At 39.2% G+C, this 72,089-nt stretch overlaps 1 long non-coding RNA gene and 1 pseudogene across 2 annotated transcripts; one reads left to right on the top strand and one right to left on the bottom strand.

Annotated features, from left to right (window-relative positions):
• Positions 1–12,640: 12,640 nt before the first annotated feature.
• LOC138174296 (uncharacterized) lies at positions 12,641–53,609 on the top strand. 2 transcript variants are annotated; one of them, XR_011171669.1, is made up of 5 exons: positions 12,641–12,781; positions 12,876–12,987; positions 16,602–16,671; positions 17,153–17,228; positions 51,883–53,609. It is a non-coding gene; the product is annotated as an uncharacterized lncRNA (long non-coding RNA). The 2 variants fall into 2 exon arrangements; XR_011171668.1 differs by lacking the exon at positions 12,641–12,781 and having other exon boundaries at positions 12,862–12,987.
• LOC138174295 (programmed cell death protein 5 pseudogene) lies at positions 47,672–48,040 on the bottom strand (annotated as a pseudogene).
• Positions 53,610–72,089: the final 18,480 nt, after the last annotated feature.

Here is a 72,089-nt window from a genome sequence, read left to right as displayed (position 1 = left end):
TATTTATTTTAAAACAATTTTCCAAGACTGGAATGAGAGATAAATAGAAGGCACAACATTTTTGCTGTTTTTTTGTTTTGTTTTGTTTTACAAATACAAACTAAAACATGAAAAAAAAACCTCCCTACTTCAATAAATTTTTTTCCACAAATTTAGGAAAAGTGTTTAAAAGAGTTGAATTCTACACATTTAAAACCTATCCCACAATCCAAAATTCCAAGTAGTAAAAACAATAGTTTAGAATTCATTTTTATGTGATCATGTATCAAAAGCAAAATAAGTTCTATGAATACCCTTTATTCCATTTTTTAACCATGCCACAGAGAGTGTGACTGTCAATTTTTCCAGTGGCAACAACTCCAAACCAGAGAGTAGTCAAGGCCCTCAGTGAACAACTGGGGATTTTCCTGCCCTCAAAATGTTTGCCAAATCCTGGGTTTCTGACCGATTCTTGGAACACATGGAAAAGGAAAAAGAAAATTATTTTCTCAGTCAGGCTGTTGACTCTCATTTTGTAATTTCCTTGCTTCGTTCTCATTTCTCTTCCCAATTTTTCCTCCTCTTCTCTTATCTGCTTCTTAAGGTCCTCTATGGCCTGTAACCAGCTTGTATTTTCCTTTGAAGATTTTAGTGCAGGCCTTCTGACTTCACTGTCTTCCTCTTCTTCCATGCTTTACTCCTTTTTGTCCCCAAAATAGGAGTCTAATGCTGGAATCTTCTGTCTGCTTTTTTTCCTTTGCCTGGTCATATTGCCCCTCAGTCACTTGACCCCTGGGCTTTTTGCCACAGTAGGACTCTGCCACCAGACAGGGGAGATTTCGTCCCAAACGCTGGGGTTTTCTCAGCTGCCGGAGGTATTAGATGGGTGCCCTCTCTGAGGCCTCCACATGCTCTGGCAAGCTGGTCATATACCCCAGAACTTCCACCCTAGACCACAATCCAGATCTAAGCAGGTTAAAGCAAGAGCGATTACCCCTCAGACTGGTCACTTGGTCCCCCTACACTCTGCAAGCCAGGAGCTGAAGCTGCCACATGGTGCTGGCTGGCTGTGCCAGTGTCTCAGTGGCTTTTTGCCCCAGGGGCAAAAGCCATGCACTCCCACTTACTGGGTCCCAAAGTCCAGACTGCACTGACCTCTAACTTTGTCCTTCGCATCTACATGTTGATAAATGTGGAAATGGCCACAGCTGCTGCTGATCTGGAGTCCCTCCTGCCAGCAGCTGGTCAGGCCCTCCCTGGGGCTAATGCCTTGGCATGGCGCTGGGCTCAGCTCCCAGAGCGCTGCACTGGCCGATTCCTGCAGGCCTGCCGGGCTGTCCTCAGTGGAAGGTTAGCTTCTCTGTGTCATTTTGTGGGTTCTGCAGCTCCAAAGTTTGTTTAGAGTCCCCTTTTAACATGGATTGGGGAAGGTGGAATCCAGAGCAGCGGGGAGGTCCTGCTTCTACTCCGCCATCTTGACTCTGCCCCTGGTATTGTCTCATTCTTGTATTTCTACCCCAAGCACTGAGCCTACTGTGTGGTTCTTTGCATAAATATTTGCTGAATGAATGAGTTCTCAGAAAAAGCTCAATTTCCTCCTATCAGGATGTAAGCTACTTTAGAGTAGAGTTGCTTTGTTCATTATTGTATACCCATCACCTAGCTCAGCCACATAGTAGGCACTTAATAAATGCCTGTTGATTGACAATCATTCAGTTGAGAGACCTAGTGAATCTGTGCATATGCAGTGGCAGTAGCCGTGGTATTTTTTCCTGATCTCCTTCTGTTGTATGGTCATTATGGTACATAAAGGTTCCTATGTCAGTCTGGTCTCAAGGTTAATCTATTCCAGAGCTCACATAAAATGTTGATCAGAATTGGGGGAGCAAAGAAATGATCAGATCTAGGGAGTAAAGAGAGATGGCTTTCATTTGGAGAGAGGAGAGCTATCAGGGATGCCATTGTGGGAGAAGGAGGTACCTGAAGATCAGAGGATTGAAAGCTAGAAGGGACCTGGCCAACCATCTGCCCCAAACCCCTCACATCACAAATGAGAATATGGGGTCCTAGAGAAGTGAAGCAATGTGTCTGGGGTCATCCAGAGAGTCAGGGATGCAGCCCAGGATGAAACTCAGGGGGTGGGGAAGAAGATAGGAGGTCTTTCCCTTACAGCACAATGCCAGTGTTATAAAGTGCCCTAAGCATGAGGACAAATGAACACAAATAGCAATGTTCTGGGAAGCTCCAGTGGGGAGGGAAGCCGACTGTGGTTATGCAAGCTGATACAAATGCCTTCTTAATTAGAAAATCAATCACCCTGTCGTCCTGATTGATTGCGATTCTGCTAGAGGAGGGAAAGAGAGGAGAGTCATGGCAAGATCATTTTTTCCTATTACTAAGAGAGGGACTAATGTACCTTTCTGAGCAATTCCCTGAGAACAACTTGTTAAAAATCTGCCACCTTTTTCCTCTTGTTAATTGAGACTTTGGGGGTGGGGGAGTGGAGTGGAGGGCTGGAGAGGGGGTGGGATGGTCTGCATGAGTAACTTTTAATTTCTCCTTAAGGATTCGTGTAAGTCCTTAGGAGGGAGTTGGGTGGGTACGGGCGGGACAAATCTTTAGGAAACCGAAAGGATGGTCTGACTCTAGGGCACCTTCCCAGAGTAGGGATCTAGCTGAGGAAGGGTAGAGGGGGTGTTCAGCAGGACTAGCACCTCTGGTGTGCAGGCTTACTGAGTTCTTTTCAGGGCTGTTCATGTACCTTCTGGTGTCCACCTGTCACTCAACCCTCACTTGTGGCTCCTAGGAGTGGGAGTGTGAGCAGTGGCCACACTCAAGTCAACTGTCTCAGCAGACATGCTAAATCAGGCTGAGGCTAACCGACAGGTCTCAAAACCATTGGTGAGTTGGGGGGGGGCGGTTCCTACCCCAAGCATGTGAAGACTTCCCCCAGTGGAATGGGCAGATGAAAACAATTCATTCCAGTGTTCATGAAGCTGGATGAAGCAGGCACCGTGGATCTTAGAGCTTAGTCATACACAGAAGATGCCAAGGTCATCCACTGCATCTCAGGCATCCTGACTTTTGGTTTGCCCTGGGACCCTGATGACCCTGGGAAGAGAAAGTGAGTCTGACATCCTTGTGCAACTCTGTCTCACTTAAATACAATTCCCACTCAAGTAGCCCCACCCTATCTCCTCATATTTTTCTTCTCCAAATGGTAAACATCTCCATTTAATTGTCTCCAGGTGAAAAGGACAGTGAGTCACATCTAAACGCACTTATGTGGATAGAATATGCTGTTGGCCAGAGTTACAAAGCCAAGGAAATAGTGGAAGGAATATAATATACAAGAAACAGTACATTTGCCAGTTTGGACTGAACATAAATTGGATGATAGTAACAGTTGATTAAAAGCATGTAATAACAGTTTGGAAGATAGTGCTGAGCAGGATTTCGAAGGACTTTAAATGGCAAACAGTTTACATTTTATAGTCGAGGCAATCGGGAGCTATTGTAGCTATCAGAGCAGGGGAGTAAGGTGGTTAGACTTATATTTTCCAATTGTGAGGATGACAGATTGGCAAGGAGAGATACATGAATTAGGCAAACTAGCTAGAGAGCCATTGCAATAGTCTAGGTGACTGGTGAGAAGGGTTGATGGATTGTGGAAGTGGAATCTTTAAGATGTGGATATGGGAGGAGTGGGGGTTGATGGAGAATGGAGAATTGAGGATGACCGCTAGGTTGTGAACCCAGGCAACTGGAAGTCTTCTGGTCAATTAATCAACAAATATTTATGAGATTCTAGCATTTGCCAGTTTTTTTGAATACAAATATAGTGAATTAAATAATCCCTCCTTGCAGAAATGTTATATCCTTGTGCTATCCCTTTGTTTTACACATAAAGGAACTAAGATTAGGTGAAGTAAATGACTAACCCAAGATCACACAGGTAGTAAAGTGTGAAAGGCAGGACTTAACCATAGATTCTCCAACTTCAGACTTGGCGTTATTTCCACAGTACTGTGCTGTTTCTTACTCTCTTCAAATAGTCTACCTCTAGCTTTTTGACCCTAGAATCAAGCTACCAAGTTCAATGAACAAAACTTCAGGCATTTTAGCTGTCATAGCATGCTCTTTCCCACTCTTTAGCTCTGGTCCTGACTTCTAGACCTGTTGCCAGGTTTCTATCAACCTCCTTCAGATCTTCTTCTCCAAGTTGGCAGTGCCTATCCCAACCAGTACTCTTTGGGGAAGGACCTGGAGAAAAAATATCCTTGCCCTCTGACTCCCTGAAAGCCATTCCCTAATAGAATGCAATCACCTTGAGGGCAGGGACTCTTTTTTTGTTCCTGCAGTGCCTTGCATGCTATCTGACATATAGTAGGTGTCTAATAAATATTTATTAAATGAATAAATGCACATTTTGAGAATTTTCACCTTGAAGTGAGAGCGCTCCAGATTCTCTAACTGCATCTCATTCAAGCCCATTCTCTCAGTTCCAGTTTATGTGGAATGTTTATTATCTTAAAAAAACAACAACCATAAATTCTTATCCACAGTTCCTGCTTGTCACTTGTTCATTCAAAAACCATTTATTAAGTCCTGATGATAGGTCCAAAGTGTTGGATGTTGGGGACAATACATTCTTGTCATGGCACCTCTGCAGTGTCAGAAGACTATTATTCACACCTGTTGAAAATCTCCTGCAATTAGAGTTCCTCCCACCAAGTTTACCCTACCTTTCCCAGACATCTTCCTTATTTCTCAGATCATTGATAGTCACATGCATTCTTTACCCAGTCAACAATGGACAGCTCCTCTGGGCTCTTCCAACCTGAACTCCACTCAAGTCTCTGAAGCTTGAGTCATTGTTTCAAACAATTGGTCTATAGTTCAGTGCCCTACCCCAAGAGGGACTGTTTTAGAGTCCCAGGTTTTACAAGAATTCCAAAAAACAAAAAGACATTTTGAGCACACCCACCCTGGATCCCATGAAAAATGGTCTCTTATACTCTCCAGTCACTAGGGCAGGGTTATAGGATCATAGGTTGCTGGATTTTTATTTTCCCTGGGGCCAGAATTAGGTTATTCATCTAGCATTCTGCCTGTAACAGAATGATCTCTTTAGAAAGAGCTCCAATCAAGACCAAACTTAGCAATCTGTCTCTTGGGAAGAAGTCATGTTAACTCTTTTTTTTTAAAATGGGATGTAGAGTGAGGGTCTGTTTATTGTTCTTCACCCCCCCCCCCCAACTTTTTTTCTTTTTTAAAGGCAGCCAATTTCCAATTGTTTGGCAAATTGACAAGACAGTTTGGAGAATTAGAAGCCACAGCTGGCCTGCAGATCCCTTTTTAGCCATTGATTTCAGCCTCAGTGATTCTCACTTTTAAAAACCAGAGCTACAAGTTGGAAAATCGACTGATTTGAATTTCTCTCTTTTTTTTTTTTTGAGGCCAATACCCTATGGGCAAGAAGCCAAAAGCCAGGTAATAGCTACAATTTAGTAAATAGGAGAAGGACTGATCAATCCCTAAATAATTAATTTGTAGCCTTAGAATGGTAGCTGAAGAGTCCTTAGGCTTCATCCAGTCCAGATAGGTGATTCAATGGATAGAAAGTGGGACCTAAAGTCAGGGCATTTATTAGTTGTGACCCTGGGAAAGTAATTTCATCTTTCTCTGACTGAATTTTTTTCTTTTTTTTAAGCAATTGGGGTTAAGTAACTTGCTCAAGGTTACATGGCCAGGTGTTTCTGGGTGGGTGCTAAGTGTCTGAGTCCAGATTCGATCTCAGGTCATCCCGACTCTGGGGCCAGTGTTCTTACTCACTGTGCTACCTGGCCGCCCCTAACTGAATTTCCTCATTTGTAAATTGAGGATAATCATAGTATTTACTTTCTAGGGGGTGCTGTAAGGATCAAATGAAATAATATCGGTAAAGTGTTTAGCAAATCTTAAAGTGAAATTATGAATATTAACTATAATGATGATGATATGTATATGTGTTTGATGGACTCATTAGTTTGGCAAAACCTATGGACCTTTTCTCAGAATAATGTGTTACATCAAATAAAATGCCTAGGATTACAAAGAAAACTAATGACATTGAGCTAAAGTTATCAAAATACTGGGTGTCCCCAATAAGTCTTTTTTTTTTTTTTGGAGGGGAGAAGGCAAGGCAATTGGGGTTAAGTGACCTGCCTAAGGTCACACAGCTAGTAAGTACCAATAGTCTTAAGGAAGCTATAAGCTATTAAGTCTTTTAAAAAATCTGTATTGAGAAAAAATATGCTCATGGATGCCATATTAATAACCCCTGACCTAGTCCAGCCCCCACAATTTACACATAAGGAAATATTGAAATGCTCAATTCTATCAACAGAGTCAAATATCAGTTTTGGGTGTGTGACCCCCATTCATAAACAGAAAGTTGTCCCCTTAAATCCAGTCTACAAAACTAATTAGATACCACAGTTTTTAATCAACTGGCACGTACACAATTTCTAGTGGAAAATCACTCTCTCCATCTTGTGACTTGTTTAGGGACCATTCCTGTTCTGTCTGATGCTAGGTAGGAGAGGGGTCAGCTTATTTTCCCTACCCCCATCCCCATTTACATTGTTGTGCCTATCATTTTTCTGGTTTTGCTTGCTTCATTTGGCATCAGTACATATATGCTTCCCATTATTCTCTGAATCTTCAATTTCTTCATTACATCATTGTACAAGAAATTGTTAGCCATTCCCAAATTGATGGGCACATATTTTACTCTTCTTCCTCCTTCTCTTCCTCTTCTTTTTCCTCTTCCTCCTCCTCTTCTTCCTCTTCCTCTTTATCATCCTCTTCCTCTTTAAAAAGTACTATGATGAATATTTTGGTATATATTGGAACTGTTTTAATGTCTTGATTTATGTTAGCCTAGCAATGGTATTTCTGGGTAAAAGCCTATAAATATGTGATCCCTTTTTAAGTTTAATCCCAAATTGCTTTCCAGAATGGGTGGACCACTTAATGACTATACCGACGATGTATTCATCATTTCTCCACAACCTTCTAATATTAACTACTCCCATATTTTTTGAATGTAAGGTAAAAATTCAAAGTCCTTTTGATTTTTGTTTCTCTTATTAATGATTTAGAACAATCTTTCAGATGGTTATGAATATTTTGCAATTATATTTTTTAGGATTTCTGGTTGATATTCTTTTACTATTTATTAATCAGTTTTTGAATTATATAGAAGTGGAAAGGAACTTAGAGGTTATTGATCCTAATGCCCTCACTTTACAGTGGAGGAAACTGAGGTTCAGGCAAAGTTATGTGATTCACTAAGGGATACATAGTTAATAAATGCCTAAGGTTGGATTCAAACCAAGGACTTCATGAGGCAATGTTAGGGCTTTATTCACTATACGACATTGCCTGGTATTATATATTTCTGTTTGTCCTTGATATATGAGAAGCAGCATGATATGGCAGAGAGAGAGTTGGCTTGGAAGCAGGAAGAGTTCAGATCCTCTCTTTGACATCTTGGCTGTCTGACCTAGGCAGGTAGTAAAGCTCTGTGTTCTAAGCAACTCTCTGAGATTATCATTTACAGGGAAGGGATTGGTCTGCATTTGTAGAGTGTATTTCCTCACCCTGGAGTTTTCTGTACTAATGCAATGTTAATGGGGTATAAGATCTTCTCTGCCCACTAATAGTCCTCACATGGAGACCATTAAGAGAAGCTTGCTTAGGGGAGGCTTGCTTGTAGGAAGGCGTTCCCAGAAACCTTTAGCTAATTTCTAATTAGTCAGGAGGGTTGTGATGCCTTCTGGCCCCGAGAAGTGTATATATAGTCTGAGTTACTTTGGGGCCTCACTTATGAGAAGGAACTTGTGATAACCTGGTAGAGATTCTGAGTGTCTGTATGTTCAGAGCTCCTCAACTGCTCAGATGTAAAGGCCCTCTAGATCCAGGGGTGTTGATTCAGGCAGTCAGAGCCCCGACTGTTGGTCTTTATTTCTCTGTTTTTTTTTTCTCTGAAGTTCAGGGTGCTGACTTTTCCCCTGAACTAATTAATGTAATTAAAAAAAGATTGTTGACCCCTTAAACAGTTATCTTTCCTAGTAAAGCAGTTCTAAGAACCTGTGCTAGCAACATCCTGGGTATGCCAGTGTGGTTGCTGCTACGACTAATGAAATCAGAGGTCCATTCCTTGTGCCTATATATTGATCTATCTATTTATCATTCAGACATTTATATGGGATACTGCCACTTTTTCTTCTAAGATGACCACAAAATTTGTGGATTTCTTGGATAAGATAGTGAAATCAATGACTTTGGTTGAAACAAACAAAGCCTGATTGAGCCATTCAATCTCAGCTTGAGATTTCCTAAACAGATACCAATGAATGAACACATTTCCTGTTGACAGATGGCTGCTTTGGCTGGCCTTGCTCTGTTCCTCGAAGGTAGGAGAGTTCTTCTTTTTGTACCTCCTTTGGGCCTGCTCATCTTACAAAAGGGATGGGTTCATCTATATCAATGTGGCTATTACTATTTCAGATGGGCAAGATTGAAATGAAAGAAAAAAAATACCTTATAATTTGCATCTCTGTCTCTATTTTCCCTTCTCCCCACTCCCATTTTTCTCCCTCCACTAATGCTTTTTTAAAAGCCCTCAGCCTGTTCTCAGCAATAGCAGTGAACAAAGGACTAACATTTTGATCAGATGTTCAGTCTGAGGATTTTACATTGAGTGATCACCAACTTCTTATTTATTCTCCAAATATTTTGATGTGAAAGACTCTCTAAGCCTGGCCAAGCACTTTCTCACTTAATTCTATTTATTTAAGGCAAATATATTCCATGTTTCTTAAACAATTTTACCTAACTCAGGAAACATTATTTCTTAATTAGCTCACTATCCCAAGAAGCCACTTCAAAGAAATTTGAAAAGACATGGCTCTTACAACCAGAAAATCATTTTTTTTTGTCCCGAGAAAGATTCAAGTCTTAAAGAATAGAGTAGATTCAAGTCAAAAATCCTCTTCCTAAATGATTTTATGTAATATCAATAATAAATGTAGCATTTTAGGATTGGCAGATTGCTTTGCATATGTAACCTTATTCCATTTGTACAAGAATCGTTTGAGGTTACTCACTGTTTTATTCCTTACTATTTGTTTGTTACTATTGTTACTCATGTTTTAAGGATGGGGAAACTTGAAGAGACTTACCAAGAGTCAATTACACAGCCAGTAAGGATTCATTAAGCACCTACTGTGTGCCTAACATGGTGCTGGGTGTTGGGAATCAAATCTCAAAGTGAGACTAGAGGGAATACATATAGAAGAGTGGGGGCCAAGGAGGGAAGTTTTGGTCTAAGCAATCACATGACTCATGAATTGAGCCTTAGGGCAGAAGATTGCCATACCTTTCAAATTGCATTGATAATATTGATTTTGGTTACTATTCACAGCATAACTAAGAAATGGAACCAGTTGACTCCAGGGGATAGAGTGAGGCCAGTGACTTTGCATAGCCCTACCTCACTTAAATACAATTCACTTGAAAGTCAAAACATCACCTTCCTCCTTGTCATTGGTGCTCTTTGAGAATGAATGACAAACACCAAGAAGTCTATAAGAGAATCACAGGGTCATAGATTTTAGAGCTGGATCATACCATAGCAGATATCAAGGCCAACTCCCTCATCCCTCCTTTAGTCTGACAGATGAGGAAACTGAGTCATAGAGAAGTTATGTGATTTGATCAGGGTTACAAAACTGCTAAGTATTGGAGGTAAAATTTGAGCCCAGGTCTTCCTGACTCCAATTCAGGGCCCTCTTTACTGTATGGCAGTGTTGAATGATCTGTAAAGCCTGGACCAGGACTGGATGGTTAGATGTAAAAGATTTAGAAGTTTTTGCTTGCTCTTCCAGCAATAAGAGGAGCTTAGCCTTGAGACAGAGTCCCAAAGGTACATGGATTTGATGCAACTCATAAATGTCTAAGGTGGGAATCCAACACACATCTTCATGAGTAAGTTCAATATCTCATAGATAACCACCTAAATTTTGGGAAAAAATCATTTTTGCTATCTCTTCTCTAATACCTTGTACAAAAGTATGCACCCAGTAACATTTAACATGTTTCAATTATTAAAAAATGACGCACCTACTAAGTACAAGGCCTAGTGCTAGGTGCTGGGAACACAAGTGATAGACATAGCCAGTGATTTCATTGATCTAGGGAACCCAGGCAAGGAAGTGCCCTCTAATAATGCAGGTTTGCACCTTCTTGAAAATTTGTAGTCTTAAAGATTTGTCTAGAATAGGGTTATCAAGCATATGTGGTCTGTAGGGAGCATGCAGCCCACAGTACTCACAAGCAGGGCCCAAACCAGATTAAAACGTAGTTCCTCTCTGATTTTAATATTCATAAAAATTAAATCTAGAAATATCAACGTTTTCATAGTTAATATGTGGCCTGCAAGTATCTTTATGTACATTTTGGACCCCATTTCTATTTGGATTCGGCCCCACTTGGCTAGAGATTGAGAAGTCTTGCCTAGGTTACATGGCCATTATATGTCAGGGGTGATGATACAAAAAGATCCTTGTCTTCAAACTGCTTGCTGTCTTCTAAAAGAGAATAAATTTTGGTAAGTAAGCACCAGGTAATTTGAGGAGATAGGTAACAACAGTAGTTAGAGGACCATTAAAAAATAAATAACAACAACCTTCATACAGGACATAACCCTGCATAAATGCTTATGTATAAAATTTTCTATGTACATGTTACCATAAACAGCACTGTGTATAGTGTTTAGCACATGGTATACATATAAAATATTATAAAAGCATTATTATTAAAGTAGGGATCTATATTCAGATGGGAAAACTGAGGCTGAGAGAGGTCAAGTCACTTGACCAGGATCACATAGTTAGTGAGTGTACTAGAAGGGCTCTCGGGGTCCTTACTAGCTCTAATCAACATCTGCCCCTAAGATTCTTGTGCTGGAAGTGAAGAATTTGTAAGAAAGAGAACCCATTGGGTTGTTGCATGTCTTACATTTTAGAAGGGAAATTTAGGGACACACACAAGACTGAATTTTTATGATTTTGAAGTTTCCTACACAGATTATAGGCAGGGCAATATGGAGGTGTTAAGGAGGTAATTAACACCTTTACTACTCTAATAGGTTGGGAGAGCTGCAGAGCCAGGAGATGTGAAAAGGTCCTGGGGTAGCCCTAGAAGTTGGAGAAAGGTGATAATGGCTTGTCTACCTGTAAGAAACCTCAAAAAAGTAGAGCTGATAACAGTTAAGCAGCAAATAGGTATTTTATTAGCATTTACGATTTGTATTTATTTTATTTTTAAAAACTTTTTATTGGTATCTTTTGTTTTTGAATCATCTACAATTCTCATTATATTTCTCTTCCTTTCTTCCTCCAACTCTCTCCTTCAGAGGTATCCCTTATAATAAAGAATAAAAAAAGGAAAAAAATGATTTGACAGAATTAACCAGCATATCAAAATATCTGACATTATATGCAACTTTCCATATCCATAGTCCTCAATCTCTGAAAAGAAGCAGGAAGAGGTGCCTTTTATCTCTCTTCTTTGGGACCAAAATTGCTAATCATAATTTTTCAGGATTTAATTTTATTTTTTAGTGATTTTTTGGCTGCTTTGGCCTATCCCAAGTATAGGGGCTCCTCAGAGGCCCAATATCCCTGTAATGATAAGCATGGAGACTTAGAACTTCTTTGTTTCCAAACTAGTCTTTTAGCATCCTGGTACCTCCCATTGCCTCCTGAAATCTTACTATATTAATGCTGAACTTAGCTCAGACACCTAATCAGTCCATTGTGGCTCAGAATTCCCAAACTCAAAAGATCTTCAGTCTCCTTGATAGTGGGATTATAGGCATGCACCACCACATTTGGCTCAATTTCATTGTATTGTTTTTCTTTCCATTTTTTTTCATTGTCATAGTCATTGTATATGTTTTCTTTTCTCTTCTGGATCTAATTATTTCATTTTATATAATTTTTTAAATATAAATTCTGGTATGTCTTTCTGTACTTCTCTATCTTCATTGTTTCTTATAGCACAAGAGTATTCTGTTTTGTTCTTGTGCCATAATTAGCACTTCCTCATTTGTTGGGCATCCAATTTGTTTACAGATCTCTGCTGCTACAAAAAAGTCCTGCTATATGTATTTTTGGTGCATTTGAGCCTTTTTGTCATCACTGAGTTTTCCTTTGTCTTCCATTAGATTTATCATTGTTCAGGCTATTTTTCCAACTGATCACAACACTGTGCACTCATGAATCCACATCCAGAGAGAATCCCATTTCATTGGCTAAATTGCTTGTATTTTTTATTATTATTATTTTAGTATTATTAAAATCTTTATAGTGATTGAATGAGATCTTGACCCTGCCCCCCCAAGCTTTTTTGTAAGTACTCAGGAGGTTGCAAAGCAAGATAGACAGAAATGGTGTTGAGAAATTCATTAAAATAGGTTACACGTTCCAACTGCTAGGTAAAAGATTTTCTCATGAGAGGTAGTCTCTTAGTTGCAGAAAATGTGCTGACCTATATCAGTAAAAGAATTTTTTTTTTCATCTGGGAGTTTTGTATACAAATGAAACCATAGGTCTGGTCCTTATTCCTATCTCTATTCTAATATATTTCAGGTATTATGCAAGGAATACAAAGATTAAAAAAATAGTCTACATGCAACTCTGAGGGGAGACAACATATATGCATAAAAAACACACACACAAAATAAATGCAGGTAATTTGTTAGTGAAGGACCTATCTTCTGGGGGTGGGGCAGGAAAGGCTTCCTTTAGGAGTGATATTTGAGCTGAGTTCCATGTTCCCCACAGTGCCTTCTGGATCTAGATCTGTGATTCAACCATCTCAATGTGGCAGGAGCAGAATGGTAAAGTAGATAGAGTCCTGCATTTGGCATCAGGAAAACCTGAGATCAAGTCCCAGGTAAGCCATTTATAATCTGGGTGACCTTAAACAAATTACTTCATCCTTCTGGATTTCAGATTCCTCATTTGTCCCATGTTGAGACTGCTCTGAGAGTTCCAACTCTTAAATCTGTGATTTCTGGGTCTTACTGTGAGAAAAGGGACAGCACAACATAGTAGACAGAATGCTGTACAGGAAGTCTTGAGTCCAAATCCTACCTCTGAAACTAATATGTGACCTTGGCCTTCAGGTTCCTTATCTGTAAAATGGGGATATTTGACTTAATAGTCCCTATCTCACAGGGTTGCCACATGGGTTAAGGGATTAAAATTACCAAAAAAGGGCTTTGAAAGCTATTGAACATCATATAAAGTCAGATAGTATTGAGTTGGGGTTTTGAATGACTCTAAACAGTTGCTATGCATTGATTGTAGCATATGCATGCTTTCATCATTCCTGCGTGACTTAACTTATTTTTCCAAGGTCTAATTGTACTTGGCCATTATTGTAGCTGGAGAGAGAAACAGACTTTTCCTGGCCTGGAATCTAAACACAGGATTGAAACAGCCCAATGAAATAGGAAGGCATCAATCATCTGAGTGTTTGTCTATTCAACATCATACATCTGGAAACATCTGGGCAGTTGATGTCATACTACATGACAGTCTGGATTTTTCACTTGAATGAAGGAACAAAACATTTATTAAATGCTTAATAATAAAATGGTAATAACAACAATAATAAATTGCAATTTAATAATATATAATTAATATATAACATAGGACTTATATATAATACGTAGTTAATAATAATAACAATGTAAAAGTCGATTGTAATGTTTTTTTCTTTAATACCATTTCTACTGATAAAATAATCTTGATTTTTGATGTTGAACCATGACAGTTCCAAGACTTTGGCAACCAGGATTTTTTTTACTTTGTCTTTGGTGGCTCTGGCTGCAGGGCTTGCAGGAGCTGTCTTCAGGGTGCATCTCTACAAGGGTAGATACCCCAGATCACTCAGGGCATTGTCCTGGAATCATTGCCATTCCCAAGGTTCCTGGGTTCAGAAGCTTGGGCTTTCTCCATGAAGATCTGCTTTCATTCAAAGGCATGGATAGGAAGTCAGAAGACCTGTGTAACAAAATCCCACCTCTTTTGCATATGGGCTATGTAACGGAATAAGCCATTCAATTTTTTCTCTCTCAGCTTTAACTTCACTGTCTGTCAAAAAAAAAATTGTGTTGGACTAGACAGAATCTAGTCTTTTCTTGTTCTAACATTGTATGATTATAAGCCTCTGAGATACTGGTCAAGTCACTTCACATTCTTGGGACCGTTTCCTGACCTGTGAAACAAGGGGACTCTGCTAATAGATCTTTTAAGCATCTTCAGGACTTGGCATTCTACAAGTCACTGCATGCATCCTAGTATGGTATAGACATCCTGACTGGTGCACACAGGCAATGGCATTGAAAGCTCAGAAAGAGCCCATAGTACCAGTGAAAAAGTAATTTCAAATATACTTTGATATTTCCATCATGATCTTTGACTTGGCCTCATCTCTTTCAGGGATGTTATTATGGCAATGCCTCTGGAAGGGGGAACATTTACTGAAACACCTCAGATATACACATAAACACATATATGTGTTTATATACACACATGTGTGTATACATATGCATGGACATGCATGTGCAAATGTATATATATGCATTGTGCATATATGTGCATATATAGACACCGATATATATCTGTGTGTCTATATATACATATATATCTGTGTGTGTGTGTGTATACTACTGCTTGAGGAGAGAGCATGGAAAGTACAACTGGGTTATCCCTTGTTGTATTTTATTGCAAAATATGTGACTTCAGAGGCATAAATAGTACAGAATGACTGGACCAGGGGTGGGGAACCTGCAGTCTCAAGGCCACATGTGGCCTTCTAGGTCCTGGGTGTGGCCTTTCGACTGCATCTAAGTTTTACAGAACAAATCCTTTTATTAAGGGGATTTGTTCGTGAAGTTTGGATTCGGTCAAAAGGCTATCCTTGAGGACCTAGAGAGCCGCATGTGTCCTCAAGGCTGCAGGTTCCCCACTCCTGGACTAGACCTTTGACCCAGAGCACCAACATTTGTAAGGAACATACAACACTTGCAGCTATTCTGCAATGAGTTCTGAGTAACAAAGAATAGTAAGTAAGAATAAGAGGTTTCCAGTTAGCATTCACAAGTCTTCTTCTCCAGTCCCATACTGGCCACTGGTGTGCCATGCCAGCAGGATCTCCTCATAATATTCAAGTCTCCACCCATGAGGGTGGTCTCTTCCCTCTTCTCAGCTTTCAAGACCACTCTTTCTTACCCCAAACCCCAGACTCCAGAATTGTTATGCCAACAGCGTAGTTACACACCTATTTATAGCTCCATTTCCATGAACAGAGATTCTCTGTCCATGGTTTCAACTCCTCTGCTGAGCAGTAACTCTCATGTGCACTTACCAGTCTCCCCCTGGTACTCTCCAGAGTCTGGACTGATAAGGAGAAACAAGGTGATCTCTTCTTATTTGTTTCTCAATTTCACATTGAGCTCTTTGGACTGACCAAGGCCCTGCTTGTGAGGCATGTAGCCTAGGACTCTAGGACCTTGGCAAAACATGTTTTAAGGAAGTGATGGACTTTGTAATATGGTCATCTGTGGAATCTTTGGAATTGCTGGCCTTGAACCTCAATTCTTCTGAATTTTTTTCACATTGCCTCTCCCAAATGAGAGTAGAAACTGCCTTGCTTTTTCTACTTATACACACAGCACTTAGAAGAGTGCTTTGCCCATAATGAATATTTAATAAATGCTTTTTCATCCATTCATGCATGTATTCATTCAATGCATGTCAATCACCTAGGAACTGGAGTTAGAAGACCTCAATTTAAACCTATTTATTCTACTACCTGTTTACTGTATGTGTGACTTTGGGTCAATCCATTTGACTCTTGGCACTACAGTTTCCTCATCTATAAAATAAAGGGATTGGTCTTGTTGGCCTCTGAAGTCTCTTTGTACTCTGGTTGATGATCTGATGCTGAATGGGACCTTTTGGAGAATATGTAGAGGATATTTCCAAACATGTAGAAACTCAAGAGATAAACTTTATCTTTACATGTTTATTTTATTGTTGGGACTTCAGGGCAGGATTTTCCTGACTTGAAATAAAGGGTTTTGTCAAACACAGCAACATTTCCTTAAATTGCAAGGTATGATGGACTATTTGTACAAGCAAGTATTTATGGGATGGAAGGTCTATAAAGTACTTAACACATTTAATCTCATTTCGTCTCCATAAGAATCCTATAAGGTAGATCCTAAAGCAGAATTGTGCTGCTTTGGGACCAAATTATATTAAAATGTGATTAGGAGAGGATTAGCAAAATAAATGAAGATACAATCCAACATAGATAATGTTAATTTGTGATTTTCAAAGTCAATATGCCACCTTCATGGATCCTCTCTATTTAAGTTTGACAATATGTCCTATGGGCCAGTTAGGTGACAGTTTAAATCTGGTTTCTGACACCCAATAGTTGTGTGACCCTGGGTAAGTAAATAAATGCTAGCTGTGATCATCCCCTTTTTACAGATGAGGAAATGGAAAGGATGAAAGAGAAAACCCTTTAAGTTACTGCCACGAATTCGGTTCCTAGGGACTGGTGAGTATAATTTTCAGTTTGTCTTTGCCACCCTTGCAATACTAGCTATGATAATCCCCATTTTGCAGATGAGTAAATGAAGGTTCAGAAAGGTTAAGTGGTTTAGCCTTGGTCTTACATCTAATAAGGGGGAGAGGTGGGACTAGAATCCAGATCTCCCTTGATGCAGAGTCTGATGCATTTTGCTCTATCACAGAGCAAGACTAGGGAGCGGGGCAGGTGATGGTGGCTTGACTCATGCAAAATTGATTGAACAAGCTTGGTTATGTTGGTGCTTCTGGCCTCCTTGATCACTACTAACTTCAGTTTAAAACCAGCAAAGAAGTGAAGCAAGGACTAGCAGAAACTCTAAGAAGTGACATCTATAAATGAGGAAGAGAAGAATTATCAGCTAGAAGCTTACCTTGAACCTCCTTCCCCTTTAGTGTGGGGGCAGGTGCGTTTGCATTTGCAAAGTGTATATTCATGTATTTCTTCCCAGGACGTCATTCGTCAATGTTCGTTGAAAGAACAAATTCACTATGATCACCCCGTGCCATCAAGAGGAACTCAGTAGAGTGAGTGGCTCCTTGATGGATAGCGTCTTGGGTTTACAGTTGGGATCCTTTGGGTTTTAAAGCTGTCCCTAATTAGCATTTTCGAGATCTGTGACTCTGTATAGGTGAACTGCACTACTAGGCACCTCTGAAGGCTTCTCTGCAGGTGTAGACAGGTCTTGATCTACCTTGGTGGAGGGAATTCACACACCTGGAGTTCTTCACACTGCCAATATTTGGTGAAGAGAAGGAAGGAAACAAGCATTTATTAAACACCTGCTATACACTAAATACTGTGCTAAGCAATTTACAAGTATTATCTCATTAGATCCTTATAGCAACCTTGAGAGGTAGGATACAATTATTAATCTAGAGTTGGGCAAACAGGCAGACAGAGGTTAAGTGACTTGCCCAGGGTCACACAGTTAGTAAGTATTTGAGACTGACAGATCTTCCTGACTCCAGTCGTAATGCTCTATTCCCTGCACCACCTCTAGAAAGAGAAGAAAAAAATGCCAAACATTAAAAAAATATATTTCCATTAAAAAAGGATTTTGAAAAAGTTTTGAAGTTTTAAGGGGTAAATTTCAGCATTGTGGATATTCTCTCATGTGGAACTCCTTCTGCAAAGATGCTGGATCAATGAGGTGTTACTGTAATAAGAAACTGTCAGAATCTCCATATTATTTATTACTCACTTGCATGTGCATGAAGTGCCTGGTGCTTTACATAATTATGCTAAAAAGCCATATTCCACAGAGGTGACAGTTTGAAATAAAGACCCCTGGTGAAGACACTGTAGGCTTTAGAAATCATCAAATTTAGGGAGAGGGGGAAAAGGAATTTGTGAATGCTCATTGACATATACATTCACACATTTGTACATATGTGCCTACATACTCCCATGCACAACACAATGCATACATACAAGATATATACACACATTTCACTCATGCACATGTATAGATATATTGTAACACAACACACATCACACATATAAACATATAATTTGGCATCACATTCATGCACAAAGAAACATGTACACACACATGCACAATTGAACAATTAAGAAAACTGAGATCCAAGGTCACACCCGTTGACTGGTCTATGTAGAACAAACACCTAATCCATAGGGGCAAAACTTGTTCGTAGCACGGATGGTTCCGTTTTTGTCTTTGTGCCCACCTCTAGCTTAGTGCCGGAGGGTTCATAGTAGATACTTAACAACTCCTGGGTAAATAAAATTGAACTGAAAGGCAAGAAGACCAGTAGTGAGAGGGGATGGAGAAGGGTTTAGGCAAAAATATCATTTATTCATTCCTTCATTGAGCATTTACTATGGGCAAAGCTCTATGCCAGGCTTCATAGAAAGAAAACAGAGAAGAGTAACACATGATACCTGCCTTCAGGGAGCCTCCCTAGGGGCGCATGGTGTAGTGAAAAGAGTGCTGCCTTTGGTATGGGAGGACCAGGTTATTTTCTTTTCATTTTTCAAATGCTTTATTAACTTCTGATTTACATCATTCATTTCCGCCACATTTTGAGTTCCAAATTTTCTCCCCGATTTTCCCCTACCCACCGCCCCAAAATAGCAGTCCCACAGGATATCCCCTCCTCCAATCTGCTCTCTCCCATATCTTCTCCCATCCCCCCTTTGACTTTTCCAGTAGGGCATGGTGGATCTCTATGCCCCAATGCCTGTATATCTTATTTTCCAATTATATATAAATATATAAAATAGTATTAATAATAGTATATATATATATGTAAACATTTGATTTTAAAACTTTGAATTTCAGATTTATTCCCTTCCTCCCTTGTCACCCACCCTTACTGGGAAGATAAGCAATTCGGTACAGGTTGTACGTGTGTAACTAATACAAAACATTAACGTAGTAGATATATTGTAAAAGACTGACTATATTTCCCTTCCTCCTATCCCACCTCCCACTTGTTCTATTCTCTACTTTGATCCTGTCCCTTTTAAAAGTGGGTTCTTCCAACTTCCCTCCCCCTCAGCCTGCCCTCCTTTCCATCATCCCCCCTCTCATCCCCTTCCCCCCCACTCTCCTGTAGGATGAGATACCCTATTTAGTTTGTATTTCATTCCCTCCCTGAGCCAAATTCAATGAGAATAAGGTTGACCCATACCCTTTTGCCTTCCTATTCTTCCTCTCCATTGTAATCATTTTCCCTTGCCTCTGCCAATTGGAGATAGTTTACCCCATTCTATCTCTCCCCATCTCCTCTCATTATATTCCTCTCTCACCTCTTAATTTCACCTTTTAAGTACCATCCCTTACTATTAAATTGGTCCTGTGCCCTCTATCTATTTATACCTTTAAACATATATACACACATTCACGTATCCATTCGCCCGTATACCCTCTGATATGGACATTATATATATATGTATATACATATATATGTATATATATATATATATATTCCCTTCAACTATTTTCATACTGAGAAAAGTTTCATTAGTTGAAATTATCTTTTTTCCATGTAGTAATGTTAATAGTTCAACTTTGATAAGTTCCTTATGAATTCTTTTCCCTGTTTACCTTCTCATGCTTCTCTTGCTTCTTGTATCTGAATGTCAAATTTTCTATTCAACTCTGGATTTTTCATCAAGAATGCTTGAAAGTCCTCCATTCCCCTGAATGACCATATTTTCCCCTGAAACATGATACTCAGTTTGGCTGGGTAGGTTATTCTTGGTTTTAATCCCAGCTCCTTTGCCCTCTGGAATATCATATTCCAAGCCCTTCGATCACTCAGTGTAAAAACTGCCAGATCCTGGATTATCCTGATTGTGTTTCCATAATATTCAATTTTTTTTTCTTCCTGGCTGCTTGTAATATTCTCTCCTTCATTTGGGAATTTTGGAACCTGGCTATAATATTCCTAGGAGTTTTCTTTTTGGGATCTTTTTCAGGAGGTGATCAGTGGATTCTTTCAACCTCTATTTTGCCCTCTGGTTCTAAAATATCAGGGCAGTTTTCCTTGAGAATTTCTTGGAGGATGATTTCTAGGTTCTTTCTTTGATCATAGATTTCAGGTAGTCCAATAATTTTTAAATTATCTTTCCTGGATCTATTTTCCAGGTCAGTGGTTTTTCCCATGAGATATTTCACATTGCCTTCTATTCTTTCATTTGTTTGGATCTGTTTAACAGCATCTTGATTTCTCATAAAGCCAATAAAGCCATTACCTTCCATTTGCTCCAGTCTAATTCTGAAGGAATGATTCTCCTCAGGGAGCTTTTGAGATTCTTTTTCCATCTGGCAAATTCGGCTTTTTAAGGCATTCTTCTACTCATTGCCTTTTTGAGCCTCTTTTGCCATTTGAGTTAGTCTATTTTTTAAGGTGATATTTTCCTCAGTCAGAATGTCAACTCCCATTTCATAATTTTCTTGCATTGTTCTAATTTCTCTTCCCAATTTTTTCTCTACTTCTCTTATCTGCTTCTAAGGTCCCCTGTGCAGCTCGTATTTTTCTTGGAAGTTTTTGGTGCAATTCTGACTTCACTGTCTTCCTCCCACTGTCATCCTCCTGTTCCATGCTTTGATCCTTTTTGTCCCCATAATAGGAGTCTAATGTTGGATTGCTTTACTTGGTTTTCTTCCTTTGCCTGCTCTTTTTGCCACTCAATTAATTGACTTTGGGGCTTTTTCCACAGTAGGACTCTGCCACCAGACAGGGGAGCTTCATTCCAAACACTGGGGTTTTCTCAGCTGCAGGAGGTATTAGTTGGGTGCCCTCTCTGAAGCCTGAGAACCAGGTTTTTAATGCTGTCTCTGGCACTCGCAACTTGTGTGATTTTAGGTCACTAGAAGTAAGGATTTTTGAGGGAGTGTGGCATAATGGATAGAGTTGACCGCAGAGTTAGGAAGACCTTCATTTGAGTCCTACCTTGGACATGTCATGGCTGTTTAAACATGGACAGATCTCTTCACCACTCAGTCAGTGCTGAGGGAACTTTCTGAGATAATACATTATAGAGCCTGCCTTGGTAGAAGAAGTTTTCTCCTTGGGAGTTCTGGATACCAATGAAATTGAAAACCTGGTCCAAAAAAAGGGACTATACTTAGTGTCTATAGGACTCTGATTCATCATCTTTAAAATGAGGATGCTTAAATGGATCACCTTTTAATTTCTCCTCTCTGCCCAAGTAGCTCCTAAAGACTATAAGCTGTGAATTTAGTGGGGGATGTGGCAGGGTTATTTGTACATTAATGTCTGTATTCTAAACAAAAGGTGGTCTCTTGGGTATCATAACAGAAGTATAGGCCATTGTGTTCTGGTAGTTAATTCATTCTTTTATAAAACAGCCATAGAGCACCTACTATGTGCAAAGTACCATGTTAGGCATGGAAGGGGATTTAAAGAGATGTGCTTATAAAAGCTCATGGTCTAGGAGAGAAAAATTATGCCAGTAAGTGAAATACCAGGTAGATTGTGAAATGCACCCTGGAATAGATAGGAACAAAGTACTTGGGGAATTCATTCATTCTTTCACAGAACATTTATTGATCACCCCCTATACGCCAAACAAGGTATAGGCCTCATACAGGAGGCAAACAGGCTAGATGTTCCTGCCAACAGTGCCTTAATTCTCTTTCTGAGCCCTGGTTCCATCACTGCTCTCAGCAGCAGTAACAGTGCCTCCAGGCATGACAATGGCCAAACCCCAAGAGAATGATAGCTGTCACTACCGCTTTCTTAACTGTCTCCAGAGAACGAGGCATTTCCACTTCCCTTGATAAGCATGTATCCTGGTTGTTAAAGAATGGACGTTTGGTTCTGGTTCTTTCTGAGTTTCCAAAAACTACAGAAGTGTCATGGTTGTGTGAGCTTCTGGGACAGAAGAGCGGGTGGAAGGAATGACATGGAGACTTTTTAAAATGTTGTTTTTCCTATATCTGTCAAACTTAGTGTGGAGGTAACTTTGTGCCCAAAGGGACCCTTCTACGTCCTACTGAGCTGGCAAGGTTTAAAATTCATTGATTTAATACAGGAAGAGACCTTGGACATCATTTAGCCAAATCCCTTTATTTTACAAATAAAGAAACAAGGATGCTTAGTTACTTGTCCAAGGTCACACATGTGGTAATATTAGAGGTAGAATTTGAACTCAGATCATTTGAATTCAAAAGCAGTATTACAGATTTGAACACAACCTCAGTAATGGACTATGCTTCTGATCATCCAACAGATAGCTTGACTACACTGGAGAGGCTCATCTCCAGGTTGTGTGATGAATTTTTCAGTCACAACTACTCTTGGGGAGCCTTTGATGGTAAGAATTAGAGAGAATGCATTTTTTCAAAGTACAAGTAATTTCTCAGAGCTTCAGAAGAGATAGGGTTCAAGTAAATCAGAATGAATAAGATACTCCTCTCTTCTTGCTGTGACTTTGACTTTCAGTCTATGTGAATATGTCAATAACTCAAATCTTCAGTGGACCCTTGGTCTCTAGGGCAGTTATTTCTTTCACAGGAGCAGATTCCCTTCCATATATATTTACTCCTTCTATGTGGTTATTTTCATTGTCTTTAAATAGCTAACTCATAAACTGGTAGATTAGCTTGTTAAGTGACCTCAGAGAGAAAGCTAGTACTTTCATGAATAAGGAAACTGAGGCCCAGATAATTTTAAACTTGTCAAGGTCTTGATTTGACCCCAGCTTTTAATACCCATGATTCCAACACTATTCATTATATTATGGTTTTCTGCATATAAAAGTCACATAGCACACCAGAGGTATTACTTTGGTCAGTGACATTTTGAGTCATAACAGGATCTGGGGCAAATTCAGTTGAGCATGGGGGAATGGAGAAAGCTGTTTAAGCTATGATCTTGAAATAGGTATAGTTATGTTGGCAGGGTCGGAGGGATGGCCCAGTCCCTAGGAGGACACTGGGTTAGGGCTTAAACAATGAAGGGATCCTGGGAATAGAGACTTCAGGTCTCAATGTAGCATGCCACCAAAAATTTGGGAGGTAAAGTGTGGATATAGCAGTTAGTATAAGGAGAAACTTTGCCCACTAGCAAGGGAGGACATCATAGGCAGGAAGCATGTCCCACTCAAATATCTGTGCCTGTCCCAGTGGTAGTTGTGACTCTGCCTCATTTAATAGCTCATGGGTAATAACACCACACACAGACTGTCCATCTGTTCCCTTCTTCATTTCCACCCTCTGACTGGCACACTTTTTTTTCCTTCTGATTTGACTCGTTTCTGTTTGTTTTTTGACCCATGAAACAGACCTGTGTCAAATCTGTCCAAATGTTAATTTCTTAAAATTTACCCAGAGATTAGAAGGTGAGGGGAGAAAGTAGTGGCCCTGCTGGCCCTTCAAACTCTGCTTTTCCTCTAAGCTTATTTACTCACTCCCAGACTATTAGAGCTAAATTTGGCTTGAGATTCATCTCTGGAGGCTGACATCCCACTCCATTCCCATTCCATGACCACATATGACCTCTTGCTTGTCCCTAAATTCCCTCCTTGTTCTGCTGACAACAAATCCATCGTTAACGTCTTTCTCTCTTCCCCCCTCTTCATCTTCCCAGATCCTTATAAATGTCCCTGTCTTTAGCTGTTCCCTATCTGAAATCTGCAATCAGAATATCTTTTAAGTGAGGAGAACTTCTCTGGAAAATAACAATTCCCCCGAGTCTGTTATCCCTCTTTCTTGTATCTTCCACAGCTGGAAGTTGTTAATATCCCCAGGGGAGTTTCCGTCTCTGCCGGCTAATGGGCACAAAACATTTGACTCTACAAACTCTGCTAACCTTTAAAGTCTCAGGCTCCCCATTTCCCAATAGATAAGTAGTTGAAGGATATAAACAATTTTCAAAGCAAGAAATCCAAGCTACATCATATGAAAAATTTTCTAAATCACTAATAATTAGAGAAATGAAAAATAAAATATATTGAAGTTCCACCTCACAGCCCTCAGACTGAGACATGACAAATGTCAGAGGAAAAATAGGTACTCAAGTTCACTGTGGGTGGGCCTGTGAACTGGTCCTGCCATTCTGGAAATTGATTTGGAACTATGCCTAGGAAGTTAACAAACTCTGCACACCTTTTTGGTCCAGATCAAATACTACGATGCCTATACCCCAGAAAGAAGGACAAAGAGCTATTTGTACATATAAAAATATTTATGGTGACTCTTTTCATGTTAGCCCAGAATGGAGGATAGGGTACTGCCCTTTTACTGGGGAATGGCTAAACCAATTGGTACGGTTTGATGTTGTAGAATACCTATTGTAGTATAGGAATAATTTATACAACGATAATATTTTAGAGAAAAAAAAACACTAAAAGACTTTAAAACTCTGATCAAAACAATGCTAAACCATAAACCCAAAAGAACGAAGATGAAATAGTCCACTCACACCCTGTGAGAGGAGAGGCAAAAAGGAACATGTATTTTTGGACATAGCTAATGTGGGAATTTGTTTTGCTGGACCATGTAGATATGAATTGAGGGATTTATTTTCTAGATATTTTATTTATTGGTAGAGAGAAAGAGAAAAATAGATGAACAATAAAGAATTATCTGAAAAAAATTAAAATAGGCCTCAGGCTACATTTCAGGTATGACACCCTATAAGACTATTTATCTTATAGGGTGCCTATACCAAGGTATCACTCTTGTTGCCACCCACTGATGGTGACTTTGTTTTGGCATTGAAGGTATCTCCCTGGATATGGTGGAAAGATTCCCAATAATACTATATTTGGTGATGACATACTGAGCCATGCCCTATGATTGTCTTTAAAAGGGAGAGGGAAAAAAAAAAACAGAGACAGACAGACGCGCATAAAGAGGTAAAGACAGACAGAGAGACAGAGAGAGAGAATCAGAGCAGAGATGTGCTGATACCATGTAGAGACTCATTCTTGGTTTCCTGGAAGAGAAGCCTAGATATCTTCCAGGTCTCTTCAGGGAATTGAATGGCCCCAGGAGTGGCATAGTAAGGAGTTCCTTTGTCAAGCCAGTAATTGTAAGAGTTAGAGCTCTCAGCAATGGTGGAGTTCTGGGGAAAGAATTCTGCTTCTTACACCAAGGAGGAGCTTTTGATTAATGTCTAGGTTTGGTCCTAAATCAAACCTCTTGGAGGTAAGGGAAGAAACCCTTTTAAAATAAGGAGTTCCTGGAGATCTGGAGATGAGTTGGATCCCTAGACAAGGAACAGCAAGGGAGAGAACCTTAATAAGGAGAAGTGAACCTTGACCTTGACCTCTGCTACCACTGAGTTATTCAGATTTTATGTGAATAGAGGAAAGGGATTGACTCTATAATGACCCCAAAGTCTTTGACTCTCTTTGAAGGACCTAATCAGGACTCTATTTTAAGTGAACAAGTCCCTGGGAATCTGATGCTTAAAAGAAGGAAAGGTTTCTCAACTCTCATAAGTATTTTATTTTTTTTTTAGGTAGAGTGTTCTTTTTGAGGTAGTCAACTGTAATAAGAAAGTTAGGGTTTTTTTTATATTTTATATGCTTGGGATTGGGGTTTTTATTGGGCTTAATGAAGCCTGCCCTATAGTCAATGAATTGTTAACCTGAGTGTTTTGAATGGGAACAGAGGACACAACCTTTTTTGGTAGAGACCTTGACATAAACATCTCTGTTCCAAGGGAAAACCCAAGGTTGGCATAAACTATAACAAATGTCAGTGAACAACCCTCAAACTTGCACCTTGATTGTAGAAATCCTGAAGTCTGGTCCTAGGCCATGACTTACAATGATTGCACATACTTCATTTATAAGTTACTTTGCAGTTTACAAAGAAACCAGTTTTCACATAACAACCTAGTGAGGTTTTAGTTATCCCCATTTAAAATATGAGCAAACAAAGACTCAGGAATTAAGTGACTGACACAGCTAGTGAGTGGAGGATCCCCCCCATGCCTTCAGCTCCTCCCGAAATTCTTCCCACAAGCTCCATTCTGAGGAAGGTGACAGGCCAGCCATCCTTCACTTCTCTCTTAGCTCTGCTACGCCTCCTCCACTCTCTTCCCTCTTTTGTTTCCTTTTTCCCAACTAGTATACGAGCTCCTTGAAGTCAGTGATTTTTTTGTCTGTATTAGTATTCCAAGGACTCGCACAGCGCCTAACCCATCGTATGCACGTAAGAAATGTTTGCTGACTTTACTTTCTGCCTCCAAGTTGGGTGCTCTTTCTGCCTTTCTTTGCTGCTGTTTCCTCATTGTGTACACATCTGGACTTTGGCAAGGAGCAAGTTAAGGATTATTTTATTTCTTTACCACTTTATTTTCATTTGAACTCAACGTTTTAGTAGAAAGTTAAAAATTTGAGGCTGATGTGATAGCTTCGCGTTTTAGGAAATTCAAAGTCATCAAAGAGATAGAGAAGTATACAATGCATCGTGACCCACTTGAACCCTGTCGCTTCTGAGTTTTTGATTAAATAGGGCTTAAGATTATTTATTCTTGGCAAAACCACAGCTTCCTGATTCCAAGAATGAAAAAAAATATATCTAAGAGTTGGGAATCCAAAGGCTTCTTTGATTTCAAACAGCTCTTAACATTTCGACAACTTAAGCACAAATGAATCAGGAACACACAGATTCTATTTCTCTTGGCATACAAATGGATTTCAAATAAAGGTGGGGGGAGAAAGTACTAGGCCAAAGGCTTCCAGGTTTTGCTGAGTCCAGAATTTTTCTTTAAATATTAGCTCGTAGTAGAAAATCTCAAGTATTCAAACATGGAAAGAGAAACATTTCCAGATTCAACTGTTATTTTCTTGTTGAGATGACCATTGGAAAGCTCAATAATTCAAAATGGTGTTTCCCCCCCTCTAATTAATGTTTTTTGCTATCTGTGAAGTGTAAAAATAACTCTTCTTTGTCTTCTGACTTTCTTGTCTATAGTTAAATATAAGCAATGCAGTTGGTTAATACAGTCAAGGGCTATATAACTAGACTGGAGTCACTGGAGTTTTGTCCAGGACATGGAGAATTTGAAGGTACCCCTCTGTACAGTAACTGATCTTCCTTGCCTGCCTTCCCTGGTGTCAGTCTCCTCAGCAGCTGCCCCCAATGTTCTAGGGTCTTACCCCACACAGTTCCTTCTTGGGCCAGGCATGAAAATGGACATTTACTGTGAGTGAGCCATCTCTCCGGAGGGTTACTCAGCAATGCTGGTGGGATTCATTTTATAAAATCTCTGACTTGGATCTTGAGAATTAGAGAGCCTTGGGGACCATCTTGTGATCTGGGCTGCTGAGTGAAAAACATCAAGGAACATTTCCAAAGGGCGAAGTTTATGAGCTACATCTCCAGATTCTGTAATAGCATGATCTGGCTTGAGTAGGATGGATTGAGAAAGCAATTAGGGAAAGATGATGGAAAAGTTAAAATAGCAAAACATCCCTGAGCCCAGTAATTCTTGCAGTTAGTCAACAAGTATTTATTTGCTAAATCCCAGCACTAATGAGCATTGAATCCTGGAAAGAAGGACTCTCTCTGTCCCCCCATTGAACAAAACATGCTGCATGCCCTCTCTGAGGTCCCAGGAAGGCAGGGAGAGGCTTCAAATGAGTACATTCTGTGTTCAGATTGTACCCTCTCCTGCCCCTTCCTGGGAGAATGTAAGTACTTTGAGGTCAGGGATTATTTCTCTGTTGTCCTGGTATTGCCAGGTATCACCAGCACCTACTACATTCTTTCCATATGATATAAATTTGATAAATGTTTGCTGAATTAAATTTGCTTAATTTAACAAGGACTGATGTGTTTTCATTTCTAATAAGCATTTTGCATTGATGCCTCAATCAAGTAACTGTGAGGTGTAGTGGATATAGGGACAGAACTGGAATTAGAAAAATCTGGGTTCAAGTCCTGTCTCTTACCCATATGGGTTGTGTGACATTGAGGGAGTCACAACTTCTGCCTCAGTTGTTGTTGTTTGTATTTGTGCTTGAAGAGGACCATGACATCAGGGAGGTGATGCCATGACATGCAGGTGAATTGGATTTAAGTGAGACAGGGCTGTGCAAAGTCACCAGCCTCACTTTCTCCTCTGGAGCCATCTGGGTCCAGTGACGAGATCTAGATCAGGAAGACTGGAGATGGTCCTGGACAAAGTGGGAGACCTTGACCTTTTTAAGCTAAGTTCTTTAAGAGGTCTCAGTCAATTATTTTTAAGACAACGAGTTACAGACAAGTTGCCAATCTCTTTGGGTGAAGAGAATTTCCACATGGGAAGTTCCCCAGACTGACAAAATCTCTGGGTTAGAACACACACACACACACACACACACACACACACACACAAATTCTGAACACTTCATGCTTCAAAACCCTCAGATATGTCTCCTGACTGAACTGAGAAGATGCTCAAAACTCTCTTTAGCGGTATTGAAGTTTGAAGTGAGATAAATTTTGAAAAAATTTTCAGGGAGTGGTTTATGATCTGACAGTGGACCCTAGTAACAGAAAGAGAACTCTTTGGCCTCCTCCTTCCTTTCCAATCATTGCTTTCTGCATTCATCTCAGAGACAAGTATTTACTCTTAAATCCCCAACCGTCAAACAACTTCCTAGAATGAACACTGTGAACTTAATTGGATGTGTCAAATTTTAGGCAGAAGTGGATTAAAAATAAATGAGGTAGAAACCTATCCAGGTGAATGGACAGTAGAGATAGCAAATCAATCTCCAAGCCTGAACAAGCATCCCAAATACCAGGATGTTGGGACTGAGTGAGTTAAGGCAGAGAGTACTTGAATTGTAGTCTGAAGAGCTGGGTGGAAATCCCAGTCATACACTACTTGGTCCTTGTTTGACCTCAGGAAAGTCATTTCTCCTCTCTGGGCCTCAGTTTCCCCATCTGTAAAATGAAGAGGCTGGACAAGTTAGAGCTAGGAGGGGTCTTGAAAGCCATCAAGTATAACTGAGGAAGTTCAAGGTCATGCAGTAGAGCTGACATTCAAGTGCTGTTCCTCGTCCAAACCCACTGTGCATCTCTGCTGGTCCTTGAGGGAAATGACTGGCAGGACAGCATCTGCAGGTGTCTGGCTTTCTGTGCTCCCAAGAAGCTCTTCAGCCAAGAATGCTCTTAACCTGAGCCAGAGCCTTGTAATCAGGAGTTCTCCTGGTAAATTGAACATCTCTCCCCAGTGGGCCTCCTTCTGAGCAGCCGTTGGTGGAGTCATGAACAGGGTCATTAGACAGCTTGAAAAGGGGTAAATATTGTTACCTGGTGCCCAAGAAATCATTATAATTAACTGCTCGGGCTGATCACTGTTTCCAGCATCAAAAACACTCGCTGCAATTGCAGAGCAGCCAACCAGAAGGATGTGAGAGTCCTGTTTCAGGTTCAGGAATGAATCACTCAGGGGCTGGACACAGGGAAGGTGATGAACACCTACCTGGTTAAGTAGAGATCAGAGGAGCAGAGATTGTCAGCTGGGAGGGATCATATCAGTTCCTTATGGCTAGGCGGCACGGTGGATAGAGTGCTGGACTTAGCATCAGAAAGACTCATCTTTCTGAGTTCAAATCTGGCCTCAGACACTTGCTACTGTGTGACCTTGGGCAAGAAATTTAACCCTAATTGCCTCAGTTTCCTAATTTAGAAGGAGATGGCAAACCACTCCAGTACCTTTGCCAAGAAAACCCCAAATAGTCTCATGAAGAGTCAGGCCTTACTGAAATGACTGAACAGACAAAAAGTGAAATAGAAGCAATACTATTATTGTTACTGCTGCTACTATCATTACTACTGCTTCTGCTACTTCTATTATTGCTGATGCTGCTGTTACTACTACTAACTACTAACTACTACTACTACTACTACTACTACTACTACTACTACTACTACTACTACTACCACTACCACTACTGCTGCTGTTACTGCTACTGCTGCTGCTACTATTACTACAGATGCTGCTGTTACTACTACTGCTAACTACTACTACTACTACTACCACTACTACTACTGCTGCTACTACTACTATTACTACTGATGCTGCTATTACTACTACTACTACTACTACCACTACCACTACTGCTGCTGTTACTACTACTGATGCTGCTACTATTACTACAGATGCTGCTATTACTACTACTACTACCACCACCACTACTACTACTACTACTACTGCTACTACTACTATTAGTATTGATGCTGCTGTTACTACTGCTGCTACTACTACTACTACTGCTGCTTCTACTGCTTCTGTTGCTGCTGATGCTACTACTACTACTACAACTACTAGACATTTTATAGGGTTAGGGACTACCAGATTTTCTATGTCATTGGTATAGGGACCTCTTGATATATAAGGGCATTCTGTAAGTGTGAGTTAACATCTTCTCTGCAATCTACACTCATATAGACTTACCTAGAACAATGATAAGTGACTTACAGTCATCAGGCATGATGGGTCAGAGGCAACACTTGAACCCTCATTTCCTGTGACTGTGGAATATTGCCTTCTGTAGTTCTTTGATGTTTTCCAAGTGCTTTGCCTACATTATCTCATCGGTTCCTGAGTGGAGGAAGCAAGTCACAGTGGCTAGAGGGCCAGACCTTGGGTAAATCACTTCCCCTTTCATTTGTCTTCTCAGGCAGCTCTCTAACATCATAACTTTCTGAGAAGTTGCAATTTGTACCAGTATAGGGACTTTCTCCATGGAAAGTTCCCTACATCCATAAAAGCACAGTTCTAGACCCATGACTCTGTAAGAGAGGTGACATTATTAGTTCCATTTTATATCTGAAGAACTGAGGGTCAGAGAGTTATTATCCCAGAGAAGACAAGGGTCTGGGGTGGGAGCTGAAGCCAGGTTTTCCTAATTCCTAGTTCAAGCCTTCAAATTTTACAGCTGAAGGAATTTCATTCCAGGGAGATTAAAGTAAGTTCTCTCAGATACTACAGGGAGTAGGTGTCAGGATCAGGATTTGAACTCAGATTCTCTGAGGCCATATCCTATGTATCTTCTGCCCAAGAGACCACTGTGTCTTTGTCACCAACTTCAGACTCTGACCAAGCTGTCCTCCTTTTCCCCATTAAGCAAGTCAGACAATGTTTTTTGAAATGGTTGCTTAACCTGACTGGTATCAATAGAAAGATCTCAGACTCACCTCTAGTACTTGAGCAGAAAAGATTCCTTACGTCCCACCCATTAAACAAGTGGCAAGAAAAGACTCCAAAACAGACATTTCCCTTCCCCGGGAGAGCACAGGGGTTTAATAACAGAGCAGAGAAACTGGGTTGCACAATTGTTTTTGAGCAATGGCATGGAGGAGGCTGGGAGGTCACATTGAAAATGACCTTTAAGGTTGTTTCCAGCTTTAAAGTTCAATGACTTTTCAAAATAACAGCTGCAATTCCAGCCCACGGGATACTTTCTTAGGTTGGCTATGCAACTATTGGTTTCTCAGTTCTCAAGCAGACCACAGTTGGAAAGTTTTATTTTATTTTGTTTTAATGAACAAAATTAAACTTCAGTTAGCCTTGGGATCAAAAGAAATACATATAGCATTTTTAATGCAATAAATATAATTTTAGTTTTTTTGTAATGCCCAATGAAGACAGACATCAGTTAAACAGACAGTGCTTAGAAAGGGAACTAGGTTGTATGGGCTCTGTTAATTTCCTCATTATTGGGGCAGCTAGGTAGTATAATGGGCCTGGAAACAGGAGGACCTGAGCTCATATCTGACCTCAGAAACTTATATGCTGTGTAGCTCTGGGCATGCCACTTTACTTCTGTGTGCCTCAGTTTCTTCATCTGAAAAGTGGGGATAATGCTAGCCCCAGGGTTGTTGTGAAGGCTCAAAGGAAGAGATTGTAATTTGTATTACATATAAATTGTAAAGAGTTTAGCAGAGGGTCTGACATATAGCAAGAGCTTGGTAAATATTAGCTATTATTATTATCATTTGGAGTTTTTAATAGGCAGATGGACTTTATCTATACATATCTGATTAGCTTTATAAAATACCTATGAATATGTAAAGCTGAAAGACACATTGAAGAGGGAGAAATATCGTGACCCAGTTGAGCCCTTGTGGTCACTCTCTGGTTTAAAATCTTGCAAAATCTTTTCCTTTCCTTTTTTTTTTTTTAAATTTGTTCTCTAATGAGCTTATTTCTAACTCCAAACTCGAGATTGATGAGAAAATTAATAAAAAAAAAACTTTGTAGACCACAAAGCACAATATAAATGCCAGGTATTAATAGTAATAATAATAAAAGCCAAAATATTATTGTCATTATTAGATAGGTTGCATAGTAGGTTGGGCTTTGGATCTGGAGTCAGGAAGAACTGAGTTAGAATCTTCCATTTACTAACTATGTGACTGTGGGCAAGTCACTTACGGTATCCGAGCCTCAGTTTCCTCATCTATATAATGAAGGCATTAGACTATCAAGGCATAATGGTGCAGCAGAGAAAGTGATAGATTTGGAGTCAGCCTAAATTTAGGTTGTAACTGGTTCAGTAACCAATACACCAATTTAGAAAAGGTTGAACCAAGCATGAACTATCAAATGAATGATTAATTCAAATGTGAACACAAAAACCTTTCAGAAGATGACTTCAGTAATGAAAACAGAACCTTAAGCATACAGGGCATACCTTACCTGAATTACCTCTCCTTCATCAAAGTATAATGGCATAATTTGCAATGATGGGAGTCTGACTTCATGACATGAAAAACACACCAAATCTCTCAATCTGGTCCAAAAAACTTTTTGAGGACCACAATTCATTCATTCATTCACTCACTCACTAATTCATTCATTCCTTTGAAAATCATTCATTCAATGGCACCTACATGCTAGGCACTTGTGAAGCATAAGAACGAAAATCTCCATCCTAAAAAAGTTTAAATTCCCCTGGCAGGGAGGAGGGAGGAGAAGAACATCACATGCCTAGATAAAGAAATACCTAATAAATGCATAAAGGAAAACAAAAGGAGGGAAATGTAATATGGAGGAGGCAATAAAAATGGCATTAACAATGGAGGGGGGAGGGTCAGGAAAGACCTTATATAGGAAGTAGAGTTTGAGCTCAGCCTTGAAAGGAACTAGGGATCCTGAGAGGTTGAAGTGAGGAGAGGAGAGAGTCCCTTCTAGTCATGGGGGACACTGTGCCAAAACAGAGATGGAAGATAAAGTTCTGAAAGTCACTTTGACATCCTGTGCAGATGATCCAAAGCATAAGCTGGAACCAGATTTTGAGGGTTTCAAAGGCCAAATAGAGGAATTTGGATTTGATCCCAGAGGCCATAGGGAGCCCCTGGAACCTACTGAGCAGGGCAGGGAAATGACTGTACTCACTTCAACAGTGGAAAACTGTCACCTCAATCCTGTGACCCATTTAGGGATTGTTTTCACCGAGTGGAATGAGGAACATTCATTACCGAACCCTGCCCATTCAGAAGATATTAGAGTCAGATCATAGATCTAAGGCTAGAGGAATCCCCAGAGACCATTTTGTCCAACCCCTTCATTTTACAGTTGGGGTACCAAATGCCCAGTAATAAGTTACTTGGCCAACATCACAAAACTCTAAGAATCCAAAGTGGGATTAGAACCTATAACATTAGAGGACATGGAAGATGAGATAAGGCGGGGGAGGCTCTGATTCCTTTTTTTGCCTTACAGGATACATGGCTCTCACCCTCCCTTTCACAAAGTCTCACTATGATCCAACAGACATTAGTTATGCTTGTCGTGAGCAGTGTCAATTGGAATTGAAAATGTGCCAACATCATCAGAAACAGAGTTCTTAATTAACCTGCCGCCACTCTCAATCACAGAGTTTTCCGTGGTCTCAGAAATGAGTTCCGCAAGCATTTTTGTCTTCCATGACTTCTCCCATTTTCTCTGGCTCTTAAGGATCAGGATATGCTTTGATTAGTGACACATCATTCCCTACAGTAAGCAAGAATTTGAGAAATGCCCCATGGCACATAGTCACATTGCTTCTACTTGCTGCTGACTCATTTATGCTTGGAGAAGCAAGCCCATTTTTAAAATAATGACTTTAATTACTACAGTCATTTATTTGGAAACTTCTCTTCTTTTCTCTTAACTTGTTTCATTCTGGCAGAAAAGTAGAGTTGAAACTAGGGCAGGAACACAAGGGCTTTGCCCCAGGTTTTTGACAATTAAAGGGTGAACACAAATTTTGTACTTTGCCAGGAGGTAGAAGAAATTGAGTTTAGTAATAATTTAGCAAGAATAATTAGGTAACATAGTAAGCTATCAGAAGGCAGTGCTCTGTGTCCTTCCCCTACTTGGCTCCACAATGTGCCATCTTGGGTTTGTCATTCCCCAGTTGGACAACATCCTTTGGTCTTTCCCAGTAGATCTTGTGTCCTGAGATTCAGTGTTGCCCCATACATCCCCACAACTATATGCATACAACTGAATGTTTCTTTAAAAAATGATCAGGGATCCTTGGTCTTTCAGAGTCCTTGGTCATGTATATTTTGTAGTTCTTTTCCCAGGAACTTGACTTCAGAGCCATAACTAGAGAGGGATGATTGAAGTTTTTCCCTAGAGTACTGAAATTTTAGAGGGCTTGAATAGGATGTGTTACCTTTCAATAGTGTTGAATAACTGAGGTAGTTATTGTGAATAATGAGATAAAATAATGAGCTATGAAATGGAGTATTTCTTCTATTGGGAGCCAGATTCTGGAAGGTGAGCTGAGAAGTGATCCTGCCCAGCACTATCCCAGTGCTCTAGAATTTCTGCCACCCCACCGAAGGGTACTTCCCTAGGATATCTCCCACTGCTCCATCTCCATAACCTAAATCATCTTCATTTATTTATCTTTCAAAGTTGAATTGAGAGCTGCTTGCCCTGGACATGAAACTTTCTGGTTGTGGCTCTGCAGATGAGATTACTGTCACACTCTGACATTTTACACCATGGAGAATCTATTCTATTGGGAATGGACTCTTCCTTGATCTTCATTCTTTCTGTACATATGCTTCCAGTCTATCACGCCTGAAAAATATGTTACCATCAGTATCTTTCCAAACCGCTGTTCCTAAAAATAGCTGTCTTCCTTGGAAAGTAGTTAAGCCAAAGACACTGTGTTCCATCTTTATGATAAAATGCTGATTTCCCCATTAAAAGGCAAATTTTTCATTTGCAAAGGTTGAATGGGATGCTACTTTTTTAAAAAAGGAGTTCCAGCTGGATAAATTTAGTGCCCTGAAAAAAATCCAAGCTAAGAATATTTCCTGGCTTGGGTCCCACCACATTTTCTTTGCCATTTGGTAGTGAATTGAAATATTTCATTCACTTTCAGTTTTTGCTGCAACATTTTGTCCTTTGGAGATAGGCAGGGAGACAGACAGACAGGCAGACAGAAATATACTCACACACCACAGTGGCCTCCACAGTCCTTCTCCTTACTTTCTAAAAGCTATGTGCAGAGGTGGCTAGGTGGTGCAGTGAATAAAGCACAGGCCCTGGAATAAGGAGGACCTGAGTTCAAATTCGGCCTCAGACACTTAACACAAAAACTAGCCGTGTGACCTTGGGCAAGTCACTTAATCCCAAATTGCCCTCCCAAAAAATAAAAAATAAAAGCTATGTGCACTGTCATATTGTAAAAAAAAATGGCCATCTGTTTGACCTCTTTAATTCAACACAACTCCATTCAACACATCTCAGTTCGGTTCAGTGAGAATGTACTAAGGACCTAATATGTGTATAACGCCTTGCTAATTTCTTGAAATACAGAGACAGAAATAAGTCTCTGTCTTGGAAGATTTTAGAGTCAACATATAAACAAGTGTGAAATATCTGCAGTCATCATGGAACATGTAATTATTAAGTGTCTACTGTATGTGCTAGGTTCTAGAGATACAACTACAATGACAGATGGAGTCACTGCACTCAAGAAAGTTGGTTGAGTGTGAGGAGAATATCACCACCATAGAACTTTACATACATTACCTTACTGATTGAATGAATGAAAAATATGTTCATTAAACACTTTCTATATTCTAGGCTCCATGTTACATACTGTGTTTACAAATAAAGTAAATAGTCAGTTTCTGCCCTCTAGGAGATAACATTAGAAAAAGGGAAGAAATCATATAGAGTGCAGTAGTGGCCAGGGTAGAGGATTTTGGACGGAGAAGCCAGGGGGCAGGATAAATTCACAGGTCAAATGATTATCATGTCTTTTTTAAGTATGGTGGTATTGCTTCAATTACTATGCTCAGAGCTAAAGTAAGAAGGGTGTAGGATGGGAGGAAAAGGGCAGTAGGTAAGCTCATGGTGTCATGGCATGAAGATTATAGGAAGTAGAATGGTGGGTCTGAGACTGGGACAGATAAGGTGAATGATCCTTAACCAAAGCCCAAGGTAATGGGGGTGGGGGTAGGGGTGGGAGTTACAGGCTAGAGCTGCAAGTGCAGGGCCTGGAAAGCTGGGAAATGGAACCTCCCAATCATCTTATGAAATCAATATGACAGGTTTTGTTATCCTTATTTTACAGATGGAAAATCAGAGGCTCAGAGTCTAAGTGGTTTGCTCATGGTCAGAGTTAACTTGAACCCAGGCATTTCAGATTCCAAGTCAAATCCTCTAGTTGATAGTCAAAGTAACTGAGGCAGACAGGGGTTAAATGTTTTGCCCAGGGTCACACAGTCAGCATGTTCTCAAAGCTGGTCCTCATGACTCCCAGCCCAGTGCTCTATCCCCTGTGCCCAACAAGCGTCTTATGGTCCTAACACAGGTTGTTATGCTGCTCTTATATTTAGTACTATGACAATTATTGTGCAAGTGGATAAAATACTCCTCTTTCTGCAGATGAACCAAAATATAGGATCTCTACTCATCTCCAGTAGACTTTCTGAAAGCATCCTTGGGACAATTCTGGTACCAGTCAGGTTAACAGGAATGAGAGGTGCCATATTCTGTTCTCACATGATTTAGATCTCTTTTACTAAGTGTCTACATTTTCAAAGCTTTTTAATTCATGAGATTTGGGAATTTCCAGTATTTCTTAGAGTGGCATTTATTAAGATATTGTTTGTAACTTTATGGATCAAAGTCACATCTGTATCATTGTGGACAGCACTTTGATTTGTGATATGGTTTGCTTCCAGTATAGAATAATGATTCCATTCTTGAGAATATTTGGGCTCTCTTTACAGCAGGAGGAATATGTCATCTCTCATTCCATGAAAAATATTCTGATGTACAATCATATTTACCAGGTTACATTTTGCTAAGTATTTGTTATATGCCAGTTTTAATAGCCCACAGTGATATGTTGTATGGCTTCTACCGATTTCTTGTGTAATCTACATTGGTAAATCTGAGTGCTTTATGGAAAATCCTTCTGTAATTTTTGTGAAAAGATCCCATTCTGAATTGCCATAAAAACCCCATGTTTATACACTCCCCTTCCACTCGTCTCCACGACTGCATGACTTAGTCATTTTTTGGAAGCTTTCTTGTCAACACATTGCTCAATGAGTTCATATGTACATCATCCATGGAGGGCTTTTTTGAGTCTGGTCATGAATCTTAGCTATTTCATAGAATTCATCCAGAGGTGAGCCACTTTCAACTACATTTGACAAATCTAATGATGCAATTTGTTGTTGTTCAATCATTTCAGTCATGTACAACTCTTCATGACCCCGTTTGGGATTCTTTTGGCAAAGATATTGGAGTGGCTTACCATTTCCTTCTCCAGCTCATTTTACAGTTGAAGAAACTGAGGCAAACAGGATTAAATAATTTCCTCTGGGTCACATAGCTTGTCTGAGGTCAGACTTGAATTTAGGTCTTTCTGATTCCAGACATGGTGCTCTATCCACTGTGCCACCTTGCTGCTCTGGTGATACATGTCTCTAGACTATTTCTGGGTCACTGATGTATGCTTACTCCAAAACTGTTTCTGAAGGTGTTTGATCTTTTTACCAAGCAGTCTATGAATATCCATCTTTCCTCCTAATTTGGTGACAAAAGTTAAACTTTCTTTGACTGCCTTATAAGGAAGAACCCAGTATTGTATGGCTTTCTTTGAGATTACTTTCAATATCTGGTGTGATTCATTTTATCATTCTAAAGGTATACATTAAGACTGGCACTGAGTGTGCATGGATTGAGATAAATGTATTATAAATGTTATAAATGATATAATGTATTGTAGCTACATGGATGCATTCTTTCCATTCAGTTTTGCTTTCAGTTGACCTCTTAGTAAATCTCTAGCTACTGCCTTCTTTTTTGCATCTTTAGGCTCAATGTCTTTTGCCTAGAGGAGAGAGGACAATATTTCTAAGTATCACCTTCATCTTTGGTTCGATGTGACCTCTAGGTTTAAACCTAGAGCCTTCAGTTTCTGTCTTTTTTCAGTGTTTGTTAACACATTCATCAAGTGCAAATTTAGTATCATGAGTGTTCCACAAAAGAGATGTATGACGTACTTTCTGGTGCATCCATACACCCTGATATCAACCATGTACATCCAATGCTTAATAAGGTTTCATTATGATGTTCCCTTTAATATGGAGGCCACACTTTGTTCTCTTCAGGAAAGATGATGTTAGATTTAAGCTAGGCAGAAACATAATGGACTCAAATAGCCTCCCTAAAAAATAAAGCAAAACAAAAGCAAAACCTGGAACCCCAAAGCAGAGTTTTGTACAGATTCAAGTTTAAAGACACATATATCTGACTGCTATTCAATTTCACCTTCAAAAAACCACTCTCTTTTGATGATGTATACATAAGCTTTTTTATTTATTTACTCTTTTCCCATTTTAAATGAAAACTCCTTGAAGACAGGAACTGTTTCATTTTATCTTTGTGTCCTCAGTCCCTAGTAGAGTGCCTAGTATAGCATTTCCTTTGTAATTGTAAATGTTGATCAATAGCTAATAATTCAGATACTAATTGTTATTCATACAGTGACAAGAAAACTGGAGAGAAGGTCAGTTCAAATGTTCTTGGTATCTGCTCTGTGATTAAACTTCTCAGAAGACATGGAGGAGTTGTGACCTATCTTCTTGGGAATACTCCCATGGAGGAGAACACAGATTCGTTGAAATAAGCATCGAAGTATGGTTATTTATACTAACAAAGAAATATGAACATAAGGTCCTAAACATCAGTGAGTAAATAGGCAACTTTAGAGCTTGTCTGTGGTATAGGGTCAAGAATGTTGGATTTGGAGCCCAACGACCTGGATTCAATTCTCTGTTCTGCCCCTTATTGTGTGACCTTAGAAAAGTCATCTAAGTTCTCTGGATCGCTAAGGCTAGCAATCCTAAATCTATGCTCCTATGATCCTCACTTTTCTGGATACATGTTTTTCCTCTAGACTGAATGAAGACTCCTTGAAGGTAGAGACTTTTCTGTTGGAGAAGGAAATAGCAGGCCACTCCAGGAACGTTGCAAAGAAAACCCCAAAAGGGGTAATGAAGAGTTAGATATGACTGAAAACAGCTAAACACACACACACACACACACACACACAGAGCTTCATTTAGCACCTGGTACCAAGTGTTTGATAATATCACAAATTACTCTAGCTCAAATAATCAGTCAAAATTTGTCAAAACCAACAATTGTCCTTTTGCTGCTTCTTCCATCCTTGATAACTCCCTCTGTGACTGCTCACAGAGGCTATGTGACCCAATGAAAGAACACCAGACTGACTCAGGAGACCTAGGTTTCAGACCCTAGGTGTCTGTGGGCGCTTGGATGTGAAAAAAAAAACAGGACTGAATGACATGACCTGCTGGGGTCCCATCATGCTTTATTCTTCTATGACAGATAAGTTCAGTATTTTGCAGCAATATACATGGAGAAGACTCCATGTTACAAGGTGTAAGGATACAGTAGGGCTCAGCTCCAGGATCTGTTTGTTCTAGGCCAGAAAAGTCTGTTCCTTTTTCTTCTGAACTTCTGCCAGAAAGAAAAAAAAAACCACACCCAAGAAGAGTGTTCCAAATTAGTCACACCCAAGGAATAAATCAGTTTGCCAGATGGGAGGCAGAGAGAAGGGAGCCTTATGGCAAAGTGACCCATAATTTTTTTACATGTTTCCTTTTTGGTTTCTAGTTTTTGGTATAACTAATTAATTCTTGGATGATGTGCGTGACCTACTGAGTTGGACAATTCTCAGGACATTCTAAGCACAGACTTCTTTAGAAGCAAACAAATTCCTTTGTGTTTTCTCTGGTTTTTTTTAAGTAGACTGCAAATTAAATGAATCAATAGAGTGACATAATTGTCAAAAATATGAATATCATCTTGGGTTATAAAAATGTAACCCTCAACTCAGAACTACAGCTCTGGTCTTTCATAGACTGGTTTCCATCTTAGGAGTTCCTGCTCCCCTTTGCCCCCAGTTATATCTGTCTTTAACTCATTTTGCCCCTAGTCAGAGTTCCTAATGTGAAGTCTCAAATTATAGTTTGAATATAATCTGTATCTAGGTCTTCACAGATATGGATAAGGGTCCCCAGGTCTTATACAAGCACTCGAGGTAACAAGGGAAATTGATTGCAGGACAGCTTCTGTTACAGTCTACAAAAATAATGAAACATATGAAAAACCCACCATAGTGTATAACTAATATTATTTTCTCCCTACAGTGAATCTCACCTTTCCTCAGGGCTTTACTGTCTTTCATACTCATAGCACTACCTTATGGTTTGGACTCCCCTCAGAAGAGAAATGAGATTGAGTGAGAAATCACTCATTCCCCAAAATTTCATCAAGTACTGCTTTTATCCCAAAGATCCATTTAGACATCCAATCTTATAGCACTTCCTATGAGTTTAGACTCCCTCAGAAGTGAAATCAACTTTGATTTGCTAGCTAGGTAACTCCCTTCCTATTAGACCTACACTATTTGAGTAATTCATAATAGTAGAGAATAAAGGTCAGGTCTTCTGCATCTTCATATTTTTATTTAGATTATCCTGCAGCTCCTAGAAATTTTTTTTTCAGGGGGAGGGAAAGGGTGGAAGGGAGGCAGTGTGATATTCTCCTTTCTTTCTTCTAGAGCAAATGACAAGCACCCCTCAGGAATCAAAGTACCCTCCCCTCTCCTCTCCCCTTTCCTCCCCTCCCTCCTCCCCTTGCCTCCCCTCCCCTCTTCCTCCTCCTCCTCCTCCTCCTCCTCCTCCTCCTCCTCCTTCTTCTTCTTCTTCTTCTTCTTCTTCTTCTTCTTCTTCTTCTTCTCTCTCACACACACACATGTGCACACTTGACTAAATTTTACATCCCACTCCTGGCTTTTATTTTGGTGCCATCCAATTGACACATTTCAGAATCATTGATTAGTTCAACTAATTTTCATCAGGATCTTGAAAGTCAGGAGAGCAATCAAGTGCCCCTTTTGTGACAATAGTGAGCTTTCCTGTGTTTTCACTGAAAATATGTATTTTGATCTGTCTGAAATGTTATGGAGAATCTTGTCTACTCCATGTCAAGACAGTAGAGTGTTATACTTGGAGTTAGGAAGAATTGGATTAAAATTCTCCCTGTGATACTGTGTGGCCCTGAACAAGTCATTTCCCTTCTGAGGCTCAGTTTTCTTGTCTGTGAAATGAGGAGATTGGAACAGATGGATTCTAGGGTTCTTTTCAGTGAAGATCCTTTGATCAATCATGTGGTCAGACAGATGTGCAAACACTTAGATGCTTATCTAGGCAGTTCATTGGATCAAGCCCTTCATTTGGAGTCAAAAGACCTGAGTTTTGATGGTATCTCAGATCCTTGGTATCTGAGCAGTTCTGGACAAGTCACTTAACCTCCCAGCCTCAGTTTTCTTATCTGTTGAATCAGAATAGTAATATCGCTTCCATTGCAGAATTCATGTGAAAACTAAATGAAATAAATAAAGGACTTTGAAAACTTTAAACCCCGATATAAACCTTAGCTATTCTTGTTGTTATCTATCTACCTCTTGTATATACAAACAGTATCAGAACTGGCATTCTTCATCAGACTAGTAAAAGAGGCAACAAGAGATGTGGTCATTGACAAATTCTTCCGCCTTCCAAAATGAAATTGATTCAGGCTGCTAAAAAACTCAAGTTCCTTCATTAATAGCGCTTAGGAAACCATAATAAATCAGCCTATTAGGGTGCAACAGGGGTGCAAATTGGTGTCTTAGCTAATGTAGATAAAGATTTCAGTGCATGCTACATAGATCAAAATTTTTTTAACACATACTATTTTCAGAAATTTAGTGAATCTGGAAAAGCCTGATATCTGAGATCCAGCACAACTCAAGCTTTGCTTCATTCAATTGTCAATAAAATTGTCTCATTTTATTTTCTGATGGTTTATCAATACCGGTAATTTGTTGCTGGTTATAAGAAAGAGGAAAATTTAAATAAGTCCGACTAACAAGAAAGCAGATTTATTTCTCCATTTTGTCTTGCTCCTTGAGCTAATGACCAGGATGATGGGAGGTGCAGAAATCATCTTTGTTCCTTGCTTAAGCTTCAAGCATTAGCTTTATTTGGGAGGGAGAATTAAACTAGAGGGATTTTGTCAGAGGTGCAAGGTTTATATTGCATCTTGCCATGAATAGGAAATTGAGGCATCCCAGGCAAGATTCTATTTAAAGAAGCAGTGATTTGGGGAAGGAGGGTGAGGGGAGGTAGGTTTCTTTCTTTCTTATTTTTTTCCTCCCTATATAGAATAAAATTGCAGCTGTAACTTAGCCTGTCAAAGTGGAATGTGAGATCCCACCTGTCTTACCCGCTTACTATAAAAGCAGAGTGAGCACAAAAGGCTTTGTGCAAAGCTCTAATGGAAACGATGACAGTCAGGCAGAATTGGACAAGTTCCCTGTCAGTCTTTGTGGAGCTTGTGAGTGGGTTGAGTGGGAATGAATCATGATCATTGACCTCACTAATAGCATGGCTCTGTAGGTGGGCTGACAGGAACACTTGGTTTCCTTCTCTTACAATGAAAACAGCAATGTGGCTTTGGTGATTGATGATGGGGGTGACAATCTGGCCGCTGGAGAGACATTGGGATTGAAGGCTTAATTATTAGAAGATATTCTGTCGATGGAATTGCTCTCCACTAACACAGAGTAGCATCTCATCCTGGCCTCATAGACTTTTAGTTGGATAGACCTCAGATATCATCTAGTCTAGTTCCTTCATTTTACAGATGAAGAAACTGAGGTTCAGAGAAATGACCTTTGTCAAGGTCGACCAACCAGCAAGTAGTAGAGTCAGAATTTGAACCATAGTTTCCTGTCTCTGAAACCACACCACCTTTTATGTAAACTTATGGTTTAAAGGAATAGTCCATCAGAGATTAAATGACTTGTCCAGAGTCATACACAGGATTTGATACTCATCTAAATCCATAGTTCCACAAGATCATTAGATGAAGATTTATACCTGGAAACGAACTTGTATCTTATGTATTCCAACCCCCTCATTTTATAGATGAGAAAACAGATACCTAGGGTCACTTATCTAAGGTCATACAGCTAATAATGGACAATGTTAGGATCTGAACTTCAAATACTGTGATATCTTGTAATGTACTTACTTCCCTTTACTTTCATGTTCTTTGTGATCAAGCCCTCAGGAAGTTTACAGCACAGTCTGGCACACAATTCTGCCTCAGAGACACATGAAATACTGACACACAGGAAAGACTACTCAAGAACACAAGATCCTGAAGCTAAAATGTTTTGCTATGACCAAGTCTTACTTGGATGCTCTCCCACTTTTCGATTTACCCTTTGCTCTATCATTGCAATAGAAGGAAACAGCCTCAGACACTAACTTCGATATATTGGTTCTACTTATATAGCAGCCACACCCTGATAAAACCACTTTGGCAGATTGGCTAAACCAGGTTGAGGAGAACTGACAGGTCCAAGCCTGTAAATTAGCGGGATGTGTACTTCAAACATGTGAAGACTTCTGAATGAGAATATTTGTTACAATGGCCTTGAAGGTGGCTAAAGCAGGTGACATAGAGTGCTTAGAGCTTGGTCAGATATCAAAGATGCCGAGGTCATCCACTGCCTCCTGGGCCATTGCCAGTCATCTTGATTTTTTTGTTTTGCCATTGTACTTTGATGACTCTGGAAAAGAGTGAGGTTGTCAACTTTGTGCAAGTCTGCCTTACTTAAATCCAATTCACTCACAGTTCAAGACATCGTACCCTGATGCCATTGGTTCCCTTAGAAAATGAAAGATAAAAAACAACTATGTATATAAGACAATTATAGAAAGTCTTAAAATATTATGCTGGTGTCCTTCTTAGAGTTATGGGCAGCAGCTGTTGCCTTCTGACCCCACAGATCCACTGTCCTGCCCACTTTATGACTATAGTAATATTTAAATTGCTTCAGTCTATAGCTTCCACATCTGTCTTGTTTTTGATTACTTCCTTGATAGAAGACAAAACAGAATCAGAGACTCACAAGGCTAGTCTACTGTGTTAAGTTCTAAGTTTTGTTACTAATCTAACCAAATATAGAAACAGAGAGGCCTGAATTATTTTTCTATTGGGGACCATATATACCAAATGTCTACATATAAAGTCACTGAGTCACCCTGTGTCTGTGCCTGGGACCCATGGATAATTAGCATATTATCATCTTATGAAAAAAAATAGGACTCTTTTTTCTGAGACACAACAGTGTTGCCTCACTCCCTCCTACCCCATCACTGGATAGCCTGGACCAATGCTATTACCCTCCCACACCACTTCCTTACACCAAAACATTACTTCCTTCCTTTCCCCACTACCAAATCTCCCAGAATGGAAGTTCCCTTAAGTGGCCAGGAATATCTGGTACTGATTTGTAACATAATTCAACAGGGCTTTATTTTGCATTGTCTTAAGTGGGTTAATGTGACCAGATTCAAGGTAAGAAAACACAAGAAGTATGACTGAGACTTTCTGGTGCATTTTTACCTCTAAAGCACTTCAATTCACCATGAAGCTATGGTTTTGTTGATACAGATTATTAATTGTTAGTAAATATTAAAGTTGTATAGTTTGGGAACTGAAGAGGACCTTAAAAGACCACCAGATCAATGCCTTAAATTTGATAGATAGATAAAGAGATCAAAAAATACATACATGCAGAGAGAGAGAGAGAGAGAGAGAGAGAGAGAGAGAGAGAGAGAGAGAGAGAGAGAGAGATGAAGATACAGAGAGAGAGAGAGAGATGAAGATACAGAGAGAGAATTTCTCTCAAGGTTCCACAAGGCATAAAAGGCAGAAGTATGATCAAAACTCAAGTCCTCTGACACTTAATTTAGCCACCTTTACACCATACCATGACTGAATGATTCATGCCCTCCTTCCTTCAGTCCTCTACCTCCCCTGCAATCTCCTAGGTGATGAACCTTCCTGAACTTGGCCAAGTTGGTTCTCTGGTAATAGAACCACGGTCCATTGCTAGCTTTGTACACAAAACCTCACTAGCTTTATAGGACCTGCCAAGGAATGCATTCCTTTGGTAAGGTCTTGGATAATCCATGTTCACCAAAGTACTGTGATGAAGTAACAAAGAGGACTGGAGAGAATTGTCAAGTAAAGAGCAAATAAAATAACAAGAATTGTTATGTTGAATTGTGATGATTTCTATTTCCAAGGTTGGAGAAGGCCTGTTAAAATCCTACCAAGGAGGACCATTGATGACAGATTTGGGCAAGAGCAGAAAAAAACAGGTGATGTGGGGGCAAGGCTGAGCTGTACCCCATTTGATTTCCTAATTTGGGAGTTTCTCTAATAGCTTCCTCATTTGAAGACAAGCACTGGCAAGAATACAATTAAAAACATAATCCATTCCATATGTGTCTGGAGCTTGTTGAATATTTTGTAAAGTTAAACATGGCCCAGTGCAGGATCTCTGCCAGAGAGCTGGGGCAAGACCAGAGACTGTTCTGCAGAAGATCATTCTGCCGATGATTAGAGCTGAAAGGGAATTTGGAGATCGCTTCATCCAATTCCCTTCATTTTATGGATGAAGAAGCTAAGGCCATAGAAGTCTGTGTTCTCCTGATTGGTGATAGTCGGCCATATCTAGGAGGCTGCCCATCCTACACACTGCACCCCAGCTATCTTTCTGTCATGCATATTTTGCCTTGATGAATCTTTTTTTTCTTTGTTTTTGTCTTTTTTTGGAGGGGGGGAAGGCAGGGCAATTGGGGTTAAGTGACTTGCCCAAGGTCACACAGTTAGTAAGTGTCAACTGTCTGAGGCCAAATTTGAACTCAGGTCCTCCTGACTCCAGAGCTGGTGTTCTACACACTGCACCCACCACCTTGATACCACATTCCTAACCCCACCCCTACCATACATTCAACCTCTTGCCCTCAATACAGTAATCAAGTTCACACTGTCATTGCTGGAAAATGTGTCATCGATTGATTGACCTGATTTCATTCATTATTCCTGTGACTTCTCATACAAAAATAGCCTTGGACATTTTGTGTATACACACGTACACAAACACACACATTCATAAAACAATTTTATATATGTGTATATTGATCAATTAGATGTAAATTATTTTCAGGTTTGCAAAATATTTTGAAAATATTATCTGATTTGATCCTCATACTAATCCTTGGAATTAGATGCTATTGTCACCCCATTTTATAGATGAGGAAAATGAGGAAGAGGGTTAAATGACTTTTGAGGGTCACATAGCTAGTTAAGTATCTGAGGCAGGACTTTAACTCAGGCCTTTATATCTCTAACTCTAGTGCTCTATTTGTATGTAGATATATATGTATTATATAGTGTATATATACATATATGGACATATACATACAGAAGAATATACATGTATTCTAAGTCCTGTGGAATCACTGTTAATACTTTTGTTGATCAGGATTGTTTTCTATCAAAATTGTTCATTTTTATAATATTGATTTCCTAGTATAAATTGATTTTCTCTTCTGCTCATTTTATTCTGCATCAATTTATAAGAGTTATCTTTTGGTTTCCAACAGTATATTGATGGAATTAGGATGTCATCACTTGAGGTATGCCATTACATGGTATAGATTACAATTGATTCATTCCTGGCCATACTGTGTATTTCTTGTTCATGTCCTCTGATAAATCTGAAAACTTTGTGTACAGAGAGGTGGTCTACCTGGGTTCATGAAATCTCAGGAGCAAGACTTTTCCAGGTTACGAATGTTACATTTGCAATCAATGACACATATTGGAATCTATGAAATAGTGTATGCCTATGCAATTTGAGGATGGATTGGCATTTTCTTTTTACATAAAGAAGTCCTTTTTATTTGATTCTTTCTCAAAACGTATACAGAAAGCGTATAGTTATACTATATACTATAACTAACAAAGTTACAATATAGTTAGATCTTCACTTCTGCCAAGTGTCTTTTCCTACGTATTTTTCAAGAAGTTTATAAGTCTTTAAACATTTGATTTCAATACCTATCATCTCCATCAGACTCCATTACTTTTTTTCTGATGAACTTAATTGCTATTTTCTTTTCTGTTTTGCTGGCTTACTTTTTCAAGAATTTTTATTAATCCTTGCTCTGATATTCTTTCCACTCAGCTGTATCTTACCATCTGTATGATGTCATTCTCTACTGGTTGGACTTTACAAGTGTTAAATCACTTAACCTGGTCCATGCTAACTGATCCAGAACTTTATCGAGAATATTGTTTCTCCTTTTTGCTTCTCTGTGTTTTGCCTCCTATTGTTCTGGGTTACCAGAAGAGTCCCCATGCTTCTCCTGTAGCTCAGCCAGCTTCTGCTTCCACAGGGCCACCAGGTCTTCTTCTGCCATGATGGGTCTAGCGGGGTGGAAGATGAGCTGACTAGGTAGCACCAAGGACTGAAGACCCTGGAGGGACATTTTTGCTTATTGTTCACCTGGTGGTCCTGTTAAATTACATCTGTTTTGAATGAATGGGTAATCTCATCACTTCAGTTTATTTGGAAAGATATTGCAATAGGACAAAGAAAGTCTATTGGGAGAATTAAATGAGTCAGAGTTTAGCAATCCAAAACTGTTACTCAGTAAATCGCAGTTCTGCAGGGTTTCTATCAAATATGTGAACAAAAATGTGGGTAACAGTTAGTGTTAAGCCTTTAGAAAAGAAGCACTTGCATTGTGGTCATATCTGTAAAATTTTCAAGAGCTAAAGACTTTCCAAGGATTTGGTGGCTAATGTTAGAAATTTGGGATGAGTTGTGCCCTTATTGCTAAGTCTCTCAACTGATCTCACTCATGGACATGAACTCAAGGAGAAGAAACATGAAGGGGTATTCTGACCTGATCCCTCTGGAGATCTCTTGAAATTGTTAGGATAAGAAACATGAACAGGCCTTTAAGGACTGTCATCTTCCTCAAACGTGGACTACGGTCCATGATCAAAAGTGTTATAAATAAAAATAAATCTTTTTCATTTAACACTGACAGCAATCTAGAGGGTTATGTCAGGGGAGCAGGGAGGGATGTCCATCACAAGTCTATTCATGATGACTCATCAACAGTCAGATTATCATTTTCTGGACCAAAGTTGCATTAGGTTCTTGACCATGAAATATTCTGTTACTGATAAGTTCCAAGCCAATATATATGGACCTCAGCTCCAATAATGGAACCCATTGTCATATATCTTGACAAATGCAAAATTTAATTCTGCCTGCCAGAATTGGTCAGTATCACTGGCCAGCTATAAATTCAGGAAATGTTACCAACCAGGGAAAAATTATGTGGTTGAACATTTTATGTCTTAAATGACACTCATAGAAGGAGTGAAAGTGATCTCTTGTGCGGGGAATGTTTAGCTCTTTTGTGAGTCACATTCATGGCATTCCCAGCCAGTACAACAGAGTTCCTGAAGTAAAATACTTCCTCTCTGTGGAAATTCAACCCTGACCTTTGGATATTTGGAATGGAGTTAATAAATTCCTTTCAACTTCCAACATGTCCTTGACTAATAGTTCCAGAGGCATGGAAATTAACCTAGAAATTAATTTAGTTATACTATAGCTTATGGTCTTTACCCTTTTACTGGAGACAGTTCTAGACCTTGATTCAGGAAGTCCTGAGTTCAAAACTGACCTCAGATACTTTTAGGTGTATAACTCAAGGTAAGCCACTTAACCTCTGTTTGACTCAGTTTCCTCTACTTAAAAAAAGTAGAATGATAATAGTACTTACCCTCCAGGGTTGTTATGAGAATCAAATGAGATAATAATTGCAAAGTACTTAAGCACAGTACCTGGCACATAATAGACATTATACAATTATTTATTTCTTCTCTCTCCCTACTTTCTTGTGGCTACTAAAACATCTTACATTTTTACATAAATATGATAATATGGCCAAAAAAACCAGCAAGTGACTGATAATTTGTCCAGTTTTTTCCTCTTTGTAATAATAAGGCCATAATTTTTTCCCTAAGCATTTGATATTTCTCATTTTTCAGTTAATTTGAGAACTCATCTCTCAATGTCTGCATAATAGCGTTGTCTGTAAATTATGTTTTCTGTACATTTGATCTAGTTTAGCTGTCCTTTCCACCTTTGTGTTTTTCAGTTGTCATTCATTTATCTTCTCTCATGTAGACCATTGGAGACTGTTGAAGTCAGAATCTATATGTTGTGGTTCCAGTCACATGGATGGAGAAAAGAGTTCTGTTTGTCCTCTAAATTCCAATTTGTATCATTGAATGCCCCCTCAAATCAATTGACTGAGTTGTGACTCTTGCTGAGTTTTCTGTAAACTTGCTTTGAGCTCCACTATTTCCTAATGCTCCTTATGTGGTACTGGTTATAAACTTCCCACCATCTCCCTTGTAAAAACTTAAGAAGGAGTTTATATTATAAACTGGTATTTTCCTTGGCTTCCATATCTCCCATTTAGTTATGCCCTCCAAATGCCCAGGTATAGCTTTCTGATGTGCCAATGTACCTTAAGAACCTTCAGGTTTTGTCATCTACATTGTTGCTGTGGCCTTAGGACCACTCAGCCTTCCTATACACCCTGTAGATGGAACTCTTATTTGTGTGTTTCCTTCGATTAGAACATGATCTTAAGAGCAGGAACTGTCTCACATTTCTATTTATATCCTAGTACTTAGCATAGTGTAAGTACTTAGCACATGGTAAGTGGTTAATAAATGTTTTTCCTTGTTGCTTCTTATGCCTCCATTATTACAAAACAATCAAAGGACCACACAGGGGTGTTTTATGTTTTTTTTGCTTCTTGGGTTGCCATGAACAAAGGCTTTATCACCAAATGACCAGTGTTCTAGTAATGAGTCTGTCTCTACTTAGCTAAACTGGTTCTCAGAAAGCAGATGCAATTTGTTGCCAAGACATTGCTATCAATCAATAAACATTTATTAGGCACCTTTTATGTGCCAGGCACTATGAAAGGCACTGCCTTAGAAGCTCTTCCAGCATAGTAGAACCTATCTGAGTTTGTGGTCTTTTGGCATTACCTTTAAAAAGCCAGGTTCACTTGTGCACCACCATGAGAAATCCCTGTAAGACTTGTTCCAAAGTACTCACTTTGGGGCAATATGACTCAGTGGAGATAGCAGAGGGCTTACCAGTCAGAAAGGCCTGGGACTGAGGTAATTCTTCTACTTACTCTCTATATGACTTTAGGTAAAACACTCTCCTTTCTTGCACTTCAGTCTAATCATCTTTGAAGTAGGAATAATCATCTCAACACTGTCTACCTCACAGGACTGTTGAACTGAATATTGAGAACTGAAGACTTTTACCCCTGCTAAGTGCTATGGGAGATACTCCCCCCCCCTTATCCTTACTGTTTACTTTCTGCCATTCTCCCTGGGACATTGGAAAGGAGGGAGAAAGCATCACTCCTTCCCCATAAGACCTTGTCACTTTCTTGATCATATACTCCATTTTCATTATTTATTGCCAGACATTTTTCTTGCCTTTGCCACTGGTTAACTGTGACCTTATCCTCTGCATGTCTTTGTTTCTGGATATGTTCAACAATATGAGTATGTGGCTTTACTGCCTCCCTTTCCTCCTACCTTACTGACACAACATGAAGACAAATTGGATGATAAATGGGAATCCACTTAGAGGTCTAGAGGAGAATGGTGCTTTGGAAAACCCAAGTAGTAATATTGTTATTAGTAGTCACCAGGATCATATTTGTGCAGGAACAATAATGTACCCCTGATAGAAAATGGGAAAAAAATCAATTATGGATGACTTGGTATGCCCACATCAGGCCCAGAAAGGACTGGTAGATAATAAGACTTTAGCTGAACTGTGGAAAAGAACAAGGGGAAGCTAGTTGAAACAAAAGAAGAAGGAGATCATTTGAGATCAGTTTCCAAATGCATTCTATTAAAATGAATTATTCAAGGAACTTGTTTTGGGTGAAGAATTTTCTCAGATAGCTTTAAGAAATTGTCCTTTGACAATTGCAGAGCTGGGTAGCCCATCAATGCCATGTCATGATTTCTAATTAGATAATTATGGCACCTGGGGCTGTAAGGAGAAAGCATGTAAGTGGGTTTCAAATAGATTGCAGTCTTTTGATAATTATTTCAACCAAAATCTATAAATCTTGGGATAATATTTTGAATTAAAATGTCTCTTTTTCAAAAGTTCAATTCATTTCTCCTGCAGGTTCTAAACTGGAGGGGACCAAACAACCATCTTCACAGCCACACTATTGAGATATTGCCTGAGTGCCATGTTTGCTCATTCCAAACATATTTGCTTCATCGTCCTGTCATATGGTCCCTAAGGGCAGGGACTCTCATGTGTGTGCACACATCCCCAGTGTCTAGCACAATATATAGCATACATTGAATAAATATTTAGTTAAATTGAACTGAATTAATTTGAAAGTTCTGGGGATGTTAAGTGTAGAGAAGGGAAGTCTTATGAGGCTAGTAGAATGCAAATTCATTGAGGCCATTTTTGTCTTGTACACCAGCACACAGTACTTTCTTATCAAATATTTTTTGATTGATTGGTTGATCTAAAGCAAGTTGAGGGATGGTCCAGACTTTGCAAATGGACATTACTGGATCATGGATTTAGAGCAGGAAAAGAAAGACCTTAGAAATCATTTATTCAACCTCACTATTTGACATATAGGCAGCTTCCCTCGACAACTGCCCCAAAAGAGAAGTAAAATGAGTTGACCGACCACAGTCACACATGTAGAACCCATCAGAAATAGCCCTGTGAGAAGAGGTAGCTTGGGAAGTAGAACTTTAGAAGAGAAAAATAAGAAAAATATTGGGAATAACAATTGTATCTTTTGAAACAAATAGACATAGGATCAAAGAGTGTACCATTTGGGTAGCTATAGATTGGAGAAGCAGGCAAAGTGATTTTGCTGAGATTATACCTACCCCAGCAAGCATCTGTGAGTATGGGGCGATGAACTGCTTGACAGTAAGAGCAGTGGGATGTGCTTCCCACCCATCATCATGGGAGGTTCTTGAGAAGGGAGACAGTTTTTTGTCTTTCCTTATATCCTCAGTACTTAGCCTAGTGACTGGCAAATGCTTGAAAAATGGTTGTTGATTGACAGGCAGAAAGAGCAATGATGGGAAGTCAGAGAGTTTCCAATGTAAATTCTTGGTCTACCCCTAACTATGTGGGTAACCTTGGGCTAGTGCAATCTGATATAGGCTAGACACATACAATCATATTAAATATATTTCCATGTTAGTCATGTGGTGAAAGAAGAAGCAGAATAAAAGGGGGAAAAACATGAGAAAGAAAAGAAACAAAACAAAAAAAAAAGAGAAAATAGTATGCTTTGATCTGTGTTCAGATTCCATTGTTTTTTCTCTGGATGTGGATAGCATTTTCCATCATTCTCTACCTAGCACTCTCACCACTGTACTATCCAGCTGTCTATATAAATAAATAATATTTATATGGTACCTATGATATTGTGCTAAGTACTTTACAAATATTACAAATACCATTTGGTCCTTACAAACAACATTGGGATGTAGGTGCAAAGGCCCTCCTGACTCCAGGTCCAACTCTCTATCTGCTGTGCCACCTAAGCTTCTCATTTCAATTATCGTTGAAATGAAGATTTTGGAATAGACCAATGGTTCCCCACCTGTGGGCTGAGGGTGTGCAGAATTCTTGTAAGGGATTTTCAAAGTCATATGTGTGAAAGTATCCTGGTAGTGACTGAGCATAACAAACAAGCAATCATACCTACTGTAGACTGAATTAACATTCCTCATATTTTCTGTTTCTATTTCACAAATGTCTTTGGATGCTGTTGTGACAAATAAAATACAAGTTCATTTAAAAGTGTTACTAATAAGTTTTTTTTAAGTATGTAATTATTCTATAAATAAATATTAAAACTGCAACTGCTATCATATGGATGCCCACACTTATTGTTATTTTTTGCTATTGTTTAAAAGGGATCTTCACATTCAAAAAGATTGCTGACCCCTGGACCAGTTGATCTCTATGACACCTTCCAGCTCTGATATCTTATGATTCTATAATTTCTAGGATATTGATGATCTACAACATCATATTTCTATAGCTGTATGGACCTTCAGGGGCTATCTGGTCTAACCCTATCATTTTATAATGAGAAAACTGAAGCCTGAGGGTTCTTTCTACTGTACCATCTTGTATAAACTATAGCTCGAGTTCCATTGCATGAAATCCTTTCTGACCCTCAGAATTGCTTTATGCCTCCCTGCCAAACTTCTTTGTATTTAACTACTTTGTATATATTTGTATTTACTCATTCTTATACAGGGGGCTGCTGGTAAATGTTTAACAACCGACTCTCTGGGGAAAAATGTACCCATGATATACCTTTAAATTTATTTATTTATTTTTAGTTTTCAACATTCACTTTTATAAGATCTTGAGTTCTAAATTTCTCTCCCTTTCCCATCCGCCCTTCCCAAGACAGCTTGCAAACTGATATAGGCTAGACACATGCAATCAAATTAAATATATTTCCATATTAATCATGTGGTGAAAGAAGAATCAGAATAAAAGGGGAAAACCCTGAGAAAGAAAAGAAACAAAACAAAACAAAAAGAGAAAATAGTATGCTTTGATCTGTGTTCAGACTCCATTTTTTTCTCTGGATGTGGATAGCATTTTCCATCATTCTCTACCTAGCACTATCACCACTATATCATCCAGCTGTCTATATATCTCGGGTCATTAACACAATCTTATACGACGTCACAAGCTATATTAACAACAGACCCTAAGCCTCTGGCCAATCAGTAGATCAGACATTCAATGGTTTGATAAAACCCATAATTCAGGAGAATATATTCTCTTGCCTGTTTTACTGAGAGGAAATCTGACAAAAATGCACACAGGAAAAACACAACAACATGTTTATTTTTAGATACTGGAAGAGGAATGAAAGAAATGTGGAAGCATGGGGTAACAAATGCCAAGTCAGTTGTTATCTCTGGGATTGGAGTCTTTCGCCCCCATAAACTCACTGGAAGACTATCCATCACACTGACAGCAAGCTAGGCTATATGTCAAGGAAGTGCTGCCATATCACCCGGAGGCTTCTGTCTCTTTAAGAGATTACACTGGCTGCTGGCCCAATAAGACCCACACTTTTCTAATCTGCTTACACCAGATTGATTGGAGATACAAGAGTGATCATTAGACTGCCCAGCATTCAGATATCACTTAGCTTCCTAAAAGTCCTGACATGCATTTAGCCCTCACAGCTTAATACAATTCAGTGAGCATTCATTGAACTCCTGTTCTCCATCAGGCATCATTGTAGGACCTTAAGGTACAATGGCAGAAATCAAATCCTTTCCTCAAGGAGCTTATATTCTATTTGGGTGAGGGAGGGAATACATCCACCACAAATACACACACACCCACACATAGACACGGAAAAAGAATTAGAGAGTAATTTCAAGAGTGCTAATAACCAGGGGAATAAGGAAGGACCTATGGAGGAGGTGGCTCCTCAGTTGGTTTCTGAAGCCTAGGGTTGCTACAAGATAGAAATGAGGAATGAGGACATCCCAGAAATGGAAGACCATTTTTTGCACAAAGATGGTGGAAGGAGATAGGATTTTGTGTACAGGGAACAGCCACCAGGTCTGCTTGGTTGAAACAAATAACCCCTGGAGAAACATGATGTGAATGAGAATTGAAATGTACAAGGGAGGCAGATTGTGGAGAGATGTGAATGCCAAGTTGAAAGCTTTGTATCCTTGGAACACTGGAAACATTGAAAACATTTTTTTAGAGTGGATATGACCTGGTCAGACCTTTCTTTTAGGACCATCAGTCTGGCAGCTGTGTGGTAGATGGTTTGGAGAGGACATTTACTTGAGATGGGGAGATCTCTTTGGAGACTATTACAATAACCTTTAAATAAGAGGTGGTGATGATGATGATGATGATGACGACCACAATTCACATTTCATAGTGCAAAATACTTTACATCCATTTATAGTGGCAGCCACACTGGCATACCCAGGATGGCTGCCAGCACAGGTTATTAGATCCGCTTTACTAGGAAAGATAGCTGTTTAAGGGATCAACAATCTTTTAAAATTATAATCACTAGTTCAGGGGAAAAGTAAGCACCCTGAATATCAGAGAAAATACAAAGAAAATACAAGCAGAGAAATAAAGACCAACAGAGAGGGCTCTGACTACCTGAATCAACCCTATACTTTACACACATCCCTGGATGGAGAGAGCCTTTACATCTGGGAAGTCAGGGAGCTCTGAACATGTGGCCACTCAGAATCTTGACCAGGGAGTCACAAGATCCTTCTCATAAGCAAAATACCAACTCAGAGTATATATACACTTCTCAGAGCCAGAGGGCATCACAACCCTCCTCGGTGCTTAATTATAAATGAGCAAAAGATGTGAAAGCTTTCCTACAAGCAAGCCTCCTCTAAGTAAACTTCTCTTAATGGGCTTCATGCAGGACCTATTAATGGACAGGGAAGATCTTACATCTCATTAACATTACACCATTCTCTTCTGATCACCCTACAATACCACACTGAGTTAGTTAAATGGATCCAATGTTATTTTACATAAGAAGAAACAAAGATGTTACATGTTTGAAAGTCACATATCATTTCAAGATTTGTAACATGTTTTACTTATATTATCTAATTTGATTCTCAGAACAGCCTCATGAACTAGGTACTATTATTATCCCTATTTTATAGAGGATAATGATTTGTCCCAGATCACACAGCTAATAAATGTCTGGGACAGAATTTAAACTCAGGTCCTTTTGAGTCTTGGGAAAGCTCTCCATTTACTGCATTACATACCTGCCCTTGTAATAAGGAACAGGATCCCTAAGTTTACTTAGAAGCAAAAAATTGAGTGATTTAGAAAGTTGAAAGGTAAGATGTTGGTCTAAATCTAATTTCTGTAAAATTTTCATCTAGTTTTCCTAGTTCTTGTCAAATAGGAAATTATTTCCCAAAATAATTTATATTGTTGAGTTTTGAAAATTCCCCAATACTGAGTTCAGTTGTTTCTGATTCAAACCCAGGTCTTTTGATTTGAAGCATGAAGATCTTCCAAGTAAACTGAGACCATCACTGTCACCTTTCAGAAGTTACCCTTTTAATTTTCTGTTGAAGTCAAATTTTCAGTGCCTTTCTGTGGTTAAGATTTGGTGCCAGACTGATATTCCCTAATTGGTATGTGGGAAAAGGATATGAACAGGAAGTTTTCAGAGGATGAAACCTATGCTATCAATAGACATATAAAACTGCTTTAAATCAATAATAACTAGAGAAATAAAAATTGAAATGACTCTGAGGTTCTGACTCATACTTGTCAGATTGGCAAAGTTGATAAAAAAAGAAAATGAAAAATGCTAGAAAAGCTGAAGAGAAAGAAGGGCATTGATACATTGCTGGTAGAGTTGTAAGCTGCTCCTAGCGTTCTGGAAAGCAAATGCACTGAATTGTGCATATATTTTGGCCCTCTAGGTCTATACTCAAAGAGATCTAGGAAAGAGGAAAAGGAGCCATATGTATAAGAATATTTATAGTGGCTCTGTTTGTGAAGAATTAGAAGAAAGAATTAGAAACTGAGATGGTCTCTATCAATTGGGGAATGGCTGAGCAAGACATGGTGTATGAATCTGATGGAACGCTATAGTTCTGTAAGAAATTTTGATGGGGATAGTTTCAGAGAAACCTAGAAAGATTTGTATGAACTCATGAAGAATGAAGTGAGCAGAACCAGGAGAACAACTTATGCAATGACAAAAAAAATTGTAAGGACGATCAATTTTGAAGTCTTGGGGATTCTGATCAACATAATAACCAATGACAATTCTAGAGGATTCATGATGAAACAGGACTTCTGAGAGAGAGGAGTACTGATTCACAACACACACACACATTATACACACACACACACATATATCTATCTATCTATATATATATCTATATACATGTATTTAGATAGATTCAATGTGGGAATTTGTTTTGTTTGACTCTACAAGCTTATAAGAAAATTTTATTTTTTTTTACTTTCTCAATGAGGGATGGGAAAAAGGGAAGGCATATGTTTTTTTGATGATGATGATGATGATGATGGCAATTACACAAAGATTTGTCACTAGAAGATCTGGGTTTTAATCCTAGTTCAACTATTAGTTTCTTGTATGAACTCAGCCAAATCATTGAACCTCTTGGGACATCAGTTTTGTCTTCTGTAAAATGGTTGAACTTGGTGGAATAAGAAGGCCCATTCATTTCTTTAGCTATGATCTTAGGACCTCCACAAAAATGGGGGAGAGGTGTTGGACTTGATGGTCTCAGAGGATTTTCTTGTTCTAAATTTATTACACTGTGGTGTCTTGGTTCAAGATGATACCCAGGGGCTATGTATTGCATGTGTTGTTGTTTTTTTTTTTTTGAGACACAAACATAAAGTACCATTTGTCTTGTCTCTCTGGAGCCTCAAGGGCAAGCAACATATGGATTCAAGAGGAAGAGACACCAAGGAAAATTATCCGGTAATGAGCTAAATGCTTGCAGGCCTAGCTCTCTGCTGCTTGTGTGATGCAACCTACCATAACTCCCCCCTTTTCTTTAATCATTCATCTGCTTCAGAAGTCTTATAGAATCAGAGGATTAAGAGCTTAAAGTTCATCCAGTCAAAGCTCATTATTTTACAAATGAGGAAACATAGGCCTAAAGAGGTCAAATGACTTGCCCCATATCACATGGTGAAGAAGGGCCCTGATTCCAAATGCATGACTGTCTGCTGTCCTGATCTGCCTTTGTACCCTGACACCTCTTCCCTTCACTTAATATTCCCTAGATGTGAGGTGCTACTTCTGCAACTAAGCTCTGGCTGACATTTCTTTCTCTCTCCCACCTTCTCAAATCTTTTCTACCTTTTAAGGACAATTAGAATTCCAGGACCTTCAGGAAACTTTTTTCTGAGTCTTCTAGCTCCCATGATTTTGATCATAAAGAATTCACTTAAAGTGGTATTCACTTTCTTCTTTTCTTTTCTTTTCTTTTCTTTTCTTTTCTTTTCTTTTCTTTTCTTTTCTTTTCTTTTCTTTTCTTTTCTTTTCTTTTCTTTTCTTCATTTTTCAAATGCTTTATTAACTTCTGGTTTACATTATTCATTTCCACCAGATTTTGAGTTACAAATTTTCTCCCTGTTTTTCCCCTACCCACCACCCTAAAATAGCAGTCCCACAGGATATCCCCTCCTGCAATCTGCTCTCTCCCTATCTTCTTCCATACCACTTTCGACTTTTCCAGTAGGGCATGGTGGATCTCTATGCCCCAGTGCCCATATATCTCTTTTTCCAATTAGATGTAAAATAGTATTAGTAATAGTGTATATATATATATGTGTGTGTGTGTGTGTGTGTGTGTGTGTATTTTTAAACATTTGATTTTAAAACTTTGAATTTCAGATTCATTACCTTCCTCCCTTGTCACCCACCCTTACTGGGAAGATAAGCAGGTCAGTATAGGTTGTACCCGTGTAGCTAATGCAAAACATTAACATAGTAGATAAATTGTAAAAGACTGACTATATTTCCCTCCCTCCTATCCCACCTCCCACTTGTTCTATTCTCTACTTTGATCCTATTCCTTTTCAAAGGTGGATGCTTCTAATTTCTCTCCCCCCATGCCTGTCCTCCCTTCCATCATCCCCCCCCATCCCCTTCCCCCTACTCTCCTGTAGGGTGAGATACCCTATTGAGTGTATATTTCATTCCCTCTCTGAGCTAAATTCAATGAGAATAATGTTGACCCATTCCCTTTTGCCTTCCTATTCTTCCCCTCCATTGTAACCATTTCCCTTGCTTCTTCTATATGAGATAGTTTACCCCATTCTATCTCTCCCCATCTCCTCTCATTATATTCCTCTCTCACCTCTTAATTTCACCTTTTAAGTATCATCCCTTCCTATTAAATTGGCCTGTGCCTTCTATCTACATATACCTGTAAACATATAAATATATATACATATATATATAAACATTCACATATATATTCATATGCCCATATACCCTCCTATATAGAGTTGTGTGTGTGTGTATATATATGTATATATATATAATATATATATTTCTATTCCCTTCAACTATTTTCATACTGAGAAAAGTTTCATCAGTTACAATTATTGTTTTCCCATGTAGGAATGTTAATAGTTCAACTTTGATAAGTTCCTTATGATTTCTTTTCCATTTACCTTCTCATGCTTCTCTTGCTTCTTCTATCTGAATGTCAAATTTTATATTCAACTGTGTTTTTTTTTTCAGCAAGAATGATTGAAAGTCCTCTATTCCCCTGAAGGACCATATTTTCCCCTGAAACATGATACTCAGTTTTGCTGGGTAGGTGATTCTTGGTTTTAATCCCAACTCCTTTGCCCTATGGAATACAATATACCAAGTCCTTCAATCCCTCAGTGTAGAAGCTGCCAGATCCTGAGTTATCCTGATTGTGTTTCCACAATATTCAAATTGTTTCTTCCTGGCTGCTTGTAATATTGTCTCCTTGATCTGGGAATTTCAGAACCTGGCTATAATATTGCTAGGAGTTTTCTTTTTGGGATCTTTTTCAGGAGGTGATCAATGGATTCTTTTAACCTCTATTTTGCCCTTTGGTTCTAAAACATCAGGGCAGTTTTCCTTGAGAATTTCTCGGAGAATGATTTCTAGGTTCTTTCTTTGATTATGGCTTTCAGGCAGTCTAATAATTTTAAAATTATCTCTCCTGGATCTATTTTCCAGGTCAGTAGTTTTCCAATGAGATATTTCACATTGCCTTCTATTCTTTCTTTTGTTTGGATCTGTTTAACAGCATCTTGATTTCTCATAAAGTCATTAGCTTCCATTCGTTCCAATCTAATTCTGAAGGAATTATTCTCCTCAGTGAGCTTTTGAGATTCTTTTTCCATCTGGTAAATTCAGCTTTTTAAGGCATTCTTCTCCTCATTGCCTTTTTGAGCCTCTTTTGCCATTTGAGTCCATTTTTTAAGGTATGATTGTCCTCAGTCAGGCTGTTGACTCTCATTTCATAATTTTCTTGCATAGTTCTCATTTCTCTTCCCAATTTTTCCTTACTTCTCTTATCTGCTTCTTAATGTCCTCTATGGCCTGTAATCAGATCGTATTTTCTTTTGAAGCTTTTGGTGAATGAGTTCCGACTTCATTGTCTTCCTCCTCTTCCATGCTTTGTTCCTTTTTGTCCCCAAAATAGGAGTCTAATGTTGGATTCTTCTGTTTGCTTTGCTTTCTTTGACTGGTCATGTTGCCACTAAATTACTTAACTTTTGGGCTTTTTGCCACAGTAGAACTCTGCTACCAGACAGGGGAGCTTCATACCAAATGCTGGGGTTTTCTCAGCTGCCAAAGGTATTAGCTGGGTGCTCTCTCTGAAGCCTCCACACACTCTGGCAAGCTGGTCACACACCCCAAGATGTCCACCCTAGACTGCAATCCAGGTTAAAGCAAGAGTGATTGTTCCTCAGATTGTTCGCTTGGTCCCCCTACACTCTGCAGGCTAGGAGTTGAAGCTGCCACGTGGTGGGGGCTTCACTGCAGCCCTCAGCGGCTTCTTGCCCTGGGGGCAAAATCTGATGCACTCCCAACTACTGAGTCCCAAAGTCCACACTGTACTGACCTCTCACTTTGTCCTTAGCATCTATATGTTGATAATCTTGGACAGCCACAGCTACTGGTGATGTGGAGTCCCTCCAGCCAGTGGTTGTTCAGGCTCGCCCTGGAGCTAAAACCTCAGTGTGGGGCTGGGCTCAGCTCCCAGAATGCTGTGCTGGCCAATTCCTGCTGGAATGCAGGGCTATCCTCAGCAGGAGGTTAGCTTCTCTGTGTCATTTTGTGGGTTCTGTAGGTCCAAAGTTTGTTCAGAGTCCCTTTTTACATGGATTGGAGGTGTTGAGAGCCAGAGCCATGCAGAGGTCCTGTTTCTACTCCGCCATCTTGACTCTGCCCCACCATGGGTAGACTCTTAAGGAGCCTAGGTATCTGTGATGCTTATACTAGACAAGTGGGCCAGAATCATCTGACACAGAGTGAGTCTGTGCTAGATAATTCTCTGGTTTCCTTTTTTCATGGAGGCAAGATGGGGTTTTATACACAGAAAGATTGTGGAAGGAATCTCCACTTTCTTCTTTTCATTGTATCAAAGTTTTATTTACTTTTTTTGCTGCACGAATATACATCTGACATTGCATGGAGTTGTATTTAAAAATTATACATTTGTCTTAAATCTACATTTTCTTTTTAAAGTTAGCTAATTTTATTAGCAGGCATCATTTGTTTAATTAAATTAAATTTTATTTTATTTTTAGTTTTTAATTCCTGCTGTTTCCCTTACCACTCCCCCACCCATTGACAAAGGTAGAAAATTAAAACCCATTACAAATATGTTATCATGAAAAATAAATACCTTTATTATCCATGTGTAAAAAAAGAAAGAGAAGAAAAATGTTTTTTGATCTTCACTCATCAATTCTTTATCCAAAGATGAGTAGCATGTTTCATTGTGAGTTCTTTGGAATTGAGATTGGTCATTGTATGGATCAGAGTTGATTATCTAAGTTAATTATTGATTATTATTAAGTCAGAGTTGATTATCTATATAATACTTATATTACTGTATAAATAGTTCTTTTGATTCTATGTACTTGTTTTTGCACCAGTTAGTACAAGTCTTCCCAGATCTTTCTTAAATCATCCCTCTCATCATTTCTTATCACAGTATTCACATACCATAACCAGTTCAGACATTTATTTATTTATGGACAACCATCAGGTTCCAATTCTTTGCTACAGGGGAAAAAGTTACTACAAATATTTTTGTACATGTGGACTGTTTTCTTCTTTCTTTAATTTATTTAGGGTATAGACTTATTAATAGTATTCTTGGGTCAAAGAGCATAAACATTTTCATAGTTTCTGGGACATAATTCTAAATTGCTCTCCAGAATAGATGGACCAGTTCACAGCTCCATCAACAATGCATTTTCTTCCCACAATTCCTTTAGCATGTTTTCTTTAGTTCAATACTGCCTCTTTTCCTTTGTTATTATCTCATGTATATATCTTGTCTCCCCAATTCGACTGTGTATTCCTTGATACTAGGGGTCTAGTGTTTATAACTCTCATCTATATCCCACAGTGCTTAACAGTATGCTGAGCACATGAGAAGACACTTGGGATATATTTACTGGATTGATTGCTTGATTAAGCTCTTAAAGGGAAGTTGTTAAGAATCTTCTATGTTCTGACAAACTTTTCCAGGTACTTGGCTAAGCATGACCCATCCCCAGAGAACCCACTGAATTGAGACTGTAGGTACAGGAAAAATTAATGGAGTTTTGAGCTAAGAAGCTTGATTATTCACTCACTGAGTTGGAGCTGAAAAAGGGGGGTGATTTCAGGGAAGTTAGAAAGCAAGTCCCTTTCATGTAGGGATGGTAGTTCAAGTGAAGGATGACCATTAGCCAGGTATATTGTAGAGATAATTATAGTTCCAGTACAGTTTGGATCAACTGGGCTTTGAGTTATCTTCCAATACTGAAATTAAGTGGTTCTGATTTTGTGACATCAGGACCAGAAGCAGAACCCACTGTGATAAACTCCTCTTTCTTCCATTGGCTGGATTATCTACTTCATTGTAATTAGCTCCTAAATAGAAAAGTCAACATTGAGAGGGATTTATTATTCACCATATACAGCAAGTGACTGAAACCATTTTGCCCCTATGTGTCTCTTGAAGGGATGCACTCTTGTTTAATCAGCTCAGCACACCAGGGGACTGGCCATTCACACGAATTCCTCTGAGTGCGCAGCTTCAAATGCAGCCCTAATGGGCTGCAGGATAATATTTGCATCTACCTGGGACTCCTGCATTGATTTCATTAGGTGGCAATTACAGCCTGTGTGATTGGAGCTGGTTTTGAGTGCCCAGGGACAAGGTGACAAAGTCTGACCCAGTGTTCTTTTGTATTCCAGTCATATATGGGAAATACTCGGATGCTGATGTGAGTCAGCAGTAATGGGATTGAAGCCTTGTTGGTGGGTACAATTAGCAAAACAAATTCTGCTGCAGTTTCTAGGTTATACTACTTTGGTCACATGAGAAAGACTCTGATAGAAATGGTACCCTGATGGCCCTTATAAAACTGTCAGGAGAATCAGTTCAACCCCAGCATGATTCCCCTGGTACATAATGTGCTGTTTATTTTTCAGCTGAAGGAGAATATAGGACAAGGTTCTTCATGTCTGACTGACTGGTACATACTGTAATAGAGGGATTCTATTTCAGTGCCTATATTTAGCATTTTTAAAAACATTGAAATGGGTCCAGTTTATACTATGATCATAAAACACAAACCACTAAAAAGTTCCTTTTGAATATGGCCATTTGAAAGATACCCAAATGTATTCATTCAATTCCCACTCTGCCAGATAGTGCAGGTGACTCAAAGATAAAGCAGTTGTAGTTTTCAAGGAGCTTAATGCTACTATGGGAAACTGAGGGAGAGCTGACAACATGTACATTGATAAGTAAATAAAAAGTGAAATAAAAGACCACATTTGGGGTACTATGTTCCATTTGGAGAACTCTAGTTTCAGAAGAGTAGTGATCAATTTGAGAATGTCCAGAGGAGAATTCAGACTGATAGCTGTTATAGTTTCCTGGAAGGCCAACCTACAGCCCTGAGCCATTCCATCTTATCCTTGGGATGGATGATAGTTTGGATGCTGTGTAAACTATTATTATTATTATTTTTGAAAAATCATTGTCTTGTTATTATTCTCATTCTATTCTTTTCATCTCTTTTGACAAGATTCAGGTAAAAACAATCCTAGGACAATTTGTTATCCTGCTATTATTTTCTAAGAAAGGTAAAATCAGTCTATATCTGAGAGGAAATTGGTAAAAAAAAAAAAGTTCTGCAATTAAGTCATACATTGCTAAAGAAGTGCTTGAGCCAATATTTGTAGATCTTATACAGATTCATGATTTTCTAGGTTTGCAGAGAACTAAAATCTCAGTGACATATCATGATATATTCATTCTGTAGTTTGTTATATTAATGACATGCAAAATTTCTGTTTCTCATTTGATGCAATTTCCCTTTTTGCCATGTTGGACTACTTGCAACTGCCTAGACTGCCAGAAATCTTCCAAATTTTTGATATTGGAAGCTGAGAACAGATCAGATACAATGAGAAAAGGCAGATTCAAAGCTTTACAAGGAGTCCATTGGAAAAGTTATAACATACCAAAGGGGAACACCTTGAGAACTCCAGCAAAAGGACTTCCAGGAGCTGGCTAACCCCTTCAGTGCATGTGTTTTCTAAGTCTGGGGCCATTTCTCCCTGGGCTCTGTATACAATGGTGGGAGAATATATCACAGACTTTTTTTGGGGGGGTATTTTGTAGTAAATATTATTACCATGTCACCTTAGTAAATAGCTTTTTTAGAAGCTAATTAAGTCTGTATGACTATAGATATGAATTAATGATCACAGGGGAAGCACACTGGTGGGAGCTAATGAGCTAATGTTAGAAAAGACCCCTGGCAGTTCATCCTCCATTCAGGGGCTCCATTCAGAGTCTTGGGAGCACTAAGTAATTGACCTCTCAGTGCTCAGACTGGTGTTCTGAGTGGAGAGCAGGAGAGTGAACTCCAGAGCTTATACTACCAAAGGAAAGATGAAAAGGCACTCATTTAAACATTTACCACTTTCCAAGCACTATGATAAATACTGTATATACAAACAAGTATAGATCTACATTTTAATAAGAGACAACAAACAGGGAAGTGGTGGCCAACAATGGACACTTTGGACATTCATATTAGAGAACAGTAAGACCCAAGGGATTCAGTTCTAAGATCAAGCACAGAGTTATTTTGATCATGGCTCCAGAACTAAAGAAAAGATTGGGAATAGGAAGAAGGGCAACTATGAAGAAGATGGAGGGAAGTTGGATCTCCCTCATCTGTGCCTCTGAGGTTCTCTGTCTTCCTTCATTTCTTAGCTAGAGTATTGCCTTCTGTAATAAGCCTTTCTTGGTCCTCCTTGATCACAGTGCCTTCTCTCAAAAATGAACCTCTCCCCTCCCCCAAATTTATCACACACACATACATACATACCCACATACATATGTGTGTGTGAATGTATGTATACGTGCATGTATCTATCTACACATGCATGCATACACATATATATGGGTGGGTGTATAAATATGACATATTATCTACAAGTATGTAATCTCGTACATATGTTTTTGAGCCTAGTTGTTTGCACATTGGCTCCCCCATTACACTGTGAGATGCTTGAGAGAAGGACCTTTTGTTTCTCCTTTTCTTAGTGTCCCCAGAACTTTGGACAGCGCCTGGCCCATAATAGGCACTAAATAGTGCTTGCTGACTGACTAATGAAAGTGAAGCACATCTGGGGCCTACCTGATGCTGACTCACGTTCCCTGTGAAGTCTGGGAATGGCAGACAGCTGGAGAGGGTTCTAGGAGAGTGGAGGGAAGCGAGAGACTAGCAATAACAGGAAACATACTTCAATGTGGCTTTTGAGTGTTCTGTAATTGATTGGCAGCTTGACAAGGAGCTACGAGGATTCCAAGATGCATATTACTCAGAGTGTTTGGGGGATAATGTTTGCCTGAAAGCTAGAAAACTAGAAATGCTTGTATCACCTGGCAGCATGCATCCTGTCTGACTTGAAAGCATCTACTCATTCACCGTGATGAAGCCTTTATGTGCGTGTCAGGAGGAGAACCAAGAGACTTCTGATTCAGGGGACTCTGTTGTTGTTCAGTCATTTAAGATGTGTCCAGTTCTTCAGGGCCTTTTTTTGACAAAGATTCTGGAATGGTTTGCTATTTCCTTTTCCAGCTCATTTTATAGATAAGGAAACTGAGGCAAATAGGGTTAAGTGACTTGTCCAGGGTGGCAGAGCTACTAAGTGTCTGGGGCTGGATTTGAACATGTGTTTTCCTGGCTCCAGGCATGACATTATATTCACTGTGCCACCTAGTTGCCCATAAATGTCTCAAGTGACTCTGTCCCATTCAGTAAATATAAGGAAGACTACCCAGATGAGAAAACCCAAGTGGATCTTTTTCATTTAAAAGATCAGTTACGCCACTTCATGACATTTTCCTTCAGCTGTGACTAGTTACCCTTTCCAGTCTTAGATAAAGCAAGGTCATTCAAAGCCTCTATATTTATAAAATACAATTATTAGATACATAATGCAAGCTTCTGTTTGAATAATGTCATGTATGCCTCTTGGTTAACAAGGTAACTAGATCTAGTTCATACCCCAGTCCTTAATTCCATCATCTTAGTGCTCCAGAAGGCACATGAAACAGAAAACAAAAGATAAAATCCATTTCCTGCAATAGCATTGACAGGTTACTTATAGGAGATTTCTCAGACATAGTCTGGAAAGATTCACTCATGCAGTGAGACCCAAGGATCCATCAAATGCCATGTAATAAATCTCCAGAATGTTATCTCTCCCATGTCATATAGCATATAATTCCAAATGCTCTCCAAGACAGTCTGCTTCACCTCTTAGAGGTCATAATCCAAATCCAAGATCTTTAATCTGAACAAGCAGGGAAAAAATGCCTCCCCCATGATGCACAGTCTGATCTTCAAATAGGCCACATCCTACCCTGTATATATTAAGAATTCTCCCATTCTGGGGAAAACCGTAGGAAGGCTTCCCATCTTTTCTTGGCTATTTTGTTGTAGTTCTGTTACTTCCTCAGTGTTCTCCTGGATGTGTCTTCTCTGTTCCTTACTAAGCTTGCCTTACAAGGCTCTGAGCCCCCGGCTGTCTCTTTGACGATGAGGGGCTGCCAGAGGCTGCTTTCCATCCCATCTGTTTCTGGGAATAAGAGTCCCTTTGGATTCTTTTCTTTCTTTTTTTCCTGCTTCATCCCATGCCAGGGTTTTACTCCTCCAGGGTTTTCTCCATCCAGTCTGATCAGCAAAACAAGAGGGGGCATTCCTCTTGCCCCAGTCCCAGCAAGCAACATTCCTCAGCCTTTTGTAGTCTCATTTCACTCTTTTACTCAAGGCCAGATCTTGTGCCTTTCTTTAGGAATAAAAACACACATTGAAAGTAGTTTGGTATAAAGCCCTATAATACCCAAAGGAAATTCTCCTTTCCTTTTGAATGGTGGAGGTTGGCTCTTAAAATAAATTCAGAGCCTGTCCAATGACTGGCTGAATCCCTCAGCAACACTAGTCTAGTTATCAAGAGGCCAACATGCCATAATCTGGAGTCCGACTCTGCCACATTTGGCCCTGACTCCTGTACACATCATTGTATGAACCCATGAGGCCAGGAAGAAAATTCAAAGCTTCATCATGACAGTGAAATAAAATTTTTCTGAACCTTGCCTAGTCTCATTAGGCTTTATTAAAGAAAAAATAAGCAACTGAGAAAGGGGCAAAGGTGTGTGTGTGTGTGTGTGTGTGTGTGTGTGTGTGTGGTAATGATGGGGGTGTGGGAGGAAGGTCTAACCAAAGCACATGAAAGTCACAAGAAAGATGCTACTGTTTTGAAAATGAGAAGTGGTCAGTTGTAGTCAGTTTCATGGTTCTATTTCTCCCCAGTGAAAAATCAACTTTTAATGAACAGGGAAAAAAAATGGTCATCTTGAAGATGATTCCTTTCAGGCCAGACTTTTTCCTATGCTTCTGTTCACAACATTTCTCCCTTTTCAGATCATCTGGCTATTCTAAAAGAAATGACAAACTAGCTTCTCTCTCTCTCTCTCTCTCTCTCTCTCTCTCTCTCTCTCTCTCTCTCTCTTTCTCTCCCTCTCTCTCTTTCTCTGTCTCTGTCTCTCCCTCTCTCTCAGCAAATTTAATTTACTGGCAAAAATTCTTCAAGGTTCCTGAGGGGGAAAAAACAAAAAGATTCTAATGCTAGCTGAAAAACTTTCTAATTCAAAATTCCTGAGGGTATTTTTGTTTTTCAGGGATGCAGAAAAATCAGTTGTAAGAATTTCAGATGAAGAGAAACAAGATGACTCATATTCTAGTCTTTAGACTCATGTTCTGAAAGCCATGCTTAGTGAATTTCAAATTTTCTTATATATTCATTTCAATTCTGTAATCATTTATTAAGTGCTTTTAACTGGTCAGTCACTGTGCAAAGCCCAAAAGATGCAATGACAAAAATGAAACACACCCTGATTTACATTCTGTTGAGGAATAAAAACCAGTAAAGAGATTAGTAAATAAGTGGTTAATTTGAAGATGGAAAGGGTTCCATTGATAAGGGAATTCATCAGAAAAAAAGGTTTCCCATAGAAGATAGAAGAGGGAGAAGCTTCTTGTGGGCAAGAAGTTTCATTTTTGTCATTGTACCCTTATGAGTGACAGTATCTTACAAGGCTTGGCACACACCAGACATTTAACAAGTGCCACTTTAATAGAACTGAAGCTAGGAATTCTAAGAAGCCAAGTGGAGGAAAATATTTCCAATGTGGGAGATAGCCTACACAAAGACAAGGAATGGGAAGTGGAATGCTGAATTTGAAGAAGAGAAATTTGCGAATCTGGATGGAACATGGAGTGTGTAGGGGGATGTAATGTGATTCATGTCTGAAAAGACAGCATGTGAAGAACTATAGATTCTAAAGCTGAGAAGTTTGTATTTTGTCTTAGCAATAATAGAGACCCAGGAAAAAGTGTTAAGCAAAGGAGTGATAAGTTCTAATCTCTGCTTTAGGAAGATTATTTCAAGGCTGGTTCCTTGTTTTCATCAGATTTGCTTTACAGATTTTCTAAGATCTTGTGATCATATTTTAGTCTAGGGTCTGAAGGAACCCTGAATGTATGCTCCTTGGCAAAACTATTTTTGAATGAAAAAAAGTGTGTTTCCCCTTGTTTGTTTTTTGCAATCCTTTCCTTTTTCCTGCACTATTCTGGATTTTCTAGAAAGATTCTACTGAGATACATTATAATGGAGGAAATGTAAAGGATATTTAAATGTGAAAAAATCAGCCCTGCAAAAGGCAGAAAGGAGGATGTATGAAAAAGTCCCAGGGAGCTGATTATTCTTCAAGCTCCATATGAACCAAAACATCATGTTTCTTTATTTCCTTGGATGCATCAACCATTACTCCTCTCCCCTGCGGTTGGAGCCCATCCTTGCCTTCTCATCCTGAAACTTTCCTGATAAGATTCTTTCATAAATATTCCACAGAAGAATATCTCCCAATGGTCTGGGACCCCTGTTCTGGGTTCCTTATTATGTTGTAGATCATAGCTCAGAACTCAGTGTCCATCAGCTGTCCTTCACTATACTGTTCAAGGAACACATACCCCCAGTAATATCTTTCATAGAAAGCATTTCTTGCAAGCCAGTCATTGTTGGTAATATGTTACAGACTCTGCCTGCCTGCCTCTGGGCATCTTTCTATTGCTTTTCATGTCATCTGAAATTATGAAAAATACCATGGACTCATGTGCTTATTTGTGTATCACTAAAGAGCATTTGACTCAATAGAACAAAATGAAGGCTCACTCCCATCAATCAGTCAACATTCCTTTATTAAGTGCTTACTACAGGTCAAGCATTGTGCTAAGTTTGGGGATACAAAAAACAAAGGCAAACCTAGTTCCTACCCTCAAGTAGCTTACACTCTAATGTGCAAGGCTACATATATCTTAATGGGGAAGACCCCACATAAGGTAGTCTTGTCTGGGGAGAAGCACTTCCATCTGGAAAATTATAGGGATTGTGAATAGAGTCACATGGGAGTAGATTGACATATTCTGTCTAGTAATAGTGACCAAGTTGATTCATTTAGACTCTAGACCTGGAAAGTTGGGGGAAGGTGATTACTTGAAAATGTTAACCTGCATCATCGGAAGGATGGGGCTGCCTTCAAGAAAAATATGGACCTTAGGAAGAAATATAGGTTGGTCATTGTTATAGATCTTCTCGCATAATGAATTTAAATAAAGAAAGATTTCCTACACATGATAAGCTCTCTGATTGTACCTCTTTGCCTATGACACTACAGGGACTTCTTGATGAAATCTTGGCTTAAGGTCTTAGTAACCATGAGGAAGAAAAAGTTGTTTTAGCAGTCAACAAAGGAAAAGATACATGGATGAAGAATACACCCAACTGATTTTGTGCAGTTGGACAGTCAAGACATAAAGTGCCATATCTGTATACCTTTACATCAAGGTTTTTCTCTATACTAAACCTATACCTATAATTACAGCTCTCTTTGTCTCTATCTCTCTGTCTCTGTCTCTTTCTCTCTTTCTTTCTCTCTCTCTGTCCCTCTCTCTTTCTGTCCCCCTCTCCCCCTCATCTATCTATCTGTTTACCTATTTATCTTCTATCTGTTTTTCAATACCCACGGATATGCAATATACTTGGGTCAGAATGTAATACAAGGAAGAAAGAAATTCTGCCAAATAGTTGCATTTGAAAACCAACACAGCACTTTTAAAGACTGTGAGTGGCATCCCAGGGTCAAGCCCATTTAAAAAAAAATGAATACTCTGCTAGTGATGCTATATCTATGACTGCAAATTCCAGAATATCAAAATCCCTGAAGAACCTAAAAATGTTACATGGAAGCCAAAAGTGAACGTGATCTTAAGTTAGGCTGCATTCATCATAGTGTAGAGTCTGGCACAGGAATGTACGGACCATTTTCCAAGTGGGTGTAAGCCTGGTCAGAACACAAAGGGATAATTATAGTCACTTCTGCCTATGGAGTTTTAGAAAGGACTTTTAAAAGCTGTAGTAAATTCAGAGTAGAGTGTTTAGGGTGGTTAGGGAATACCAAACCAAATTATGTCAGTCAATAGCAAACATTTTTAAGTGCCTACTATACCCTAGATTCTATGCATAGTGTTGAGTTCGTAAAGAAAGGAGTTAAAAAAAATAAGCCATTGCTCTCATGGAGTTCACAACAATGGGAGAGAAAACATGCAAGCAGCTACATGCAAACAAGGTGTATACAAGATAAATTGGAGATAACATCAGAGGGAAGGCAACAAGATTAAGGGAAACTGAAAAAGGATTCTTACAAAAGGTGGTACTTTAGCTGAGACTTGAAGGAAGCTAGGAAAGCTAGGGGGTAGCAGGTGCCAGAGTGGATAGAGCACCACACCTGAAGTCAGAAAGACCTGAGTTCAAATCCAACCTCAGAAAAGTGTCTATTGGACCCATGGGCAAGTAATGTAACCCTGTTTGTCTCATTTTTGTCATCTGTAAAATGAGCTGGAGAATGAAATGGCAAAGCACTCCAATATCTTTGCCA

This window comes from Petaurus breviceps, unplaced genomic scaffold (assembly GCF_028583685.1).
Source record: "Petaurus breviceps papuanus isolate PSGF00001 unplaced genomic scaffold, PetGlider_PUasm1.0 688, whole genome shotgun sequence".
NCBI classification, from domain to species: domain Eukaryota; kingdom Metazoa; phylum Chordata; class Mammalia; order Diprotodontia; family Petauridae; genus Petaurus; species Petaurus breviceps.
The sequence above is the reverse complement of the archived record's forward strand: the minus strand, read 5'-3'. Positions and strand labels throughout refer to the sequence as shown.